At 36.5% G+C, this 60,948-nt stretch overlaps 4 protein-coding genes and 2 pseudogenes across 4 annotated transcripts; 2 read left to right on the top strand and 4 right to left on the bottom strand.

Moving 5' to 3' along the window:
* The first annotated feature begins 4,454 nt into the window (after window positions 1–4,454).
* Window positions 4,455–11,841, top strand: LOC103961152 (protein NETWORKED 1D). The gene is given in 7 exon segments (XM_048584478.1): window positions 4,455–4,588; window positions 5,352–6,638; window positions 6,641–6,996; window positions 6,998–7,343; window positions 7,346–7,842; window positions 7,844–9,997; window positions 10,477–11,841. Coding segments are annotated over 7 exon segments (5,940 nt in total). The 5' UTR covers window positions 4,455–4,488; the 3' UTR covers window positions 11,677–11,841.
* Window positions 11,842–14,183: 2,342 nt separating this feature from the next.
* LOC103961151 (40S ribosomal protein S3a-2) lies at window positions 14,184–16,433 on the bottom strand. Its single transcript, XM_009373681.3, has 7 exons — window positions 16,293–16,433; window positions 16,157–16,204; window positions 15,889–15,994; window positions 15,240–15,377; window positions 14,959–15,144; window positions 14,557–14,757; window positions 14,184–14,438 (listed from the first exon to the last, which is right to left on the bottom strand). Exons 1-7 carry the CDS (start codon window positions 16,301–16,303, stop codon window positions 14,349–14,351), a joined length of 780 nt encoding a protein of 259 aa, XP_009371956.1. The 5' UTR covers window positions 16,304–16,433; the 3' UTR covers window positions 14,184–14,348.
* Window positions 16,434–17,439: 1,006 nt separating this feature from the next.
* LOC103961167 (leucine-rich repeat extensin-like protein 6) lies at window positions 17,440–18,794 on the bottom strand. The gene has a single exon (XM_009373694.3). It carries the CDS (start codon window positions 18,752–18,754, stop codon window positions 17,573–17,575), a length of 1,182 nt encoding a protein of 393 aa, XP_009371969.2. The 5' UTR covers window positions 18,755–18,794; the 3' UTR covers window positions 17,440–17,572.
* A 2,526-nt stretch (window positions 18,795–21,320) lies between these two features.
* Window positions 21,321–26,734, top strand: LOC103961150 (annotated as a pseudogene).
* A 377-nt stretch (window positions 26,735–27,111) lies between these two features.
* On the bottom strand, window positions 27,112–32,705 carry LOC103961149 (annotated as a pseudogene).
* Window positions 32,706–49,712: 17,007 nt separating this feature from the next.
* Window positions 49,713–52,520, bottom strand: LOC103961166 (protein IQ-DOMAIN 19). Its single transcript, XM_048584365.1, has 4 exons — window positions 51,835–52,520; window positions 51,420–51,656; window positions 50,545–51,246; window positions 49,713–50,455 (listed from the first exon to the last, which is right to left on the bottom strand). Exons 1-4 carry the CDS (start codon window positions 52,294–52,296, stop codon window positions 50,393–50,395), a joined length of 1,464 nt encoding a protein of 487 aa, XP_048440322.1. The 5' UTR covers window positions 52,297–52,520; the 3' UTR covers window positions 49,713–50,392.
* Between the last annotated feature and the right edge of the window lie 8,428 nt (window positions 52,521–60,948).

The raw sequence follows: 60,948 nt of genomic DNA, 5'->3' as shown, positions 1-60,948 counted from the left end.
AAGTATTGTGGGACCAAATGGTTCATATTGTTAATTATGTGCATGCTCGATCAATATTCAAACATTGCTGCTATATGTGTAGTTCAAATGTTCATAATATTGATATATACTTGGCTTGCTAAGATGATCTAGGGTTTGGTTAAAAGCAACTTTTGAATTAAGTACAATTTCTGACCCACAACCACAAATGATATTGTGTAGGCAAGACTATTATAGGGTTGGAGGGCTTTCTTCTTGATTAAACAGCAATGTTCACCAGTTTCCTACTAACCATACCAATTTCATTCAAGAATTATAAAAAAGAAGAAGATAGAATCTGGTAGAACTCGACCTAGCTAGCACTACCAATGTGGTCCATGACGATCATGACCGAGCTGATACCGATTGCATGACATGGTTAGGGTTAGGGTTCTTAATTTACTGGGACAACACACATGCATATGACCTTGTTGTGTGAACCCAGAAAATAAGCATTATCAACGTGACTGCAGAGACAAAGTCCTCCATGTGACATGTATTCGCAGGATCATTATCTCAACGGTCCCGATGTAAAACCTAGCTACATTCCCACACTCAGATATAAATGTGCATGGCTGTCATTACCAAAAAACACCATTTTAAGATGCAACTTCATTTTCTTCCTACCTCCGCAGTCATGATTTTTCCTTTCCATTTTAGCATTATGGTGGGTATGCGTTTGCTATCATGCTACTCACTTTCTTTCTACAGCTAGAAACTGTTGATGGATGTGTTCCATCGATCACACATTTTATTATACAATTTGAGTAATCTTCTCGTCTAACAATTAAATACATATTAGAGTGTAGTTAGAGTGCGCTACAAAAGAGAGACGGTAAATAAGCGCATTGTCATTTCAACAGTAAGAATATATGCAATATCGAGAGTGAATATTAGAAACACAAGGACGGTAACAACATAATTAACTACTGTAAATTAATTAGTATCCAACACCATTTCTCATATGAATTGATTTATAAACATAAAGTAAAATAGTTGTATTGTTAACCTGTTACACCTAAGGCGGGAATGGAGGAATAATATTTAGGGTTTATGTGTTTCTAGCAAGCTGGTAATTGCTTCCCCTGTAGGGTTATGCTGTAGCTGTAGAGTTGTAGGAAGGATGGAGACAGGGGGTGGCTGAGGCTCCACCGTCCAGTCCAACGGTCCACCATGACAAGCTGACGGCCCACCTGAAAAAAGGTGACGGAAATCCTCCACAATCTATTACCAATAATTTTATATAAGAATCTGAATGTGGGCTAGTCTAATTTTTCGGCCAAGAGTATCTAAATTCCAAAGTTCCAATTTGGTGGTGTTTGCAACTTTTAGAAGAAAATATCGACAGTTCGCGATTGTTTCAAGCAAAGTTCTTTCATTTTTTTTGGTGGGGTGGGGGTCGAAAGTTTCGACAGGTGCACTTGTTCCATTCTTTATGGAAGCTAGCAGGAGCATCCCACACATTTTTCTGTTCTTTTTTTCTACATAGTTTATTAGATAATTCCATATGTTTATTGTGCCCATTAATTCGTTGCAGTTAGAAATGCATGTGAACTTTACTAGACAATTACAAAATATTGATTTGATTATTTGGTTTCCTAAAGTAGTATGATCTGCCATTGAATTTCTAATCTAACAAGACAGCTAGACAAAAATTATTGGTAATTAAATAGTTTCATTTCATATTTGCCACTTAAATGACATAACTATTAGGGTAGCTAATACAGGAAAACTATGCACAAATATAGTATGTGCATATTTAGAAGATTTGTGCAAAAATAAGATTGGCAATTCAGCCAAAAATTGGAAAATAACAACATATGTAAGGTAAGGGTTATATAACAAAATATATGGACGTAAATGTGAAAGAATTATTGTATGGTGCTGAAATATTGTTCACATTGTATACTAAAATTTGATTTAGAGCAGTGCTTCATGATTGTCCTACCAAAGAAAAAAAAAATAACAAAATGAAAAACATCGATAAATATTGTGTTAGTGCGAGACCAATAGTTGGCCCGACCATTTAGGATTAATTGCTTTATGTGTGACATATTTTTTTCCTTCCTTGAAATTTTGTTCCATGTGGTTTTCTTCGGACTTTTTTATTGGAGTACACTTGGTTTTTTTTTTTTTTTTATACTTCTTGAGCATCGTATCATTGTAAGATGCAATTTTTATTCCCGAAAGTCACATAAGGTTTTAAAGTTGTAATTTCTGACTATCCATTGTACTGTCATCTGATGCTCATCTAATACTCCAACAAAAAGAAAAACTATTTGAAATTATTAGCCTTCTTAGTGTACGGAAATATAAACCCAAATATATTTTAGTTTATTGGACTTCATTGAACCTGTAAACGAATTTTAGAGAAAGAATAAATTGATCCCGAATTGAGCCTATAAATGGAATTAGAGATTACAAATTGGACCTATAAACGAATTTTAGAAAAAGAATAAATTGATCATGAATTAAGCCTATAAATGGATTTAGAGAATTTATCATGAATTGAACCTATAAACGAATTTTAGAGGAAAAAAAACACTCATCATAAATTGAACCTATAAATAGATTTTAGAGATAAAATTCAGTTCTCGAGAATTGAACCTATGAACGGATTTTAAAGGAAAAAAAAATTATCGTGAATTGAACTTATAAACAGATTTAACTTATTGGACTTTGTTGACTACAAGCTTATTGGACTTTATTTTTGTAATTATGTGATACATGATATGCTAATCAACAACACATATTTAGTATATTACGATCCCGAAACATAGAATTACAACAAAAGACATCAAAAGTAAGTAGCACGAGCAATTCAATGATGCCAGGAGGAAGAGACGTAAAAGATTAGTAATTTGGTTGCCTTAGACGACAAACGACAGCATAACTCTCGCAGTATTATATTATTTCTTAAATCATCACTCTGATTTTTCAATTTTCAATTTACAATAGTGTTTTTGTTACTTAGTATTATGGTAAGTAAGAAGTTTTAAGTTCGATTCTAGTTAAAGGTGAATTTGAATCACATTATTACTAGCTCATTATGCGACTAAGTTCATCACCTCCTCTTATTGTAGATTATATCGTTTGTTCAAAATAAAAAATTACAATAGTATCACGATTTAGTAGTATTTCTCTTCACTTATAAGTAAGATTATCGTTAAAAATAAATTTGAACCATATTATTATTTGTCTATTGTTGAGACTTAGTCTAACTCCCTTCTCCTTAAAATGAATAAAGATTTTACAGTAGATAATATTATTTATTTAGAAAAAGAAAATTACAATAGTGTTTCCAAGAGCATGAAAATATCACTCAATTTTCAATTACATTTTTCTTAGTTTTTTAACTTCCTCATTCTCTCCTTCTTGCCTTTTACAGTGTCATCAAACAGCCTCGTTCCAAATCTGTCAAATATACTGCACAAAACCCAATAAAGAAGAGTAGTGAGAGAGTATTCTGTTTGAGAGAGAGAGACAGAGAGAGAGAGAGACAGAGAGAATGGGGTGAACTTGTGACGTATGCAGCTGGAGTTTTCCAATCATAGCTGCTGATCAGAACCCCATTACCAGTTTTTCGTTCTTCTGGCATTACTTGATCCAAACAGAGTTGAAAAAATCCATCTTTTTTTTGTTTTGTTTTCAATCTGTATTAAAAAAAACCCCATTGGTTTTAATGGGAGATTTTGATGTTCTGTCAGAAGCCCACCTCTGAAATCATTAATCGAGTAAGTTTTTAATCTCATGAGTTCACAAAGGTTGAAGCTTTTGCAGTTTTTATGATGACCCATCTACTTAAAACTGATGCATTTACGATGTTCCTTTGATTTGTAGGTTCACTTGCTGATTGAAAATCCCAGCACCGGCTATTAGTCAATCTACTGGTAAGTTCTTGATCATATGGTTAATAAAATAGAGGAAACGAAAGTCAACTTTTTTATCTTTCTCTTGTTGTTTTGGAACTGATTTGCAAAATCACCCATCTTTGATTTGTTCATTTCTCATGAACTCTTTCTGTATTTGATCTATTGAGGTGGTATGTGCTTTTTGGCTTCTTGTTTTATGAATTTTAAAAAATCTAAAAAAGCTGCTGTGCACTGGTTTTTGTATTTTCCAATCTTACATGATTTTTTATTTCTTATACATTGAAGAAAACTTCAGTTTTCCACATTGTTTTTGTTTTGTTGATGTCTTCTTGGATCAATTGTCTCTGTCTAATACAGCAGGCAGTATGCAATATTGTATCGTTTGTTTTGTCTTGATACCTTCTTGCTGGTGTGAACTTCATTCTATTCCGACGATCTTTGTAAAACTTTCTTTGATGATTTTGGTGCACAGGTGAAAGGAGTGAGAGACAGAAATACACATTTTCGTCTGGAATATTGAGGGGTGGAAGTTCATTGAACTGATAATCTGGCCTTTCCCTACTCAAAACAAGTTCTGTTGTTGTGCTGCGCCGGGGTCATGGCAACCATGTTACATTCCGAGTCCAGACGCTTATATTCTTGGTGGTGGGATAGTCACATTCCAAAGAATTCAAAGTGGCTTCAGGAGAATCTTACAGGTCTTGATATTTTTCTTACAATTTTGTGAACAGGATTTGGATTGAAATCAATTTTGTTCAGATGCAGATATAAGCTCTCAGTTTTATGCACTAAGCATATAGCCTCTAATCATGTCTGATGCCAAGTCATACCAACAAGACACAGCATTTTCGTTGTTATGCGTGGTTGCCAACATATGATCTTAAGTAAAGTAGTTGCCTATATTGTTCTCTTTCGGATGCATGGATGAAGTCATGCCAATAGGATACAGCTTTTTTGTATTTAGATTAAGATGAAAGGGGAGAGAAGAGGTTGATAGATGAGGGGCGAGAGTATATAGAACTAACACTGGATACTGAAAACTGTTCTTTGCGTGGCCAGTTGCATTCGCACGCCTGGTTTGCATTTGCTTGACCAACATAGGACAGTATAACTGCATAAGTTTTTCATGTCCTGTTACTTTTCTGTGAAACTACGGTCATTAACATTCATGTTAATTTGAACATGAAACTAGATGAAGCTAGACCAAAAATGAACGGAAACAAAATATGGTGGATCTCAAGTTTTGTGATCTATGGTATTAGCATGATATAATGTCAAGCATATGAAATATGTTTTAAAAGAAATTTTGAGGTCAGTGTAGATAAAAAAATCGGTTTCCTTGGAATTTTGTTCGATTCCTCTCTTTCTCCTCAGCATGTGCAATTGAGTGTGTTTTTGCAGATGGATATCCTTGGATTTTTCAGGCTACATTCGTAATTGACCCGAAATCTTATTATGCAGACATGGATTCCAAAGTCAAAGCAATGATCAAGCTCATTGAAGAAGATGCAGATTCTTTTGCAAGGAGGGCAGAAATGTATTACAAGAAACGCCCGGAGCTCATGAAACTGGTGGAGGAGTTCTATCGAGCATATCGTGCATTAGCAGAGAGGTACGATCATGCAACTGTGGAGCTGCGACACGCTCATCGAACCATGGCAGAAGCATTTCCCAACCAAGTACCTTATGTATTGGCTGATGAATCGCCGTCAGGCTCTTCTGGCCCAGACGTTAGACCTCATACACCAGAAATGCCACATCCAGTTTGTGCCTTATTTAACCCTGATGACTTGCATAAGGATGCATTGGGTCCCTTGTCAACCAATTTACAATTTTTGAAAAGGAATGGAGGAAACTCAGCAGACTCCAACTCTGGAATAAGCAGAAGGGGTCTAAAACAGTTCACCGAGATGTTCACTCCAGGAGAAGTGCCAAATAGCTCAAAGGGTGCAGTAGAAGGAAGGATGAGAGAGGGCTTAAATTTTCATGAAGAAGAAGATATCAAACAACAGTTCCAAAATGGGTACTTTCAATTAACTAGTGAGAACCAAAGTCTCAAGACCCAGGTTCTTTCTCAATCTGAGCGTGCTGCAAAAGCGGAAACTGAAGTTCAAGCCTTAAAGAAAACTCTAGATGAGATACAATCTGAAAAAGACGCAGTCCTTCTTCGGTACGAGCAGAATTTGGAGAAGTTGTCTACACTGGGGAGGGAGCTAGATGATGCACAAATGGCTGTTGGAGGGCTCGATGAACGAGCAAGCAAAGCTGATATTGAAACTAAAATATTGAAGGAAGCCCTTGTGGAGTTAGAAGCGGAGAGGGATGCTGGTCTTCTTCAGTACAATCATTGTTTGGAAAGGATATCTAGCCTGGAGACCATGTTATCATTTTCTCAAAGGGATGCAAAAGGACTTAACGAGCGGGCTGTTAAAGGAGAAACTGAAGCTCAAAAGCTCAAGCAAGAACTTTCTAAACTACAGGCTGAAAAGGAAGATTTTTTTCTTCAGTACAAGCAATGCCTCGAGAAGATATCTGCTTTGGAGACTAAAATCTCAGTTTCTGAGGAAAATGTGAGAATGCTTAATGAACAAATTGAAAGAGCTGAAGGCGAAGTCAAAACTCTGAAAGAATCTCTGGCTATACTGATGGAAGAGAAAGAAGCTGCAGCTCTTCAATTCGAGCGGTGCATGGATACAATAGCTACAATGGAAAGTGAAATTTCTCAGGCTCAAGCAGATGCCAAACGACTAATAGTGAAGTTTTGACAGGGGCTGCAAAATTGAAGAGTGCCGAAGAACAATGTGATCTCTTGGAGAGATCAAATCATTCTCTGCGGTTAGAGGCGAATGGTCTGTTGAAGAAGATTACAAGTAAAGATCAAGAACTTTCAGAGAAGAATGACCAGATGGAGAAACTTCAGATTCTGATGCAAGAGGAGCACTTACAGTTTGTGCAAGCTGAAGCCACTCTCCACACTCTACAGAAGTTGCATTGTCAATCCCAAGAGGATCAGAAAGCTTTAGCACTGGAGTTCAAAAATGGGCTTCAAATGTTGAAGGACTTGGAGATACGCAAAAATGCTATGGAGGATGACGTACCAACGGGTTAAGGAGGAAAACAAGAGCCTAAGTGAATTGAATCTCTCTTGCACTGTATCAATAAAGAATCTGCAAGATGAAATCTTCAACATCAAAGAGATGAAAGAGAAACTTGAACAGGAGGTTGCAGTAAAATCAGACCAAAGCAATGCCCTCCAGCAACATATTTTACATTTGGAGGAGGAAATTAAGGGATTGAATAGAAGATATCAAGCTATGGTGAAGCAGGTGGAGTCAGCAGGATTAGATCCTGAATGCTTTGAATCATCTGTGAAAGACTTGCAAAGTGAAAAATTGAAGCTAGAAGATATATGCACAAGGGAGAAAGAAGAAAGAGAACTTCTTTATGAGAAGTTGAGGATATGGGTAAACTTTCAAAGGAGAATGCTATTTTGGAGAGCTCGCTGTTGGGGTTGAACACTGAGTTGGAGGGTTTGAGAGAGGCGGTCAAACAATTGCAAGCGTCTTGCCAGTTTCTCCAGGGAGAAAAATCCACTCTTGTTGCTGAGAAGGCTCTCCTGCTTTCACAGTTACAAATTATCACTCAGAATATGCAGACGCTTTTTGAGAGGAACACCTTGCTGGACAATTCCCTCTCTGTTGCAAACATTGAGCTTGAACGGTTCAGAGCAAGATCGAACAGCTTAGAAGAGTTGTGCCAGTCTCTCAATAATGAGAAATCCAATCTTTTTAATGAGAGAGGCACCCTGGTATTTCAGTTAAAAGATGTTGAAGAGAGACTGCGAAACCTGGAAAAGCGGTTTACAAAATTGGAGAAGAAATATTCTAATTTGGAGAAGGAGAAAGGATCCACACTCAATGCACTCGAAGAACTACAGGGTTCCGTCCTTGCAGGAAAAACGAGAGCGTGCAAGTTATATACGGTCAAGTGAGGCCCGATTCGCAGGTTTGGAAAACAATGTCCATCTGATGCAGGAAGAAAGAAAGCTGGGAAAGAAAGATTTTGAAGAAGAACTAGATAAAGCTTTAAATGCCCAGATCGAGATCTTTATCCTTCAGAAGTTTATAGAAGATCTGGAAGAGAAGAATTTGTCCTTATTCATCGAGTGTCAGAGACACGTTGAGAAATCCAAGTTTTCTAGTAAGCTGATCTCAGAGTTGGAGAATGAAAATCTTGAACTACAGGTGGAAGAACAATTCTTGGTGGAAGAAATCGACAAGTTGAGGTTGGGAATTCGTCAAGTGCTCAGGGCTCTTGAGGTTGAACCAGATAGGCACGACGAGAAGACTGAACCAGGGAAAGTAAATGTGCTGCACATTTTGAATACTATCAAGGACTTGAAAACTTCTTTGTTACGTAGCAAGGATGAGGAACAGCAGTTGCTTGTTGAGAAGTCAGTGCTCTTAAGTGTACTTGGGCAGATGAGATCAGAGGGTGCAGAGATAGAGACGGAAAAGCAATTCTTTGAGGGGGAGTATGAGATCATGATAAACCATTGTTCTATGCTACAAAAAGAGAAGTATGGCCTTCTAGAGATGACAAGGGAGTTGAGGTTGGAAGTGACCGAGAAAGCGCACAAGGAGGAAATATTAGAGGCTCAACTGGTAACTCTTCAACGTAAACTGGCAAATTTGGAGAACGATTACATGGTTTTGCAAGAAGAAAATTATACGGTGCTTGAAGATAAGAGATCTTTGCTTAAGGATCTTTTGGACCTCAAAGAGGAAAATCAAATGCTTGACGAGGATAATAGTGTTAATTTCCATGAAGCACTAGCTTTCAGCACCCTCTCATTGGTTTTAGAGAGCTTCGCAACTGAGAAAGCTGCAGAACTAAAGGCACTTACTGAAGATCTCAACAGTCAATTTGTAATTAACAACGACCTCAAAGAGGCTGTTGGAATATTGGAGGAGCAGTTAGTGATGAAAGAAGTAGAAAATCTGCATCTGAGCAAGACAGTCGAATTGTTGGACAAGGAACTATGTGACTCCAAGGACTTAAATGGTCAACTAAGCCATCATATCTCAGTTGGAAACGATTCTCTGAAACATAAAACCATGAAGCTCTTGGACGCAGAAGAGAAGCTTAAAAGGACAGAGGACTTGAATGTGGAATTGTGCAGAAGAGTTAAGGAACTGAAGACGGATATTGAAGAGTCAAAACTAATGCAAGAAAATTGCGAGAAGCAGATTCTTGAACTATCTGAAGATAGCACAAGCCAGAAAAAGGAAATCAATAGCCTTTGTGAAGCAAATGAAATTCTGAAGAATGAACTCTTGTCTAACGTAATTGAAAAAGAAGTAGAAAATCTACATCTGAATGAGACAGCTCAATTGTTGCACGAGGAACTGCGTGAAGTCAAGGACTCGAAAGATCAGCTAAACCATCAAATTTTAGCTGGAAAGGATTCTCTGAAGCAGAAAACCATGGAGCTCTCAGAAGTAGAAGAGAAGCTTAGAAAGGCCGAGGACCTGAATGTGGAATTATGCAGAACTGTTCAGGAGCTGATGATGGAACATGAAGATTCAAATCTTCTGAGAGAAAGTTGTGAGAGGCAGATTCTAGAACTATCCAAAGATAACTCGAATCAGAAAAATGAAATCGAGATCCTTCGTGAAGCAAATGAATCTCTGGAGAAGGAAGTGGGTACGTTAAGTGAAGTAATTGAAGAATATAGAAGTAGAGAAGAGTATCTGAGTTCCGAGCTGCAAGAGAGAAGCAATGCCTTTGAACTCTGGGAGGCTGAGGCTGCGACATTCTTTTTTGATCTTCAAGTTTCTGCTGTCCGTGAAGCTTTTCTTGAAAATACGGTTCATGAGCTCACTGATGTTTGTGAGAGTCTTACAGATGAAAGTGATGCAAAATCTGTGGAGGTCAAACAAATGAAAGAAAGAGTTAGCTACTTGGAAGGTGAGGTTGGAGAGCTGATGGGCCAGTTGTCTGCATACGTTCCTGTCGTAGCCTCATTGAGAGAGAATGTAGCATCTCTTCAGCACAGTACTGTACTTAGATCGAAGCTTCTTGTGGCAAGAAATCAACAATATAAGGTAATATTTTCCGTCTCTTTAGAAATTTAGAAACATTGATGATCGTGATGATCCATCAGTTAGAGTCTGAGCTAGTTAGATCGACTCATTTTTGGTTTTGACAGCCTAACCCCAAAATTTCAATAACGTAGAAGTGTGTTTGTGTGTGTTTTTGGCCTTATTGGTATGGATAAAATGTGTATCTATTAACTGCTATTGTAAGTGTACATGAAAGTTCGAGTTAGTTCTAATTTTAAGTGTCCTGTTTGTAACTGAAATTTAACGCTAAACTTAAAACATTCTTATTCTAACAAGGGCCGTCCTAACAGAAACAGATGTAGATCACAAGTTTGCAACTTGTCTTTTGTGGATAATTGAAGTTTAATGCTAAAACTTGATACTTAACTAACATGTTTGTGTCTTATTGGACCACTCTGACCATCACCATTGCTTGCTTATGCTCTTTTTCTATCCACTAATTATCATGTTTGTGCCACTAGGGTGTGGAACCGCCAAATCATCTACATGAAAAGAGCTGTCAAGATTGCACAGAATTGGTACCACACGGAATTTCAGAATTGGCAGAAGTGCAAACAATGATCAAAGAAGTTGAAAAGATGTTTGTGGAAGAAACGGAAAGGCTTGTGATGGAACCATTTGAAAAGGCAATGGTAGAAGAAATTGAAAGGCTTTCAACTCAGGAAAGTACAAAAAACAGCAACGGCTCTGTGGAGATTGAAGAGTTACAATCAAACGGTACCTCACTTCAAGAAAAATGCAGTAAAAGTGAAGAGATGAAAGTTGGAAAGGAGTTCACTGGTGAAAATCTCAAGTTGCTGAAGACAAAATCTGATAATGGGATTTTGATGAAAGACATTCCGCTTGATCATGTTTCTGATTGTTCATCCCATGGAAAAAGCAGGAGAGGTACCGGTGGGGCTGATAATCAGATGCTTGAGTTATGGAAAACTGGCGAACAATACAGTCACCAGGATCCTGTGCCCAATGAGAAACAAAATCAGGCATCTGCATGCATGGAAGATCTTACCAGTAGCCGTCAGTTTACAGATTCTGAGCCGATGAATCAGAATTTTACTTCAGAAATTCAGGCTGAGAAGGAGTTGGGAATTGATAAGCGGGAAGTGTCATTTCGAAGCCCACATCATGAAGGCAAGAAGGAAAAAATCTTGGAGAGACTTGCTTCTGATGCTCAGCAACTGACAAGTCTGCAAACGATTGCTCGGGATTTGGATAAGAAGATGGAGACAAGCAAGAAGGGTAAAAGGGCCAACGTCATTGAATATGAAACAGTCAAAAGACACTTGCTTGAAGTTGAGGAGGCAGTTGTGCAGCTAGTGGAAACTAATGATCAACTGAAAAAGAACATTGAGGAGTCTCCGTCTTTGGATGAGCAGACTTCCATAGAGTTGGAGGAGGCTGGAAATGTCCGCAGAGAGAGAGTAGTCAAAGAGGCAAGTAAAGGGTCTGAGAAGATTGGAAGGCTGCAGTTGGAGTTGCAGAACATCCACTACATTTTGCTGAAACTGGAGGACGAGAATAAGAAGAAAGGACGGCATGGATTTTACGTAAGCAGAACAGGCGTTCTCCTGAGGGATTTTATTTACAGCGGAAGAAATAGCGAGAGGCGCAAGAAGGGTCGTGTGTGTGGCTGCATGAGACCGTCCACGAATGGAGAATGACGAGGTAGTAATCACTTAGAGGGAAGCATATTTTATTTCCTTGAAATGATCCTAATATTATGTTTAGCGAATCACTTCGCAGATTAGTTAGCGAAAACAGAAGTGTATTAGCTCGGATTCTCTGTAAAATAGGCTTGATCTAATCAAAATAAGCTGCTTCCTTCATCTTGTCACCTCCCAATAACCAGTTGAAACAGCCTCATTATTATTTGAGAAATTTTTAGTACAAGCCACTTCTTCTCTTCTTTTTTTACCTCAGATGTTTCAGTAACATTCGGAATGCCTGGTTGTGTGGAATGCATGCTTTGGATAAGTCAGAAAATGGCCGTATTCATATATTAACCGGATTTTGGAACTGCCGGAGAGGGATGGGAGCTCGAGTGTGATTTAACTTCCGAACCAAGACCTTACTTAGGTGTTGTGTAACATATGAAGCAGGAACGTTAATAGAAGCTTACTGTCGAAAAAACCTTGCGTACCAAATTATAAGAAAATTAAAACTTAACAAATATTTCAAGCACTGCAGATTTACTTTTCATGGGAAATATCTAAGAATAGCAAGAATAATCATCAACAAACAATAAATAATAACGATAACTTTCTAACTAAATTATATAGGAGAACACCAAACATCTGAATGCAAAAGTTATGGAGGAAATTTAGAGGAAAACTCCAGCCTACTAAAAGGCTATTTGGTTCTCTTGCCTAATGGACATGAATGACAAAAAGTTAAATCAACAGTGCCATTAACTAGTACTTGTTTATTTGAAATTAAAAACTTAACTATTGGAGAAGCAGGATGACCAAGGTGGAAATGCCACTTCTGAGCAGACACTCGAACTCCTATAAATGCTGAAAAATGATGATTGGATAATCTACTGCCATTTGGAAATGGGTATAACCAATTCTCGCACCTCTCTTGGACAAGCATACTCCGAGTCTTGAGGTCCTTAACAAAAAAACGATCAAGAAATATTAGAAGGTAACAAAGGTTATCAGTGGTAAACGGAATGGGCAGATATTATACTGGTAGAGGCAGATGGGCGCTGTAATATGAGCAATATGAGGCATTTGCTCCAGTATCAAGAAGCCAGATGTTGTCTGCACCATCGTTTCAAACTCTTTGCTTCAATATCAGGCTTGGAAAATCCAAACCTGTGGTCGAGGGGGAATGTCAACAGTAATAGACTTGTGATCCAATGGTTGGTTAGTATGACAAGTGTCAATAATCTGTGGACTCATGTTAGCTTAAGCTGTAAGCAAGGTAGTTAGATATATATATCCTTATGGATAACAATCTTGTAATCTTTTGTTAACTCAGCGTGCAAGAATCTCTCTCTTTCTCTCTAAATCTCTCTCATGCTGTTCCTCACTCTAGTTCTTGGTGTCTGTTTCTTCTTCTGCAAGATTACAATTTTACTAGGGTCTCCGATCCAAAGTACTTAATGTAGGGATGATTTTTAAATGAAGATTAAGAAATTGAGCGATTTCGATTATAAAACTTACACAACAAAATACGTTATTGGCAAGAGATAAGATATGGACATTTCCATGAAAAATGAGAAGGATTATCCGTGAGGAAATCACAATTCCCTTCAAATCAACCTCTGCAAACAATTTTCGTCCATATTTTCCGAATTCCACCACGTACGTAATGATCTTCCCAAATATGTTTATAAGACACGTCGATTTTGTCACCTTTAACAGCAGTCACCTTGCATGTAATGTGCACAGCCAGGTTTGGCTGTCGTTACTTGCGATCTCAAGGAAGTGATAACTGCATGCAGCAATGTAAAACACAGTGCAGGCAGCAGGGAGTTTACCAATATCAGGGGCAGGGGAAGCAGCAGTGCGAGCAGGCTGGCCAGGGTCAGGGATGGCAGTGCCAGGAGTTGTGCCAGAGACGATGAGGCAGCTATATCAGTGCCTGGATCAGTGCCAGATGCAGGGGCAACCGCAAGAGCGATGCCAACAGATGTGTTGGTAGCAGCTTGAACAAGGGCAAGGAATAAAAATGGTGGTCAACTAGTCATCTAAAATTGCATGTGTTGAAGCAGCATGCAGCAGTTATGCTTGCTTTGCTAGAGTTTAAAAAGTAGTAGTACTACTACTAGTCTACTAGTATGTTGCTCATGTAAAGTGACCATTAACTTGAGTTTGTGTGTGTTCAACAAGGATGCTAGAGCTCTAGCTTTCTGCAATTAATCAACCAATAAAAGTTTATGCCTACATATCTAGTTTTTCAATATAGATTTATACAGGCACTTAGCACTGCGATTTAACAATATTACTCTTCATTTGTAAGTGAAAGATCTTAAGTTTGATTCTTACAAAAAACCGTATTATTGCTAACTTATTGGTGGTACCATTTTAAAGGGAAAAAACCCATCGAAACCAATCCGAGGCACAAAACCTCTACCAAATTTTGGGTCCGGATGTGTCTGATCCGGCTGGTACAGTACAGCCACCGTGGGTGTTAACGGAAACGGTAAGTAACCAAACAGGAATAAAAGAATGGAAATTTAGTATATAGATTAAAAGCACAAAATTTCGGTCAAGCAAGTTTAATCTTATCAAAAGCTAGAACAAAACAAGCAGCAAGTAACATGGTCTTCTAAGTCCACAAAAACATAAACTGAACTCTACTTAAAAGGAAATAGCAGAGGCAGCACTTAAGCACCAACGATCTCTTGCTGCACCTCAGGCGCTGCTTCTTCGGCAGGCCTCTCAACCTTCACACCGACGTCTTCGCCACCATAAACCTAGTTACACAAAACCCATTTCATTAAAGTTAGCATACGGCCTCAAAATCAAGAAGTATAGATTTTCAAGTATCGGTCCACCGAACATGTTATGGCAGAAAGAGCAGAAGGGGCATACCTCCATGAGCTTGGTGAGATCAAACTTGGGTGCCTTCAAGATCTTAACCTTCCTAATGAAGACATTTTGCAATGGATAGATGCTCATTGTAGCCTTCTCAATCTCTTTACCAATGCTCTCTGCAATGAACTTGCTGACCAACCCCTTAAGATCACTGGATGTTGCCTGGGCAATCATGATCTCGCTCATCTTGCGGCGGATCTGACAATAAACATAGAATTATGGCATCAAAAACAAACCTTACTATGCATAAGAACATAGACACAATTCATGGTAAATTCTGATACATCAAGCAAGTTATTAAAGTAGAGCATTGATTACCCGCACATTTAACTAAATCTCAACCGTTCACTTGTGAAGAAAAATGTGCGGGGAGTATTTACATATTAAGGTATACATTACCTGTCTGACTTGGCTAGACTGTGCATAGCAGGTCCTCTTGACCTGATTTGGACGTCTCTTGGTAAAGCCAATGCAGAACATCCTTAGGGTATAGTTGTCAGTGGTCTTCACATCCACATGAGCTTCAATCAAAGTTTGCCATTTACGCACCAAAGACCTAAGCTTGTCAGTGGTGAAGTTCATTCCCTGAATTATTCAACAATTCATGAGCACCAGTTCATTAGAGATCATACAAAAGATACCTAAAATATACATATATGAACATAAAAATTGAAGCATACCCAGAAATTGGTAAGAACAGTCTTCCCTTGGACATCTTCAGCTCTCAACCGCATCTTTCTGTATGCATGTTCCTCATCACCCTGAAGGTCGGCGAGTGATACCTCAAAGACTCTATGTTTGAGTCCTTCGGAAGCAATCTGTTAAACCACAACTACTTGTTAAAAGCATGAACTATGTCAACAATTTAAATATATTTTGCACAAGCAATAATACATTTAAAACTTTTGTCCAATAACTAATGATGCATGGAAATATTTCTCAAACTGAGATACCTGCGAAATGTAACAGGCGTAACAGTCATTCTATTCTACTTAAAAAGGCAAGCGATTTCCGCACATCCCTGTTCTACCCTTCCGCCCTAGAATTTATATACGGCATTTGAATAAGAATAAACAGAGTGCAGAAGGAGAACACAGTATGCCGAAACCATTTGACACAATAAACTGAATACTGCAAGCACAAAACCCAAATCGCCACTCCAAATCCCAGCCTTCCAGACAAAACAAAATCAGGCCGTCCTAAAACTCTAAACAAAAGAGTATAATCAACACATTTGCAATCCATGAGCTGAGAAAAGCAGGGCTCAACAAATGCACCATTCAACAATAACCGCAATCTAAACCAAAGATCGCTAGATAAAAACAATACCTTGGTACCCTGAGTACGGGAGACGAGGGTTTTGCCCACATTCTGGTGGTTGAACAGTTTTGGGGCCTTGATGTCGTACCAATCCTTCTTGGCAAACGGATCAACCCTATATTTTCATTTCACAAATACAAATTAATTAATAAATAAGCAGGATTATCACAAAATTAGCAAATCACACGAAATGATAAAGAAAAACAAAACTGAAAAAAAAACCCAGATCTGTACAAGTCAGTGTATATGTATAGATGTAAAAAAAAAATGAGCTTACGCTTTCTTCTTTCCTCCTTTCTTCGACTTGGAGATTCTCTTGTTCTTTCTGTGTAATAACAAGGGTTAATGTGTCAGTGAAAGATTCAGAAATCCAAGAGCTGAAATATGTTAGTGTGTGTAGAGAGAGAGAGTACCCGACGGCCATGGCTGGAACTGGAGGAGCTCGAGCTCGGGGTCCCTGCAAAGAGATGAAGGGAAAGGCGGCAGAGAGAGCAAACCCTTGTCCTTGTAAAACACAAAACCCTAAACACTCTTGTTTATATAAAAATGCGATAAGATATTGGGCTTAGGTTATGCTCGGCCCACACTTTGTTGTTTCAAAATATAATTTGTGGGCTCTCGTGTTACGTCTGGACCAAAATCCGGAGTTTGTTTATAGCGTTCAAGTTCCTAGTCTAACAACTTAGGTTTTAAGCGGAGGTGTAAATAAAAAGTGTATATATGTTAGTGTAAATAATATTGTATGTAATAAAAAAAATTATTTAAAGTTATTTAGCATTATAGTCTAATGATATTTATCTTTACTTAATGAGAGGTTGTATGTTTGACTTTCGAAAATAACGAGCAAGTTCACAACTAATTGATTCTCGTGTGAATGCAAGTCCAATGTTTGAGGGGCAACGCCTTAGTTCAAGGCTTCAGATTTATGGTATATCCTACGTAAGATATATTTCAATCGTAGGATATTAACATGATAAAGGACGGATCTATACATGGATCAAAGTGGTCCTAGGATCCTCCTGAAAAGTTCAAAGAAGCGCGTGTGAGGACCTACAATGACGAGAAATTTTTTATTGTGAGTTTGTGACAGGAACATGAATTGTACACCAGACTACCCGACAATTTGAACGAGTGCAAGGGTTTCAAATAAAAATAAAATGTGATATTAATTAGCATAACAAAGAATACTGAAAATCCTTTTTCGTCTCCGACGCCGCACAACTATTCTTCCTCTTATTTCTTTTTCGGCCTTTTCCTTTGTTTCTGTAATCTTTTGTTTTTTTTTTTTTTTTTTTTTTTTGGAAGCAGAACCGTTGTTCTTTGATATGCATATCTCTAATTCGAGGTTTACATTCTAATTAATTCTTCATCCAAATCGACCCCATTTTTTATTTCGTGAAATTTACAGTGAAACTTGAAAGATCCAGAAGAGTAACGAGATTTTGATCCGCAAGGTACCCTTGTAACACTTGGTTCCTCAAATCGCTTTTGAGCGAGTCCGGCTAGCAATTCTCTTACTGATAAACTACTAATTCGAAAGAAGTTCATTCATGCGTCCAATAAATGAAAAAGTCGTGTATTTCGAGTCAAAGAGAAAATTAAATGCGATTTTTTTTTGGGATTTCAAGTTAACAATCTCTCCAATACAAAGCAACAATTAGCTAGCATGAAAAAAAATTCTTATTCTCTATGATCATCGATAATGATAAGCCACATGAGGCGGAGGAGGCGGTGGTGAGCGTGGTAGTGGCGGGCTTGGACTTCTAGGTTTGCAGCCAAGGGCATCACAATTGACCAGATTTGCATAAAATGTCGCACAGTCTTTCGGTGATCGTTGCAATTGCCTATATGGAATACAATTCTTCCTGTCATTTTGTTCTTGCAACTTCATGCACGTTGGTGGTTGAGTACAGAAATAGTTATAAGAATAAGTAAAGTTCTCCAACTTAGGCAAAGAGCAAATACTTGCCGGAACCTTCCCGGAAAATTTGTTATTTGCCACGTTTAGCTGCTCCAATCTCTTCATTCCACCCATAGATTCTGGCAACGCGCCCACTAGGTCATTGTTGCTTATATCAAACACTTTGACTTTGTCCAATAGCCCTAAATTTGATGGCAAACAACCCCTTAGTCCACTATTCATGAGTATAACTTCGTCTAATGTGTCCTTCAAATTCGCAAAACTTGAAGGGATGCAACCCTTAAGATCATTATTTGCCAAGACAATCACAGAGAGTGAGGAGTTGCCGATGTTTTGTGGCAATGAGAATTGGAACTTGTTGTTGTTGACGAACAACGCATCGAGTTTTAAATCGAAGAGGGTAGATGGAATTTCTCCCAGAAAATTATTGTACCTGACATCTAAGAATTTGAGTGATAGAAGGTAAAGAACAGACAAAGGAAATTGGCCTGAGAATTGGTTGTTGCTAATGTCGAGCTCGTGGAGAAGGTGAAGGTAATGAAAGCTATAAGGAACAGTGCCATAGAAGCGATTGGAGTTGACGTGGAAGAGGGCTAGGTCAGTTAAGAGGCCAAGCTCTTCAGGCAATGAACCGACGATGTTGGCATGGTTAAGGTCTATGCCGGACACTGTGACAGTGTGAGGGTCATCGGGAGCTCGTGCGCAGTAGACACCGGTGTAGTTGCAAACATTTAGGCCGCACCAGTTGGCGGTGAAGTTGTTGGGGTCGGAGGTGATGACATGTTTCCATGCTTGGAGGGCTGTGTAAGCCTTTAGAAGTCTAGGGTTGGGGAGGGGTGGAGGAGGATTAGAAGCCTGATGAGAGGGTTTGGAGAGGAATATGAAAGAGAGGAGGAGAGAGAGGGCTAGAGTGAGATTAGGGGTTTTCATTGTTTTGAGAAGCTTGTTTATCATTATCTGTTCGCTAATGTTTTAGCAAATGGAATATATATATGGATATTGAGAGGGTAGTATTGACTTATATCTCCTATCAATGTAGGAAAAATGAGCTAAGTAATATATAATTGTTTGGTTGGAGTTAGGGGTGGTTCGGTATGGGATACCGAACCAAAAGTAGTATCCCGAATCCCAAACCGAAATTTTTTGGGACGGGAATTTGAAGACCAATCCCAAACCAAAATTTCGGGAATCCCAAATATCGGGAATCCCGAAATGTTTTCGGGATTTCGGGACAAATCGGGAATCCCAAATTAAAATATGAAATTATGAATTATTCTTCAAATAAATAATTTAAGAACTAGGAATGTCATTTCATTCACACTACCATTTAATCAAATATTGGCATGCTTGATTGTTTTTATCAAAGTCAAAATTCAAATTAATTAAACCCTTTTGACAATCTGTTAAGAGACAAAAGAATCAAACATTTTGAAATCATTAGTCATGACAGTAGCAATAATAAAATCCAAATGAATATCAAACAGAACATGAAAAATATGCAAGGTGTAAGGCATTCCAGGTTGCAGAGCATGAATTAGAAACTACTAGCATCAATTATAAAAAAAATAATATAATATATATATATATATATATTAATAATATATAATTTCGGTTTGGTATGGGATTCCCGAAATATTGAGAAGTCAATCCCAAATCCCATACCAAAATTTCGGGATCGGTTCGGGATAGCATCCCGAAAATTTCGGGAATTTTGGTTTGGGAAATTTTTGGTTTGGGATCGGGATTTTTTCGGTTCGGTTTGGGATTTTCGGGAATTTTTTCCACCCCTAGTTGGAGTAGTACAGTATACGCAGGGCTTTCTGCAACACCGACTTCATTGGTCAATCAGTAGGTAACAAGAATGTTCTTTCGTCTTGCATGCAATGTTTTGGCATGCATGGAAAGGATAGAGAGAGAGATATATATGATTGTTTCTAGTAGAGAGTCTAGAGACTAAAGAGGGTTGGCAGGAAATTGGCAGCAAGGTGCTACCAAACACACGGTTTTTACCAGCTGGGCTTTAAATTAATGTGTACTCGAAAAGTACGTAGAATTGGTCAACAGATTAAAAATCATATATTTTTGCTATTTTAAAGTTCTATATAATTGCACTTGATGCCGCTATAATTATTGAGAAAACTTGTAGCGCGAAAATCATAATATCACGTGATGTTATCAATTACTATTATTATAAGGTATGTTTTTATTTATTTATTTATACATTCGTGAAATATCAATCATAATATATTTCTACTTATAATGAATAACATCATATGATAGTGTAACTGTCTTCTATAAAAATGAATCCATATCCCATAGTACGTAATTAGTTAAGCCTCAAGGAAGATATCAAAGTCACACGACAGAGCAGGTGGATTTAAAAAATTAGAAGGATACAGCGCGTAGTTGCTTGGTCCATTCAAACATGCTTTCTTTCGATTTATGTTTTCTTTTGGAATTGGTTTTTCTTTTGATTAAAATGGTGAATAATTTAAACCCACTAATTTGCACGTGGAAACTTGTTAAGGATGGGCGAAGATAATCCAAGTCATAATATGAGACAAGAAATAATATTGAAGACATAAAATTCGGAAACACACAGAGCGAAGTTAGCAAATATACAATTGTGAATGTCATGAGAAAAATAGAATTGTGATGGATTTAAAAGGTAAAAAGGGAGGTAGAGAAAGTACCAATATCACTTGAATTATACTAATTAAGCTCATCTTATAGAATCTATCAACTCTAATAATGTAGCTAAGCAACATACCTTCTCTTTTAAATATGAAATGGCAATGAGGAAAAGTAAGGTAGATTTAGGGGTGACGATGAAATTTAAAATCTCCTATTGCAAAATTACTATGTTTAGAATCAAATATGAGATTTATAATTCAAACTCAGGTCGTATACCCTAGACCCTATAACCTGAACTCGTATTTATACTGTGCGCTCGAGTTGTGTACCTCGTATGTAGCTTAAAACTCGAGCTCGGGTTGTGAATGCTGCAACCACAAACCCTAAACTCTAAATTTGAAATCCCAAACTCAAGATTTAATTGTAAAAGAACTTCTAAATGTATTTAACTATTCTAAAACAAGTTCTTAAATGTGGATTTGGATCCTCTCTAAGGCAACTGGTCGGGATCCTCCTGACCAGTGTTAGTAGACCGTTGAATTTTTATTCAACGGTTACAAACAGGAGATCTTCTAAAAGTTATAACACTGGTCGGATATCAGGAGGATCTGACCAGTTGCCTCGGAGAGGATTCAAATCCCTTAAATGTTGTAAAATAGGTTAATCAATGTAAAGTTGTTTCCATAAAATAAAAAAAAGGGTTCAATGTAAGGTTGAGCTCAACTTGAACAACGCGAACCTAACCCTAATTTTCCAAGTGTGAAGTATAATATCTTTGGGCCGAGCCCTTTTAAATTCGAAAAATCTTTCTGACCCAATTAGACATGAAGCCATTTAAACCCAAGCCGGACAAAACAGCTCGACCCATTTTCACTTTTGAAGTCCAGGTGAAACCATCGGTCGGAATCACGGTTCTTGAAACGTACCAGAGGAACCAACGAGGGGTTTAATCGCAGGAGAGAGGAGCTTTACTTGCGGTAATTCATAAACCCCAGTGAGCAGTGACAGTCAGTAGAAGCATATAAGAATGGCGGAAGCAGAGGGGGGAGGATCAGGTAGGGCGGGCGCATCGGCTGGAGGTGGAGGAGCTGAGTCTCTGAAAGATAAAGGAAATGAGCAGTTCAAAGCAGGGAACTACCTCAAAGCCGCTGCGCTCTACACTCAGGCCATCAAGAAAGACCCCAATAACCCCACTCTCTATAGGTACATACATTAACCACCTCAAATTTCCTTCTTTTAAAAAAAAAAATTTGTTTCTTTATTTATTGGGATTTTGTAGTTTTGAATTTGATATGCATTTTGATTGGTTGGTTATGTAGTTATTTGACTTGTTCACATGGGTTTTTGTTGAATTTGGATTATTTTTGTTGCATTTTTGGGTAATGGTATGATTTTAATATTTGTAGGAATTTGAAGATGTGTATTTTTTTTTTTTTTTGTCAAACGATAGACTTTTGTTAAATTAGATGTTAGATTAGCCACTGATGGGGTTTGAACTCACGCCGTCATGCAAGAGCTCAACTCCTTTCCACCACTGTGGTAAAGGGCCACCTGCTTGAAGTTGTGTACTTTGTTTATGTAGAAACCAGATGAATGTTCTATTGATCATGTTGTATATGTATGCCCTTTTGAACTCCCCAGAATTTTGTAATCTGTATGAACTTCGAAGTTACATGAGGTTCGGAGTTGATATACGAGTTTGTTGTTCGTTATTTTGATTAACAAAAGTTGTGGTATTCAGATACAGAATGAATTCCTTTCATACGTTACCAGAAGAATTTCAGCGACTTTGGTAGACAAGATATAGATTTTGTAACCGAAAATGTCTGCATAACCGTACAAGTATTAGTAACATAGCAAAAATGCGTTCCTCGTCATTAATATGTTTGCTCGCGGTAATTGTGGCCTCTCGGGCGAATCGATGACTGCATCTTTGATGCACTTGCTAGCACATCTGAGAATTCTTAATTGGATAGTTGTAAATAGCCCCAGACTGTGGAACAAAGGATTATCCCGGACCTACGCCGAGGTATTGACGGTGATTCTCAAATATCGCAGAACAGAATGTGATACGATGAGATAGAATCCAATAGAAACAAAGATTTATGGTAGATGAAATTTTTGAGTTGATATAAGATCAGATGAGATGATGACATCAGCAGGCTGGAATAGAAGCCTCAGCTTTCCTGTGCTTGAGTGGCATTAAAACTTCTGGATTATTTGAACTAAAAAATGGTATTGTTTCGGTAGAGAATTTTAGATTTTGGTTAGCGTTTCACTTATTTGTGTGGAAAAATATTCTTCGGTCTTATGAAATATGGAATTTATAGAAGAAAGCAAGGCCATTAGGAATAAAAACGGGGATATAAATTTGAAAACAAAACCTTGTTGGGGCAAGAATATCTACTTTGGTGCCACATTCAGGATGTCAAAGTGTGACTATCCAAGTAAATGTGAAAAGAAAATCTGGTCCATTATGTCAAATGCTACAATTGTTTCAGGGTCTATTATGTATTTTTCCTGCTTCAAGTGCTACCACATGCATAGTGTTTATACTATTTGTTAAAACAAAGGGTTGATCTGTGAAAGATGTTAGAGAAAGCTTAGGGTAATCTTGTAATGGTTTTTGAATAGTTCGGTAGCCTGCTGCTTTCATAATCACTGAATGATTATTGGTCGACTTTCTTTATGTATATTTTTCATTATTTTGTTTATAAGCTAGGGTTGTTTTTTCTGTTTACTGTTATTTAAAGGATCTTAATTCAAACACTGAAGTTTTCCATATGAAGTAGCATATGAGTAATGAAAAATTAACATTTCCAAGGTACACTGTCTTGGCTGAACTTTCTCGTGTAACAATCATTGCAAGGATACTGATGCATCTCCTTTCATTTTGATGTTCCATTGTTGGCCAGCAACCGTGCTGCAGCATTTCTTCAATTGGTTAAGCTTAGCAAAGCCCTTGCTGATGCGGAGACAACAATTAAATTGAACCACCAGTGGGAGAAGGTACTGTTATCTTATTGTATCTTTTCTAAAATCCTATTTTTCTTCAACAAGCTTTTACTTTTAGAAATCCAAAAGTCTTGATATTTGTTATTTCTTCCTTTAAAAGAATCTTTTGTATGCATCTTCAGGGATATTTCAGGAAAGGTTGCGTATTAGAGGCCATGGAACAATATGATGATGTATGTCTAGAAGTTCTTTCACGCATCCCAATTTTATGGCCTTCTGGACAAGATCACACAAAATTGGTTTTCTGCTACTGATATCCTACTGTTCGTCACATGTAGGCTTTGGCTGCCTTCCAAACTGCTTTGCAATATAACTCGCAAAGCACAGAAGTATCAAGAAAGATAAAAAGGATTTATCAGTTGGTGAGAGATAAAACGCGTGCAGAAGAGTTGGAGAAAATGAGATCCAATGTTGATATGGCGATGCATTTAGATAAACTGAAATCTGAAATGGTGAGTGTATTTCTCATTTTGATGCCGTCTATTATCTTTGTGCGTGAGTGAGAAATATAATTGCTCAGTCATTTATATACATTATTCTTGTTTCAATCTGCTTTATCTTTCTTCCCCTGAATGGTGCGACTTGCCAACTTTCATATATTATATGTAGAAGCATTCTTAGCCCCCTGAAGGTTTAACACACTGAGTTCCAGAAGCTTATCTAAAGACTTAAGATCACCTGCACTTGGACTGTTTCAGTCAGTCAGTCCTAATAATTAAGTCACTCTTTCTCTTTGCAGTCTGTGAAGCGTGGATCTGAAGAATGTTGGGAAGAATTGTTTTCTTTCCTTGTTGAGACAATGGAGTCAGCTGTAAAATCATGGCATGAAACTTCTAAAGTGGAGGCTAGAGTTTACTTTCTCCTAGATAAGGAAACAACATGACACCGAGAAATATGCTCCAGCTGTGAATATTGATAAGGTATTAAATTTAGAGCTTTCATTTTTTTTTTCAAAGTATCCCTTTTCTGATTGGTTGAAAAGTAGGCATTTTTGGTCCTATGACCCCTTTTTTGCTGTTATGATAAAACGATTTATTGCATTAAGTATGCTCTTTTTGAGCTGTGAGCCATCATTCTGCTACTGTTATCCATACTAACAGGTGAATTTTTTGTTTAACTAATCAATGCTTGCCCGTTATTCCAGGCCTTTGAATCACCCCATACACATGGTAGTTGTTTTTCATTTCTTAGGCAGTATGCTGAGGATTCTTTCTCCAGAGCAGCTTGCTTGGTGACTCCCAAAAGTATCATGTCATATCCACAGGTACATTTTTCACTTCATTTGTATTTACACCGGGTATAAATTTGAGTCTGTTGGGAAGACAATTATTAAGGGTCATTGTGTGACATGATGGAGAAGTTTCTTTAGATGATAAGCACGTAGGCAAATCTTAACATGTTTCAATTTGAATTTGGGTGCTTGCAAAGGCCCAAGAAAAAGCTGCTCATAGATGCTTTTGCAATGTACCATGGAGCATCTGTCATGCATTTTCAATTGTTACCTTCTTGAGTTATTTATAGTTAAGGAATTAATGAGTATTTTCTTCTTAAACTAAAAAAAGAAGGAATTTAATGAGCATTTGTCATAAGTCGTGACTTGTTCGTGCCACATGTGCGTGTTACATGTGCCTAAGTCTCTGTATCTTTGTGTGGGGTGTAGGTGTGTGTGTGTGTGCAAGACTACAAGTGTTTTAATTACTTATTGGTACGTCTCAGAAAAAAAAAAAAAAAAGTAGTTGATTGGTCTGTTTCAGATGTCACTAGCTCTCTCTGGTTCCAATTTGCTAAATCCAACTTTCATTCGCAGGTGATCTAAATCTAGGGTGGAGTATTGACTGATTCAATAAAAGGTTTTTGTTGTTAACAAAGAATTTTATTGATCAAATACTTTTTGCAGGTTTGGAAAGGTCAAGGATCAAGGAAATGGAAACACGGGCAACATGATGGTTTCTTTGTGCAATTTGAGACCCCTTTCCTGCGGAAGCTGTGGTTTATTTCTAGTTCTAGTGAACTGGGCCAGACATTGTGCGGGTCTCTCTCTCTCTCTCTCTCTCACACACACACACACACACACACACACACACACACACACACACACACACACACACACACAATCTGTTTATGAGGAAGTGCCAATTTGTAACTAAATACGAGCTCAAGTATGGATGACTTTTAATTTTATTATTTAAATTACCAAGAATGTATTGCAAAGTCTGAAGTTTCATAACCCGTCATGTGCTTCATCAGAACTTAAGTTATATTTGGTGGTTGCATTTCGAACCACCTTGAAGCTGAAGCTTTAGGTTATCTTTTATTACCACCTTGGAGTTCTAATGTTAGTTTCTCTCTTCAATGTGCAAACCCATTGAAGTATTGTCCACTTTGCTTTTAAGAGAATGAATAAATGGAAAGTTTGAACATATGGATGTGAAAAATAATAGCGGGAGGCGGGTTTTTGCCATTTTTTTTTACTTTAATCTATGTAAGTTTCAGGAGGCCTGTAGGAAATTTTCAGGTAAGCAGGCTCAGTGTGGTTGCTCACTTAATATTTGTTATAATAATGTCCAACTAACCTAATGTACGAAACCTATCTGTTAGAATATTTTTTTTGTGTTCTTCATTTCATATCTGTTAGAATATTTGATCACATCAACGGTAGTGTTTTGGAGCTAGGGAATCTAATGTCTCTGTTTCTTTCAGGGATCCGGAGGAGTTAGACATCGGTGCCCATGAATTGATTCCGCGCCTATTCAAACAGTCCAATTCATAAGTTCCTTTATTTGCAATTTGTTGGAGGAAAGTCTCAGGCCCATTATAGTGAGAGATTGTGTATTCTAAAGAGCGGACAGCACTGGTGACAGTCTTTTGCGTTGACTCAGTTTGCAAGGCTTTCTTTGGCCCTGCTTATTTGCAAGAAGGTGCTTTCTATAATCATAACATGCGCTTACTCAAGGTTTTGTCTCTTTCTAAAATTTTCAAGCCTTTTTGTTTTGAGTGATTGTGTTTTGCGGAGAGATCGATTACTGTGAAGTTGTTGGCCTGTTTTTCGAGAGCAAGGAGTAGTTTGGCCCTTGAATTAAGTTGAATTGTTTCCAATATTTACACTCTGCTGCTTATGTATGAAACCAAAAACATGAAATTAGGTACTACCGAACTGATTTTATTTGTAATTGTCCAAATAGCAGTGTAACTGTTGAATAGGTTTCGTGCATCTTTGCTGCCCTGTATGAATGCTCTATGTATGGTCCTTTTATTATTCTAATGTGAGTTACATCATTGTTCAAATATCTTGATGGATGCATAGTTCATGAGCACGAGTCGTGACGCTTCTTTGTGCATTACCTTGACATTGCTTGACAGTGACACTTTCTTTTCCTTGGATGAGTAACAGCGAAGACTTCTTTGTATAATGCATTTGTTAATTGCTAGTCAATTCATCGAATAGCTGGTCATTAAAATCATAAAGGAAGCTAGCTTTTAGTAATTAGGAGTTTTAGTCCAATGATTTTTCTTATTTTGTTACCCTTCAGATTGTATGGCTTGAACTTGAACTGCTGTGTTTGTTGAGAAGCTTACGCAAGTTTCTGTGTTATCTTGCCTACGATTACAACCGAAGTTTTGTAAAATGTGTCTTTGCTGGTGTTAGTGCAAAACTACCTTGATTTATAAATGAAGCTTCATTGATAAGGGATTATTACACCGTTAAACGATCTGCACAGAGGCCCTCAGGCTTGATTAATATAGAAGCCTGGCCTCGAATATCATCTGCTTTCTTCATAATCGCTTAATTTTGTGTATCACAAGAACAATGAAGCATAAGCTTAATACTTAATAAGCGCCCTAGCTATGTCTTCATCTGCAAGAAAACCCTCCTTCCTCCAAACATGCGGATCAATTATGCTCGGTGTATACGGTAAATTCTCTTTCTGTCAAAAACCACCGATCGTTGAGGTCGGAGCTCTTTAGTCCTAAAAACTTTCATCCATTTGGTCATCATAGATTAAACATTGCCATCTTGTCTGTTTGTATCTATTTCTCCGGGATTCGGCTTGCAGGTGTGCAGCATGAAGTTACATGCCGATACAGCCTCTCCACTGTAAGGTAGATCCATTCCTGACCAATTTTCTCGATGAACTTGGACTTGTCGAGCTTCTTGATCACCTCGCTTCGGGGGTTTGCTATTACAAGCTGATAGATCAAAAGAAAGATTAAAACATAAGTATAAGCACATGATCAAGCAAAACTATGAACTTAACTATCGAACAGCTTGCAGAACTAGTCTACCATAATGTCATACCTTGAGACCCTTACTGTCAACGTTTTTCTGGACCTCTTCAAGCATGGTGATCCCACTCGTATCGATGCTTCCAACAGCTGTAATTTGATTTTAATTTTAGCATTAGACTCATAATAAAGCTTAACGCCGGAGATCGTAAATGTTAATTTGTGACTCTTGCAGATTGACCACTTACTGCCAATGTCTAGTATAACGTAGTGTAAGCTTGTTTCTCCAGAAGATTTTATCTTGTCTTCCTCCTCGTATATCCATCTTGAGATCCTGTGAACCAGATTTTGAGCACAGTTTAAAACTCTATTACGCTGACTACGTCGTTTTCATGAATCGATATCTAACTTATGAAGTTTATTTACCTTTCCCTTAAGTAGTTTGCATTAGCAAAGTAGATTGGTGCATCAATTTGAAGAATGAGAACTCCTGGAATATTGTTCGCAACGGGGTACTGATCGATGCTTCTATAAATCGATGAGTTTGGAATGTTGCCTAAAATGAAAGTCCGTGGCCTCGCTACGAATAGCAGCACCCTTAGTAATGAAACTGTAACCTGCAAATACATAAACGTTGTGTCATCAGAAATGTCGAAGCAACCATTTCTTGTAACACAAGAAAAAGAAAACCCTTCCAAAGCTCTACTTACTGCAATGACTAGGCCGATCTCAACACTGCCAAAGACAACACCGAAGTATGCACTCAGGCACACCAAGCAATCCACCTTGTCTACTTTCCAGAGATGGATCATGGCTTCGTAATCTATGAGGCCGAGCATGGCAGCCATTATAATGGCGGAGAGCACCACAAGTGGAGTGTAATGGAACAATGGCGTCAAAAACAACAGTGCGATCATCACTGCAGTCGCCATTACAATGTTGGAGACTGCAGTTTTGCATCCTGCATTGAAGTTCACCGCAGTTCGTGAAAATGGCCCTGCAAGTCATCACAGTCGTAACAAAACGTATGATTAGTGAACCTGACCAAAATTACTAGATAATAGTATACGCGTTTGATTAAAAACTTATGTGTTGCTAGATTTGTGTTCCTAGTTTATACTATCAGACTGTGAACCGACATTCAAACAAACAAGAGCGCAATTCCCTTCACATATATAGTGAAGCTAGGTATGGCATGGAAATGGTATATACCGGCGGTCAAGTAGCAAGAAGTGCAAGAGCCTGCAATGTTCATCATCCCGAAGGCGATCATTTCTTTGTTACCGTCAATGTGGTAGTTCTTCAACGAGGCAAAACTTCTTCCGACGGCTACTCCTTCCTGCACATTCACCATCAGCTCTAGCAATGTTAGCCTAAGCCCTCGTTATATTAATTGAATGCTAAACAGTACAGGCATGTTTGAGATAAAATTAGTGAGTGGCAAGTAAAATTTGGGGAATGCAGGGACTTACAGCAAGGCCTATGACACCAGTGATAATCCCAGTTTTAATGGCTGTTGAAAGATATGGCGACCCAAAAGCCAACTCAGATATGGATGGCGGGTTCAACCCTTTTTTAAGGTGTCCAATCTGCAAAAAACAGAGGATCTAATTAGCATACCATACAAATTAATCAAATAAAATTTTATTATGTGATGTAATATTGTATAACGTGTATATATGTTGGGGGAGAGAGAGAGAGAGAGAGAGAGTGAAATGCTTACTACTTGAACGCCATGATTTTCAGCGTGGGTTAGGAAAACTAGAAGGCTTCCCAAGATCAGAGAGCACAGTGGCATCATTGCGTTTATCCAGAAGAAAGCCGGTTTTCTCTTGCTCTAATTGTCATAGGCACGAATAAGCATCGATCATCATTAGTACAAATACTAATAATTGTACTGGGCCTTCAATTTCTGAAAGGCCCTCAATATTTTTCATCCTCCTATATTTATATTACATATCTACATATATTTTCTAAACAAAAAATTTTAAAAGCTTTTGGTTTACATATGACAATGAGTTTTTCTTTCCACTTCTTTTTCGTAAATCATAATTAAATGAAGTTTTCGATCGATATTTAGGTTGTAAGACCATCTCCATCCCAAAGGTATAAATCCAAAGTTCAGGACCTCAAAAATAAATTTTGGCTTCTTGAATATCTTTTTGCCTCAACTCTACAGTATTAAAGTTTAGCATATGAGTTATATTAATGGTTGTATCCTTCTAGGAAATTATATAATGATGTTTATCAAACTGTGAATCTGAATTGGTAATTAATTAAGTATCGATTGTTATTTGAATATGTGGTCCATATTCACAATATGTTAATATTTTTTAAACAATATTATTGTTCTAATCTAAGTTAAAGGGAGGGGATATTTTAAATTTGAAACACATTGAGTTAAAGATGAATGTCTTATCAACCAGGGCAATCCACCGGTTGTAAATATTGTTAAAATTAACAAGAATCATGCTTGAAAGCGTTAGTCCTTTGGTTCAATGAACCTTTTTGCAACTTAAGATCGAGTTAATTAATTACATGGTTCATGAAAGGGTGGTGCCATTCACTCATTTTTACTTTTCACACACCTCTCTCAATTTTCGGTCATTCAGATCAAATGAATTGAAAATAATCAAATGACAAAAATAAGATAACAAAGGGTGTGTGAAAGGTAAAAAAAAAAAAAAAAAAAAAAAAAAAGGTGTGCGCATCACCCTTCATGAAAAAACTGGAGTGATTATATAACTCGTGTTGGTGCTTCTGGTGACATTTTATTAATAGAAAGTGTTATTTTTAATATCTATTTGTATCATCATTTGTACCATCTTTCTAACAAAAATAAGGCTCATCTTTATTAAAGAGATGGCACAAAAAGATGGTAACTGATAATTAAGTGTAGCATTACTCTTTATTAATTAATTAGTTTTTACAGTAACAAGCTAGTAAACGACATGCATCAAAAGTTTTTACGTGAAAATAATTCCTTATCTTATAGTTAAAGGTTGAGCTTGGAATAATGGATTGTATGTATCTAAGATAGGTACGTGGTATATACTTACAAAGTATCTTGTGAGCAAGAGAAAGAAGAGGAAACAGCATCCCAGCACAGCGCTTTCCCACCTCCACTGCAACATAATTTACATCCATTATTACCTCCATTACGTAATATTGATAATGGAAGCTTTTAAGGGAAGAGATTTTTTTTTTTTTTTAAAATAAAAATGGGGATTAGTTGTGGGATTCACACCACATCGAATTTTAACGATCTGAACGGTTTAGTTTTCAAGTTGTACCTCATAGATTATTCTTACAAAATATTAGTCAAATCAGAGATATTTAAAACATCTAATTGGATTCAAAGAAATAAACGAATATTTTGTTATGTAAGAAATAATGAAATTTGATCTTGATAATTAAATAGGCAAATGGTTTCGGATTGAATTGAATTTTGCAAGGATGATCTATGAATCGAGACTTACAAAATAGACGGTTCGGATCATTGAAATTCGATGTGAAGTGGGTCCCACAACTAATCCCCAATTTTTTCAAAAAATAAGAATCCCTTTGCATAAAGGGTCTGTATTAATAATAATGTCCAAAAAGGCATATGTAAAAAAAGCGACAAAATATGTGGAAGTGGTAAAGCATTAGCTAGATTGGATTAGATTAAAAAGAGAATTGTATACCTCGTGCAATATTTGGAAAAAATTAGAATAGATTACAAAGAGAATTGTATACCTCATGCATTTGGGAAAATATAGATTTCATGACGGATACAACATCTGTCTCATGAGTGAAATGAATCAACCCTAGTACCCCTTTAAGCTGCTGAAGACATACAACAGTGGCTGCTCCACCCATGAAACCCACTATTGTTGCATGAGACAGAAAGTCCACGACAGACCCAAGTCTGCAAATACACATATAGTTCGTTTCAGAGGGTTGCTTCTTGATTGTTTTTTATTTTATTTATTTATATCAGAATTTAGTACAAACATAAATTGGCAGCATATTAAATAACATACCTTAAGAAGCCAAGAGAAGCCTGGAAAGCTCCAGCAAAGAAGGTAGACGTGAGAGCCAACTGAACATAGAGCTTAGGGTTCTCAGTAGGGCTAACAACCTTCCCCAACATGGAAGATATGAGAAGGGATGCAACCGCTACAGTACCCACTGCCAAATCCTTCGAGCTTCCAAGCATGGCATACACCAATGGAGGCACAAAGCTCGAATCTGCATTCATTTTTCCAAAAAGAAAACAAAAATGACATTTTTGCAAACAAGATTCCACCATAAAGTACTTTTGTTGTTACTGTGAAACTAGAACACTGATCTTGCTAGCTCGTTCTTGAATGCATGACCGAGCAGATTAATAGTTTGACAACAAAAGCATTGGTCTAACAAGAAAATATTATTCTATATGACATAAATTTATATAATACGTGTGATAACTCATAATTTTTCTGGACTTACATAGGCCAATAATTGGGGGCAAGTTGGCTAAATTTGCATAGCTGATCCCTTGAGGAACTGCAAGACTGGCAATGGTGATTCCAGCAATGAGATCAGATTTGAAGAAGTCAAAAGTGTAGCTAGGAGCCCATTCGAGGATTGGCACAAAGTGTTGCAATCCCAGAACAAGTTTTCTAGACGTGGGTTGGTTCTTAAATTGCCTGAAAGGGTCATCGGGAAAGAAGGTTTCTTTCAGAGATGATTTCAGAGCCTTGAAAAATGGCTTGGAAGGAGGAATTTCAACACGGTGCGGGCACTCATAATCTACGTTGCCCATTTTACCTAAGAAAAAACACTTGAGGCTAATTAGAGACAGCTAATTAAGTGAAGCTTAATTAAGAGCTGATCAAGTTTGGCTGATATTGCTAATTATGGCAATGATGCGTAAGTAGGTTTTTGTTTAGCGTTTATGGTATAGGTTGTATAGATTCGTAAGATATGGTTTGCATGCTAGCTAGTGAAGCAAATGGGTTTGCATCAGAGAGGTATAGTGGAGAAAATTGGTGGTTAAAATGCTTAATTAGCGCTAGCTTGCAATGACACACATGGTGGACTGGGTATTATATAAGGTGGCGAATGTGACACAGAGGGAGAGGGAAGGAAAGAAGGATGGAGAGAAGGAATCTTTGAGTGCGTTGTGGGACCCACACGTGGTCTCACTCGTAGCACATACATAAGTCCATTGACCAGAGCACACCCCTCCATACTAGGGATCCTTTTATCCGTTAGGGTTTTAGGATTGACGGGTGCAGAATTTAAATACAACCAGCAAATGCGGATTAAGCCAAGTAATTAGTGTGGAGAGTGAATTTTACATTAATGAGATGAGAGATTTTGTATGAACTTATAAGTTGGATTTTCCCATATTTTCAATTGGTTTAATGGTGGAACTACTTTATTTATGTTATCAGAGCAGGTTGTTGCACGTGCGAAGCCTAATGGCTATATGTGTTCCACATCACCTCGTTTGTGTTGTTCACGTGCTAGGCTTAAAATTTGACACTCGTGAGGGGGCGTGTTGAGAATGAACCGCATGTTATTGAGAGGATGGACATTGCATGGAGAAATTTTCAGTATGCCGAGACCATTGCCTAGTACACCAAGGTCATAACGCAAGTAGTTTGGATATTATTTTTTTCAAATATCTAACCACTTGTATATTATGACTCTTGTGTAACAGATCGTGTTCTCGACACACCTATAAAAATTCTTTTTTGCATAGGCGTATAAGTAAGTTGTGTTACTCTCCATATTGCCAAATTAGTTTTAGAATGCATCCTCAACTTTCTTTAATTAGTACAATAGATTTAATTAAGGGGTGTGCTATCTACACAACCATTTTTGCTTCTCACACATCCCTTAATTATTTATGTATGTTGATCTTTTTCAATATATCCAATTCTGATGGCCGGAAATTAAAAGGGTGGGTGAGAAGTAAAAAGCGGTGTGTGGATATCACACCTCTTAATTAACTAACACAGTATGCTTGCTGAATTATTTTCTGTAAATTAGAGTGCTTTAAACATTTGCTTTAATAAAAATTTGACCTATGTCTCAATTTAGTGAAGGTTTTCTAACATCGTAAGGATAGTGCTATTTAAACACCTATATTTACCTCTCACATACTCTTATTATTTATCATTAATATTCTTCAATTTATTCTATTTAATGGCTAAAAATTAAGAAAAATGTGTAATGATTGGTATAGATAACTTTACCTTTTAACTTTTTACCAAAAAAAAACTTTACCTTTTAACTGAACCTACCACCAATAACAAGAAAATAGGAAAATTGTACCGGAAGAGGTTCCTCTCAGGATCCACTTTGCTATGAATCCCCACATCTTAATCGTTCATCATACATTATACGACCAGTTTTTGTCAAATAGTATTCATGTTTAATTTTAAATAAAAATATTTAAATTATTTATAACCGTACGATACACAATATGAATCGGGAGACGATCCTCTTCCAATTGTACCGGCTCACCATTAGCAGCTAGCTTGGCATGTAGGGCACGTGCTCCACTCTCATTGGGCTGGGGTAGTCAAACGCTACATATGTGTTAGGTCAATGATCTGGAGAACCTGTAAAGTTGGGGCCCTAAAGTCAGAAAAGATCCGCAAAAATTTGGGGAAGGATCCTCTCCGGACCCAAACCCACCGGATCCTCCTTCTTCTTCTTTTTTCTCCGCAGATTTTCATCGTCCGCGTCCATTTTTTCCAGCTCAAACACCATTTCCAGTCATCCGATTCAAAGCACAGCCTATATATACACGGAGGATAATAATGGAAAAAAAATTGAAATCTTCATACGTGGAGGAGTTAAAGAGATTATGCTCCCAAAAATTGAAGAAGCATAAGGAGGGGGCAGATTTGTAGAGTTTGGAGAGTTGACTGGAAATAGTGTTTCAGCTGGGAAAAATGGATGAGGGTGATGAAAATCTGCAGAGAAGAAAGAAGAAAAAGGAAGATCCGGAGGATCCGGTGGGTTTGGGTCCGGAGAGGATCCTCTCCCGCAAAATTTATATACAATTAGCACTTTGGCAGTTGATATAATACAATAATATTTTTAATCCCACCATGGTTTTGTTGCAAGTCGCTAGCATTAAGATCATCTGTTTCCAAGTGGGCAGGATGGGAAATATCGAGTTGTTTGCAGCTGTGCTTAACTTTTATGAGAAGTGCTGGTGCCAAACAAACGCCCACCAATTTTGATACCTAGAGAATGTTTGAGATCTTTGGAAATCACCTACCGGCCTACTCAATATCAGAATATTTTCAAACTAGCCGTGCTACCTTAATGGGAAACATTAAGGAAAATAATTTAGATTTTCATTTCAATTAATGGTAAGAATGCTTGTTTAATTTTTCTTTTTCTACCTTAATTATTTTTAAATGAAAAATACCAATTATTTTTATTATAAGCGATATTCTATACCGTCTACAATAGAAAAGAAAAAAAAAAAAATTAGATTCGAATCGTAGTAGAACGTAGAATGACCTACAATCCACTACTTAAAATTATTATTTTTAATATGGTTGAGATTAAAAGTTAGGAATGCTAATTAAGACAAAAACGAGACGAAATCCCTTTCCGTAATTTGCTTTCTTGGAATTAACAATCACACTTCTCAACCTACAATTCATCAACCAATTATTACACAAGAGGGCTCTAGCTGTCAGGAAGATTCTTTTTTTTTTTTTTTTTTTTTTTTTGTGGAAACGTCATGAAGATTCTTTGTAAAAGGAAAATGTTTTGTATCTTAATGAAAAAAGGATGATGTTTAAAAGAAAATAATGAAAAAAAAGGATGATGTTTAACTGAATCAAAAATTAAGAAATAAAAAGAGGGCTCTAGTATTTCAAAATACTGAGATTTACTAGATTAGAGCATATTTGCGTAAACAAACGTTTCAGGAAGAATTTGACAATTATAGCAATGAAAATAATACAATCAGACACATATATTCATTGATTTTTTTTAGATCAAATAAGATTTTATTATGAATGATCAATAACGAAAAATCGCATATGTGGAAATAAAGTAGTGTACATTACACGTCTTTTCTCGTTTCTCTTTTCTCTTCGTTTGTGAGAGCCTCTCGCTCTGTCTGTCTGTGAGAGTCCTTCTCACCTTTGAGTGAGTGCATCCAGTCTTTGAAGATTCACGTCGCCGCCGGCTCTAGCTGTGGCTAGGGTCGGTGGCAGTCCCATGGTTCTCCTATGTTTTCTTTTTTCTTTTCCTTTTCTTCTTGTTGTTTGCTTGCTTATCTTCCCTGTTTCTGTTTGGTTATTTTCCTCTTGCCATCATCACTATGCTGCCCTATTTTCCTTTTGATCCTACCATCTTTAACCCAATTCCACATCACCCGTTTCCTCCATATCCCTCTCCATCATTTTCATCACTGGGTTCGATCATCTTTCCAACCATCTACAATTTCGATCGATTGCCGTCTATTTTCTTAGCGATTCGTTGCGCAATCTTGGGAGGGTGTGTAGAGCTTCGGCTCTGGTGTTTACACCACCACCTTTGTTGGCCGGAGTTGGTCCTTCCCCCTATTCGCCTTTGTTGGCGATGTTGGCCGTGAGATTTGTCTTCTCGTGGTCTTCCTTTAGCTACAGAGTCTGTAGCTTCTTAAATATGCGGCGGCGATCGTTGTTGTGGTGGTCTCGGAAGGATGCTACAACTTATCTCTTAATCAGATTTGGGGTTTGTGTTGGTGTGATTGCAGGACATTGAAGGGGGCGACTAATCGGGTTGCTTGTGGAGTGGAGCGAGAAGTATGCGGCGGCGGTGATGGCTACAGGGACTGTAGCTGTGTTAGGGGTTTTCTGTTTGTTTTTTTCTATATGCTGGGCTCCAAAACTGTCTTTGGGCCATTTCGTGTTTTATGGTCCATCTTATTTCTGTACTTCTCTTCTATCTGGATCTTTTGTTTTGTAATTAGTGGCGTCGGTAATAAATTTATCCTTCGACAAAAAAAACAAATATCACATATGTGAAAGGAAATACTACATAATTTTATTATTACAAACTTATCATGTTTATAATTCAAATTCTTAGCCACGAAGGACCGCATCTGACCAACGTGAGATAACACCCACAAGGACTAAACTTTGCATATTGCTGATTTACCATAAAGACACCACGAGAAAAAACTGCACCACCCTGTAATGGTATTGTAATCATTAGTAAAGAAACTTTGCTATGAGTTACCTGTAACAAATATCGAGCTTCATCTTTACAGTCTTTTGTCATGTGCACACTTGAACCGTTGCTCAAATAAGTTTGAGTCGTAAGTTATAGACGCTATAGACTATTTTAAATAGAGCAAAAGAACTGCCACACATAAAAATGATTAAAAATGAGAATAACATAAAGAGAGCTAAGAAAGGCCAAGAGAAATTGCCGTCAACCAAAACCAAAGGCAAAAGTCCGTATCCTAGGTATCTTTTCTCTGTTTTTCTCTTCAATGGCTAGGTTGGTTTTATTTATTTATTTTTATTTATATACGTTCAATTGATATTTAGTTTATAGATTACATTGATATTTTAGCGGCTAGTGTTTAGTTTATAGAGAAAATTGTAGTAATGATCTCTCAACTTTAATCTAATTGGAGCAATGGTCTCTCAATTAAAAATTCATGACCATTGGTCTCTTAACTCATTAAAAAGTGCAACTATGATATTTTTCATCAACTCTGTCATAATTTCATCAAAATGACTCATGTTGGAAGGATCATTGCTACAATTAAGTTAAAGTTGAGGGACCATTGTTACAATTGAGTTAAAGTTGAGGGACCATTTATCTAATTGAATTAAAGTTGAGAGACCATTACTACAATTTTTTTCATTTAGTTTTTCATATTCGTCCCTTGATTTAGCTTCATGTGCGTGACACGTGACTTATTTTGACGGAAGTTATAACGGAATTGACGAAAACGATCATATCTGCACGTTTTGATAAGTTAAGGGATCACTAATGTTGAATTTTTAATTAAAAGATCATTGTTCCAATTTGATTAAAATTGATGGATTATTGCGACAATTTCTTTTAGTTTATATATTCCATTGATATTTAGTAGTGAACTTGTGATACTTGTATCAGCTGTCACTTATCAGCAAGTTGGACGGTTTTACCTGTTTTTATAGTTGACTTGTGGTCCAGTTCTCCAAATCTAAGTTCCTCATCCTAAAATTAGGAAAGTTGACCAAAGTCCTACATTATTAGGGAGGGCCAGAGTCTCAGAGACACTTGTCAACAAGATAATTGTGAGGCTGGTTTTTAGGTATATACCAACCTTTCTCCTTTGTTTGTTTCATCTTTCCGTGTAAAATCAAATCAATTTGTTTCTCTATAATTTCTTTACTTAAATATCATGCACCTTGTAAACGGGTCTAAACGTCTTAAGCAGCAGCAAAAAGGCAAGTTCTTGGTACTCCATCTTTTACATCAATGTAGGTACATGCACTTTTTAAAATGTGGATATATTTGTGTATATTATTAATACAATCGATACATACATAATATGAAATATGTATGTGTATATATATCGATCTTACAATTATTAATATTTGGTTTATATAAGTGTTGATATTCGTCAATAAACTTGAGTGCACTTGAAAAATGCCGAGTGTAGTTAATCGCATTAATGAATCATATTTTCTTTTACCATATGTAACTTAGTATAATTTAAAATGATAAGACACATATGGTTCATTTGACATTATTATTTCTTGTGATATACTACAAATTTAAGATGATTAGACACATGTGATACATTTAACGTAGTTACTATTTGATGGTACGTACATTGATTTGACTTAATGAGAGCTTTGTAACGGAAAGGGATTCTCTCCGGATCCTTTTCACCAAGTCCTTCTCATCAACTTATCCGGACCGTTGAAATTTGATTCAACAGCTACAAACAGGGTTCACTTTAAAAATTATAATAACTTTAGCCATTGGATCAAATTTTAACAGATCGGATAAATTGATGTGGAGGATTTGATGGAAGGGATCTGGAGATGATCCCTTTCATTTTGTAACCTACAAATGTTCAGAGCTATATATTTTGATCTTCTCTCTCTTCTTTTTTTCACTAGCACTCAAAATAGAGCCGAATAAAAGGATGAGCACGTTTATGCGGAGAACCGTTGTGACTTAGAAAAGAAGGTTCTTCACGGGACGCCATGGAAGTGTTAAGAATGTGCTAAACTTGATGCGTATGATTTCACGTGGAGGGGAGTTGATGATGGATTTTAAGAAGGCCACAATCAACAGTGGAGTTTGTTTGACCTATTCATAAAAAGCTAGAGGAATAGAGCATTCCTCTTTTTTCTTTTCTTCTCCATTACCCCTTAATCATGGCAAGAAAGAATGGTCATGTATTTCCACATTCATCTCTCCAAGTCAGACATACAAACTAAGACTTGTTTGATAATTATTTAGAGCCGGTTTGATAATCATTTTGTTAAAATTTTTACTTTCATATTTTTTCTCTATAACTTCTTCTGCCTCCCACCACCATTCTTCAATTATCATTTCTCCTATATAATTTTCTCATACCTATAGCACAAAAAGTAAAAAGTTAAAAAACAAAATTGTAGCACCGAAGGGCCTTAAGAAGTCACTCATTCTTCATTTAGTCCTATGAAGATGCTATTAACGTATCCAATTCCATGGTTAAGTATGGGAAGTTTTCACGCACACCCAATTTGTCATCCTGCATGTCATCTGAGAACATTAATTTCCAGTTAAATAGGAGCATTATCTCACTGATCTTGATGAAATATGTGTGTGTGTGTGTGTAGAGAGAGAGAGAGAGAGAGAGAGAGAGAGAGAGAGATGAGTTATGAGCATAAACAAGAGCCTATTTACACTATTAGACAACTAATTACAAGAGGATTGGTAGTAAATCACTGTTATGTATATTTCGCCTTTTCAAATCAGAATGATTGTTGACGAACAAATTATCTTTGCATTGCGTTGCATTAGTGGACCTTCTTAAGCTAAATTTTATCTAGCTAGCACATCCAACTGTAATAGTAAATTCCATTACCTTATTAGTTATCAATCCTAGATTAGTTTGATCTCTTCTACCTCTTTTAAGTACTCTTTTATTTTGCTTTAAGGGGAACCAAATTGTTAACTTGTGCCAAATGGATTAGCTAGGTATCAAAGATCCCCGCGTGCAGGCATTAAGAAACAATTATATATAATGATCTTTATAATTAACAATGTTTGACCTTAATGAATCATACGTAAAAAATGGCCACGTAAGAGTTTCATAAGTTGATGACACCATGGATCACACAAAGTATCATTAATAATTGATCTGAAATCTTGATTATTCTATTAAATTTGCAAAGACGAGGAAAGTTTAAAGGCACTATAAAAGAAATAATTGCAGCATCATTGAAAACATGCTCATCACATGATTGAAAACATACAAAAGTAAGATGGAAAAATTAAAATGCAGGTAACTTTCTTGGGTACATTTCATGGAACATCGTTGAAATTAAGTTCCCACTCAACGTGATATTGTTTTTATAAGAGGGTTAAGGGTTCTTGACTTCCATATGAAGACATCACAAGTTAAGAACCTCCCCAGAAGAAACCTATTGTTCCCAGCTCTCTCTCTCTCTCTCTCTCTCTCTCTCTCTCTCTCTCTCTCACACACACACACACACACACACACATATAAGCAGACTAATAAAGTCCACTAATGTTAATGTACGTGTTTAAGGATGGCTCTTTAATTGGTCTTTGAGCAACGCGAGCTACATTCCCTTATATGTATTTTTCCTTCTATATATACCTTCTTCATTATTCTTTGTCAATTAGCAAAATGTTCTGATTATCGGGACGTTCATTCCCTAACCCACGTTTTATTTATGAGTAATCTAGAGAAACCAAAATTTTAAACCAAATGATGTGTTACCAATAGGAAATAAGCTCGTTAATCAATGCTCAAGTAATAATCAAATCATTAACAACAACATCTTTTGGTTTATAAAATTTAGTTTCCCTAATATTATCCTTTATTAAAACATCAAACCGCATGAAAACTTGTTTGGTCTTTTATTGGTTTACGTAAACGGTACTCTTTATAATAAAAAAAGTACTGGTACCCCTTCTATCCGACGGTGTTTTTGTAATGTATTTACATCCACACATTAAACCCTACCTTGGAAGTGTAATACAACGTATATAGCATAAAATCCAACCTTGTTACAGTAATAATAATACTATTATTTGATATTAACTATAACCCTACCGTTCTGTAATTTTAGATTCTAAAGTTTGACAAATTATAAGGTATACATCTTTGTACTCCAGAAAGTGAGCGTTAGAGGTCATGTTGTAAGACCATTAAACATGAAGGTAGAGAGTACAAAAGTGAGTGACGATAACGGATAATTTCAAGACATTCACTAGTAATAACTTACGTATTTTGTAACCAGACGTTTATGGTATAATAGTTAACGTTGGTAATGTAATAAACAATATCATTCTATAACCTCACTATTATAAAAGGATAATGTTTGTGTTCCCTCCATGGGAGACCTACTTGTCTCTCCACTTAGGATTAACATATCTTTACCGTACGAACATCATAATCGAAACCTCTTTATCATTATCTAAAGATCATGTGTTCCTCTCATTTGGGAACCTACTTGTCCCTCCATTTATGATTAACGTATCTTCACCTTACGAACATCATAATCGAAACCATTCATTCTCTTATATCATCATTTGAAGATCATATATGCAAAAAATCATCTAATTTGGACCATTCATATGCACCAAACAAATGGAAGGTTCATCATGAGGATGTTACTTGCTAAGAAAAATGTTGATTGGTTTGACGGGTGTGGATGGCTAAACAATCTTCAAATTTAATGATTTTTACATATATGACCTTTAGATGATGATAAAGAGAATGAATGGTTCCAATTATGATGGTCGTACGATGAAAATACGACAATTGTAAGTGGAAGAAAAAGTAGGTTCCACCATAGAGGAACATAAGTATTATCCATTATAATATAGTTGTACAATAAATTTTGACAAGTATAATGTAATTTGATTAAAACAAAAGTACTAGTATGTAAGATCTCACATCGCCCAGGAGTGAAGATCTTGTAAGCCTTATATGTACATTCCCACCTCCAAATAGTACGAGGCTTTTTGGGAGCTCATTGGCTTTGAGTTCCGTAGGAACTCCGAAGTTAAGCGAGAAAGGGGCCAGAGCATTCCCAGGATGGGTGACCTACTGGGAAGTTTTGCTCGCTTGAGTTCCCAAAAACAAAACCTTGAGGGTGTGGTCAGGGTCCAAAGCGGACAATATCGTGCTACAGCAGAGGCGGGACCTAGGATGTGGTGGACCCCGGGTCGGGTTGTGACATAGTATTTTTTTTTCTTAAAGGTACTGTAGAATTTCTCATCTTCTAATTGTTACCAAATAACTAGACTAACCCCTAATTAAGGTATATCACCATTATGATGCAATCAACTTCAAGGATGTTAATTGTGGAGTTGAAGAAAACGTTACTAAACTTGAAAAAGCTCATCCTGCACTTAAATATATAAAACCACAAAAAAAAAAAAAAAATTGTAAACGAAATAGTGCATGATAGCATTTTTTAAGTGCCTATAATTATGATGTTGATGCAAAAAAGGAAAACAAATTGGCTTATGTGTGCATCCATGCGGACCAATTTTATTTTTTTTGTCGAGTTGATAGCAGATGGTTAAGGATGAAGAGAGAACAAGTTTCGTATTCTACCTTGGGAAATACTATATAAGACAAATTAAATTTATCTATAACCGCATTTGGTTTCATGCTAAATTTAATTGCATTACTATACAAATTCTTTTTGTCTAGAAAACAAAAACTATAAAATAATTTTTTTTAAGACCACAAATTCTTCTTTAATAATTATTGGAGTAGCACAGACTGCAGTGAGAGTAGAAAATGCGATTGTGGGGTTAGAAGTAACAAACTAGAACCACAAAGAGAATTCTGAAAGGAATATGTGACACAAAGTTATTAAGAGATCATGAGAATTCATATCAAATCATCAATAGCTGAGTTTCTTCCCATTCAATTGTGGGAAGCACTGTTTTGTGCATCACCATATGAAATTATTTGCTTAAAAGGATGATACGAAGGCTGTGTGCAATTATGTCTTCTTGAATTTGATTTACAATGAGACTCTCATAGGCAATAGGAATTTAAATTTATTGATAAGTACCATATATATTGATATTGATGTGGAGCTGCAAATTAAGGACAACCACATTGTTAAATTGAGGTGGTAAATTGAGTGACCATATTGTGTCAACTTTCAACATTTTAGAATGGCCATATATAACTAGTCCCTTATCACAAGTGCGGCACATGCAATAATATTGCAAGGGGAGAATTTTTTTGTGGATCAGCTGGTTGCTCGCTACAGAAAGACTTATAATTAGTCACTGCTGCAAGGCAATGCATCCGTATATGTAGTCCCTCTTTGATTCCTCAAGAACTGATGGTCGGACAATGAGAGGAGGATGATTAAGGGCACTGCATCTCACACCGCTAGTTTTTCCTTCAGCTCTTCTTCTTTGTTTATATACTTTAATTCGTTGAAGAGAGAAAAGGAGTGCATAAATCATTTTCAAAGTTAATGCTTACATTCCTTCCATAAGAATAATTTTTTACCACAAAATTTGAAGAGTTACTTCTTTGGCAATATTGAGTGTATCCACTAGGTGAATACATATACATCTTTTGTTGGTCAGGAAACTCTTCAATGGGACACAATACTCATCTTGATAGAAATATGCAAATGAGATGCAAATGTAATTTTTAGATTTTAAATTTTCATCTCTCTATTAGAGATACTCTTAGTTTTGTATTTATAAGCTTAATCATATATAATCCACGTATGGATGTACAAACAAACTTATTGTATGTCAAATAAAAAATATTGTTTGATATTGGATACCAATTACTTGGCCACTATGTTGATGCAATATTGACTATATACAAGTTATTGTAACTTGACACTCAATACTAGCCAATCAAACTCTAAATTTATATTGGACCTATAAAGTTCTCAAATTAATTAAATACGCTTAATATGTCTCCAAATAATGCAAAACATGCCACATTGTAGGAATATGGAGATTCCTATAAAGTGCTTTGTATTCTTGATATAATATAGCATTTTAAAACACCTGGTATGATCTATTTTGTTTAAAGATGCATGATTTAGTTGAGGAATAGTAGTTGATCAATGTAAAGCCACAGAAAAAGGTCCACGAGAAATGGTGAGTGGAGCAAACAGCAAAGTGCTAGAAGGGAAGACAAAAGTTAGTGATGCGCACAGAGCATGCCAAAGTATTCACATGCTGCTGCCATCTCTTTGTCCTTGTCATTCTCTCACAGTTCCCTAAAGAGTTGTCAACCTCCACCAAGTCAGACCTAGGGATCTTTTTTTTATTTTTATTTTTATTTTTTTATTTTTTATTTTTTTATTTTTTGTTGAACGAAGACCTGGGGATCTTATATGTCATATTTCTAATGATATATGATCCCCAAAATATATGTACATATTAATGTAATAATACAAATAATTTGGGCCATAATAAAATTCAAGCTTGCTATGGAGTCAATTTATTTTTATTTACACAAAGCCGTACAACTCTGAAATCATATCCTAGGGCTCAGACGATCATCTCACGTCAATTCAACACGTGCGAGGGCTCGGACATGGTTCTCCAGAAGCACGTCTATTACTCAGACAACCAAGACCGGGAATATCTTACCTCCTTAAATGTTGATAAACGGGTCATATGACAAGTTGATGTCATCGCAACAATCGTGTGAATTGCCACAAGACACAGCTGAATTTAACCAACCAGGAATTATAGTCACTATCACCAAATGACCAATCTACCCCTACTCCAGTTCAGAGATAAGATCAAAATTGCTCCTGCCTATAAATAAAACCAAAGGCATGACGTAGCTAAAGATATAATCAAGGATCAGTAAGTATTACTTTTTTTGTCGACAATGTATTATATTTGGTATATCATCGACAAGTACCAAAGTTCAGATAATGAAATCGATATACTTTAGTGTTTCTTTATGTGGAAGTTAGTATTTTATTTATGTAAGTAACATGGAGGGAGAATACGTAGAATGGAAAACATGACTGTAGTGCAACGTTAACTACTCTTGATTCCGTGCATGGAGCTAGCTTAGTTATCCTTTACATGAAAGTTTCACTTGAGGCCAAATTTTTAGCTTTAGAAGTAATTTACCTTTGAGTTTGAAGATTACAAAATCTATCCTTCCTCTAATATAGAAAGAGGTATTATAAAATCTTTCAATCCAAATATGTGTGGAACAGTTTTATGTATGATAAAGCTAGTCCTACATAATCAAGATAGGTTCTTCCAAAGTGATCTTTATGTAGAAATGCAGAAATGCAGAAGGTAAAAGCTACAATGAAGATTGAAGAACAAAGAGATTGAATCTTGAAGAAGAAGAATATATGTTCTCTATTTCATTAACTCAGATGACTTAATTAGAAGAGTATATATAGTTTCATTTTCTTAATAATCACTAAGTAAACTCAGCTTACAAACTAAGCTAACTAGCACAATAACTATCAGCTTATCTATTGACACTTGGGACCATCCCAAGCCTTGATTGCCTTTATATCTTTACACTTTATGGTTCGATTTAAGCAAACAAACAAAGGTTATATATGGAAGACTTCCATCCCATTTCATCGTTTATTAACATGTATAAACACAAGACATAAAATGCATCAATACAATCTATCAGTCAAAGACTTGACGAACATAAAAACATATGCAGTTCATCTGTATCAGTGGAAACAAAACAAAAGACAGACAGACAAAGGTTTGTTGTTGGCTGTCATAGAACATTAAAAATATATAATCAATATTCCAAGGAAAATAAATGACAAAAGAAAGTATGAGAGCTCAAATCAAATCAATTTGTCTTGTCCAAAACCTTGACAACCGATCCAGCTAGAGTTACATTTCTTAGGTTATAGCAGTCATGAGTGCAGATAAGAATACTCCTGAGCCTTGACGATGCATGTAGACATTTAAAAGGCGACGAGGTGATATTTCTAACTATCCATGAGTATATATAGATAAGAACATAACACTGTTCAGCTTCAGAGAATGCTAAATGCTTTATCTGACAAGCTCCTGGGATTCAGCTTCAGGTTTTAGGTTATGAGCTTCTGATACATTGCAGAAACAATTATATCTATATCATTTATGTCAGTCTGTATATACTTCATTTAAAGAAAGTGTTGCCAAATGCTCCATGCTGTTGTAACAAAACATTCTCAATTATATTCCACCAATACCCCAATGTTGTTCAAGAGCAGAAGCAAGTATGGGCTGTAGCGGTGTAGCCCATTAATTAGGGATTTTGAACAAAAGAAATTTGTATTAATTTTTGTTAATTATTTAGCCCAAAGTTGCTCAAAAGAAGATTTAGGAAGTTTAATTTAGGTTAATAAATAATTTTATATTTCAACATAGGTCAATCTTCATTTTGTTTTTTAGCATTGGTCAATTGAAACAATTCTAATCTTAAATTAAGGTCAAAAAACAATTGTCCTCTCTAACTGAGGCCAATAACACTTACTAGAAATTTTCTTATTGACCTCTCCTTAAAAAGCATAAATGTTGATTGACTTAATTTTAATAATGAAATTATTTTGTTGTTAAATCAAGCAATGTTCTACGCTAATTCATCTAAATTTTTTGAGTGCCATTTGAACTTACGTTCAAAGAGAGAAGTACATTGCTCTCGATAACTTGGTTAAACTTAGGTGTGCAACACATTCTATGTTAAGTTTACTAAGAATGAAGGAAACTTTTGCTTTACATGTCTATCTAATCTAGGATCGTTCATGGTGAGAAGTTTATTCTTAGTTACTCTTAGGGTTTTGACACACATATCATTTTTTCTTTGGGGATCCAACCTATCCCTCGCAAGGCGCCGACTGTTCTTCCTTTGCTTTGGTCTTCTCCTTGGTTTTCTGGGATTAAACTTAATACAAATGGTTTGTCTAAAGGAAATCCTGGTCTCGCTGCTTGTGGAGGAGTTTTCACAAATTGTCATGGTCAATTTCTTGGCGGTTTCTGCCAAGGGATCAATCATCACAACTCTTTCTTTGCAGAATTATCAGTAATTATTATTGGTATAGAGTTTGTATATCAACTGAGTTAACATTGTCTTTGGTTGGAAAGTGACTCTTTTAGTGTTATTTCTGCTCTCTAATCGTTTGATTTTGATCCTACTTGGCATCTTTGTACACAATGGTCTATTTGTTTGGACCACGTTTGGAATATGACTCTCTACTCTTCTCAGATATATTGCGAGCGAAATGTTGTTGCAGACAATTTTGCTAACATGGGCCTATCTTCTCCAACTTTGGTATGGCATGATTCTCCTCCGATGGCAGCTCATGATCCTTTGTTTTCAAACTATGTTGGCTTTCCTAGCTTCCACTTATCAAATTAATGTGCATCACAACATACAGGTTTGTCTGACTTTCATATTTTCTTTTCTTAACCTGTTATGTTGCTTGATCTGTTTTGCAGGTTTAGACCTTTAGGTTTGGCTTTAGAAGAGTTAGGTTTCATATCCACCCCCCTCTTTTCCCTATATTAGTATTGTTTTCGTTTCTAGAAGGGTAAGGTTTATGTCTCCCTTTCTTTTTCATGTATGTTGTTTAATCTCTTTTTTTCCTTGTAATATGAGGGATTAGATTTATGTTCCCCTGACTAGTGTAACTTCTTTTTTTCATTATCAGTAAAATTCTCTCGTACTGTCGACGTTTAAAATAAATAAATAAATAAAATTCCCCACGTTCTACGAGCAACAATTACTTTTGGAGATATCAGCTAGATAGTGCTCGGTAGGTCAGATGGCAACTAATATGTGGCTTGGGATGCTTCTTGACGAAAACACCTATCGGCAATTACTCATGCCAATGTTTATACTTATATTTGGCACCTTATAGCATGATTATCATCTTGAATTGACTATAGCATTGAACGAGGAAATTAGTTGCAAATTTGAAGATGGAGTGAAATATATTTTGATTTTGTAGCGCAAAGAAATCAATGCTCAAGAGACAATTAAGAGAAAGACATCAAGAATGGATGCTATCGCTACTGTAAATAAGACTCTCTAACTGATTGTTAGTGATCCTCGACTACATATTTAACTTATCTTTTTAGTTTCTCTACACCCCACATGCTTTTATCTTATTTTTGTATTAAAAATGTATCCCTAATTAGATTTGTATTTCATATTAATCTTTAATTCCCACAAATTATTTTCTCATAGTTAGAGTAACTTATATTTTACCACAATTTATTTTCTCACAATTTACTTTTTCAAATTATTTCTCGCAATTAATTTTCTTGCAATTTACTTTCTTGGATTTTTTATCGCAATACATTATTGAATTGTAATTACTTATCAATTCGATCCATTCGACAAGTTCAATTGGGTTGATGCGATTCACCTCCTCATGCATACATTATCAACATATCAATCACCAAACTCGCTTCCATCCATCCATTCACTAATTATGTAAGCACAAACAACACCCATCTCAACCTACAAAAAATTCTTAGGAATCCACCGTTGTTGTTTTTCCTTTTTTTTAGTCGATTATTTTCAAATATAACTCTCGACATTCTTGAGAATTTTCGTCTTGTTGGAGCTCATAGTATCCTCCGATACCACACGTGAATTTAGAGGAAACTAATTAATATTCAAGGCCATAACAACTTTACAACCCAAAAGCAAGTCTGATCCACTTACAAAACCAGGCGCATGAAGCCTACTATTGTCCACACTATCTGTTATCCACTACCTCCATTCAACAGTAGAAAGGCAGAAACCCAAAGCTCAAACAAGAAAGCAAATATTCCAAAAACAAAGTAACAAGCAAACAACGTTGAGGAAGCCCATTTTATAGAAAGAAGATTGTATACTATTAAAACAAGCTATCGTCACTGGGTGATAAATTTTTTTTTTTATACAGTCACGACTCCCTCGTATACTATATATGAGAATAACGATATGTTAGTAGTAACATATTGCCGTAATATCATACGTCTATTTAAATTAACACTAGAATGCATTCGTGCTTCATTATTTAGGTAGGATATAAATATAATAAATATATGTGTGTTATAATTTGAATGAACTCGAAGCACTACGTGAACTTGTCCATGCATGAACAATAATTTCTCCAATTTACCTTTTATTGACTTATAATAAAGTTGAAGAAAGAAAAGTAAGAGATATGTAGAAGTAGAAGGGTTTATTAAGGAGCCAAACATTCTTTCTTTCAAGTAAAATCATGACAATGGGAAGAAAGATGGATTACAACATCTCGTTGTTTTACCACTTAATATTACAGTTTAGTAATTTTCTCAACTTGTTGTATATTAGTTAACAAGTAACTTGTCGTTTTGCTTTCATGACTTGTAAGATATTCGACAAGTCGTGTAATGCCATTTAATGATATAATATTCTCATGGATGGTGACATTGCCGACATGTCAATTAGCCACTTATTTGATAAGAGGGAATGAGATCCTCTTTGGATTCTTTCCACCAAATTCACCCAATCAATTAATCTGGGACATTAAAATTTGATCAAACGGCTACAAATAGGAGGCTCCTTTAAAAGTTATAATAACTTTAACCGTTGAATCAAATTTCAAAAATTCAGATTAAGTGATTTTATGAATTTAGTGGAAGGGATCTAGAGAGATCCCTTTACTGATAAGAGTACAGACGAAAGTGAGTAATGCAGGAAATAATCAAACAACGTGTCATTTCGTTTTACCAATAGTTGAATTATGGTCACTATTGTTCCTTTCTTTTGTCTGGCCAAAACCTCTTCTGCCCTTATCCAAGTCTTCACCTTACAATTTTTTTTTTTTTTTTTAATTTTATGTCCTGCAATGTAAGTTTAATTTTAAGGTAACTGCAAAGTTTATTTATTAAAAATTAATCAAATAAAAAATCGTTTAGTTATTTAATTGTTATAAGCGGTGCGAGCGAATTTAGTGTTTTAATTGAACTGTGAATTTTTCTATGTTAATCAAATCACTAATTGATTTTTAATTTTCTTTTTTAATTTCAAAATTTGAGTGTAAAGTGTTTATTTATGAGTTGTTGAAGGATGAGAGTTTAGTTCTTAACATCCTATCTTCTGATTTTTCTTGTTGCCATAGATTAGACATTAATCTAGGAATAAGCGTTCTGAATTTCTATATAGACAGATTCAATCAAATACATTGTTCTGCTCATAAGTTTAGTTGAACATATAAACTCACCAACACATTTAGCCAAAATGTCTACAAACATCAAATGCAAAATGGGACACTACACAAGGATGGAACAAAATAAATCACACAATCTTACGACATAAATATTCTGCTTTGTCACCAGGTGTATATCCGATGACACACAAGATTTTCTTGTTACAATGACGCACAAACCGAAAGAAGTTAAAAGAACATAATAAATGAAAAGAGGTCCTTGCACCACCTAGAGGAAGTTCTTCACTGTATTTGTCCATTCCATGTTGGAGTTTGCATTCTTCTAATTACACTCTGCATAGTCTTATGCTTTGGGCCAAGCATAATTATTGGAATGGATGAGTTGTTTGTACCTATTTCTATGTGCCTGCAAAACCCAAAAAGTGTTTAAACCTGATCAGATATTAGATTTGAAGTTTTATCAAATACTTTGATTTTAGGTTGAGTAATACTCACATCATATGCAACAAGAGATCTGCAGTAATCGGTGTTTGTGAGCACTGTACTGCCGGAGCCACACTCACTTTCTTTGAGTGAAACTGTGGACCTATCAAGCTTGATATACGAAGGGTACTGATAACCCTGAGCAGGTGAACTCACATGAGAAGATGACCTCTGCATCCTCACAGCCCTTGGGATTTTCCTTTCCTCCATTGACGCCCTCCGCTGTCGGCTTGGCGGCCCCTCAACTGTATCAATAGGACTTTGCTTTGGTGCACTCTGTGATCGGGCTTTCGCCTTTGAAGATTGTGTGTTGGCCATGTAGTTTGGGAACCAAGGGTAGTCATAGGACAAGGGCTCTCCATAATCCGGCCTAGGGAAGGCGAAGGGAGCTTTTGAGGGATCAATTTTGGACATGGCAGAATAGCACTGAGGGCTGCTTTGAGCTGTTCCAAAAGAGTAGTCCTCAAAATGTGCACTGCAGGCTCCCGGGCTTCTATGAGTCAATGTTGATAGAGCCAGAGAGGCCTGCTGGTCGGTTTCTTGGTTTGAGTATGCTTGATTTGGTGCATACTGAGCTGAAAATCTATGTTGTTCTGTTCTCTCTGTTTGCAAGTGATTTGAATAGCTGCTGTTTCTGCTCTTCAAAACTCCTTTTGATTCACCAAGATCCATCTCCACAGTCTTAATGTTCTCTTCAATTCCTCTGTCCATTTCCTACATTTATAAATAACCACATTGCAAAACATTAGTCTAATGAGAAATTTATGCAATAAGAGAAGCAACACTGAACTTCGAAACTAAACTCAGTTGGTTAAGAGCGTTTACCCATGCACTTGTGGTAAAATCAAAACAAAACAAAGAGCATTGAGCTGGATCATTGAACTTACGTTATATGTATGCCTGGACCGGTTTTCCTGCAAAGATCTTCTTGGGGTGGAATGTCTAGGATTGACAGTATTTTTGTCTTCGACCATCCGGATCCTCTGAGCTCGAGCTCGAGCCTGAGCGGTCACCAATGCCTGCATGTACCTTAGAGTAGCTTTGGCCTGTTTTCTCACCAGGTGACCCCTCACCAATGCCTGCAACTTCACTAGTCCTTTCAACGCACACAGTGCTTTTCTCGCCTGTAACAAATCCAATGCAATAGTACACATTTCATTTTCTCGACATTTGATCATTTACATTACCGAACAAGAGTCAGAGTATACAACGCAAAATCAATTGGAAATAAAAGCAGAGTCCTAGAATCCGCCAGATGGAATTTAAATTCTCCACATCAATAGGGAATCAAGAGTTGCATACCAAATATGAACGGAAGACGGATTGAATTTTTATTGCAGCTGCTTCTTCACTTGCACCCGCCTTCTCGTTGGCAGCTGCCGTTAGCCGCAGCACAGCAGCTGCGGCTTGTGCAGCAGCCACAGCCGCATCAGCAACCGCAGCTGTAGCTGCCGCCATAGCCATGGCATGCTTTTTCTGCTCATAATTCTCAGACTCCAATGTGCTCATGTGTACAGGTGGTGGTGTGGCCGGCACTGCATCTACACAATTGGAGTCCTTTGGAGCAGCTGCTGCTGCTGCTGTGGCTGATGATCTTCTGAAACTCCATCTCTTCTTCTCTTTCAGCGTTGTCTCTGAAGAATTGGAAATTGGAGTGGTGAGATTTTCATGACTTGCAACTGAAGAATTCTGATTTGTGAGGTTTTTTTCCTTGTCTTTCTTCCCTGTCAGGATGCTTTTAAGCCATTTGCCTGTCTTTCCCATCTCTGTTAGCTCTCGTTGTTCTTCTAAGCTGCCATTGATTGACCAACAACGTAGAAAGAAGAAAGCAACAAATGAGAAATTATAGGCAGATGAGATAGACCTCTTCTTTGATATGTAGCTTTCAACAGTGTAGTTAGAAGACACCAGTTAATTGCTAATCTCCTCTAACAGGTTGGAGAATAAGCTGCCCAATAGGCTAGTAGCAGTCAATCTCATGGAACGTATACTATTGGCAGAGATTCCTTGCCTTTCATTTCAGATATATTATAAGCTAGTAACCCTTTTTTTTTTTTTTCCTTGAGGTAATTCTTATTTTGACATCACCATAGATATTATTAGATTTCCGTATCATCAGGCACTCGTATATATTTAGTGGTGTGTTGTTTGTTTTTTGGTGTTTTGGGGGGGGGGGGGGGGGGGGGGTGGGGTGGTTTGGGCGGGTGTGGGGGTCGGTGGTGTGGGGTGTGTTTCAACTTGTGAATGAACATGCTGATCGATGTCAATGTCTTTTGAGTGAGTATGTCGACAAATGCCAACATATGTCGATAACACCGTATATAAAGGCATGAGACTAGCAGCCACATAGGTAATTCGTCGAGGGGGGGGTGTTTCAACTTGTGAATGAACATGTTGATTAATGCCAATGTCTTTTGAGCGAGCATGTCGACAAATGCCAACATATGCCGATAACACCGCATATAAAGGCATGAGACTAGCAGCCACATAGGTAATTCGTCGAGCAGTTAGATGATAGCTTTCAGGGGCATCTCAGATTTTTAAAAGGAAAAACCTAGCTCTTTCATGAAAGATTTCTAAGTTTGAGAGTTTAGTTGATCTACCTTACCTCAATAAATCAATTTCTAATAATATGTTATTTTATAATTTAGTCAATTCAAAAATAAAAAATAAACACTTAACATCAGAAGAAAAAAGGTACATGTAAATTTCTTCCCATCATGTATAGTCATCAAGGTAATAATATATGTAGAATGGGAAGGACCAGAAGGCATGTGAAAATAGGTCGAGCCCAGGCAGCATCCTTGTAAAAAACTCATTTTCTTATTCTTTTTAAACGGGGTGAGGGATGTGTCCTCTCGGATGTTCATGATTGGGTATCTGATTTTTATAAATACATTTGATAGGGCCATATGCGGGGTGTGGGTTCCACGTACGAGTGTTGTGAGTTAAGGGGGTTCTGGTTTTATCACGTGCTCGTGCAAAATCCCAGCTGTTGGAGTTTTTGCTGCGGTTTTCTGTTCTTTTGGTCCATCCCAAGTGAAAGTGAAGAGCTGAGCTATGAATCTGTGATTGTGAGAAGGTTATATTTTGATTCCAAAGCCATATACTAAGATTGTAGGTATTGGCGGATCTAGAATTCTTACATCGGGTGGTCCTAATCAGGGTACGCTAGGCGCTAATCAGATGGTAGACTTACGCCCAGCACCTATATGCCTGGACGGTCCTAGGCGGATTTAAGTAAATTTTTATATATCATAGATTTATAGAAACAGGTGTGTAAACTTGTATTTTAGTGAATTTGATGGTATGAGATGACAGTTCAAGTGATTACGATTTTGTAGTACCTTACGAAATATTTTTCAGATGTCTTATGAATTTATAGTGAATTTAAAGGAAATGACAGTGTCAAACATATAGTATAAAAAGTATTGGTTGAGTAATACATCATCTTATATTAATTAAAATGCTAAGTGACACAACCTCATTAGAAAAAATTAAAAAAGAAAAAGAAAATGGGGAGTTGGTTACGTGTGAAATGGAGAAAGAAAGTTATTTTCTCTTTCTTCTTCGTTGGAGCCAAAGTCCAAGAACAACAGTGCCATGTTGGTCTTCTGTTTGTTAATTTTCATATGAAATTAGATTTTTTTTTTTTTTGGTTCAAAACTTTTGTTGTTCATCATCTACAGTTATAGTGGTCTTCCTTCTTCCATCACCTACCTAAATCGTTGGATGGTCCAATCCTCACACACGCTTCTTCAAACTTTTGAATGGTCCCGATTCATGAGTGGATCCGCTAGTGATTGTATGGTCTAAGCTTTGTGAAAGAGTGTGTGTGGGAAGGGTTAATATATTCCGGATAGCGAAGGCCTCAAAGGGGTCCGGGAGGAAGAGACAAGTGTGATTATTAGGGTTTCTTTATTTGAAGCCACATGTCATGTGAACCAAAACCAAATTGTTGCATGTACGAAATTGTGGTCACCAATCGGTCTTTAGCCACACGCAGACAATCCATACAGATGTAGTTAACCATGGAGTTTGAGCGTGATACTGTTTGGAAGCTAATTAACTTACTTGTTAGCACTTGACCCCTAAGGATCCTACTACCTAATTTGTTAATTCGTGGGAAGGCACAAATCGGAGATGAAGCTTCTAGACTAACCTCTTCCTCGATCTCTGTATGACTTCAAGGGTTGGTCACCAGGAATGGTAGAGAGAGTTCCTTTTTTGTTCATTTGGTCCAGGGAAAATGCTCTTTATTGGTCTCTATACAATTCTAGAAAAGATCTGTTGTGCTCTTACACGGGCCTCGCAATGCCTACACCACTACATTTTGAACTATATGACCATGCTGCAAGGATGGGCCAAGTGAAAGTGAACAGCCCCAAGCAAATCTTCTAGAGAGCGTTAAAAAAAAAAAAAAAAAAAAAAACCTTATAAGGAGTACACAACTAAATTTTGGAGTTCCAATAACAATTATTTTCTTTATTTATTTTTATTGTGCCACTTGTTATGAGTCATGACCCGTTGTTAATTTGACAAAACAATTGTCACGTAATGTGAGAGAAAAATGTTCTCAATATTATTATTATGTTTGCTATTAACTTTGATAGAGTGGAGGTGACATAAATTTTGTACTTACCAACTGAAATCGGGTAGTAGGCGGAATCTCTTGAAAATAAAAATTTGACTTTGCACACTAGACTAATCAAATGAGCTAGTCAACTAGTTACAAGTTAGTCAGTGATAAAAAGTGCAGTTGCATGAGCAAAACCTAACTGACCAATATATTCAACTAATCAGAGTCTACCCAAATTAATTTCACGACAATAATCCATAAACTTAAACACATTTACATATCAATTCATTATGCAAACAACAATGACAAAGCAATTATGAATTAAAGCATGCTGGATTGACTAGTCAAGCTCATCAGCCAACTAAGTACATATTTGTATCAGTTAAACAAACGCAAATCTACGAATCAAACTTAGTTCACTACAAGTTATTTTAGTCAACAACAATTTAGTTCAATGCTCATAATATGCAGGGTAAAATTTGAAATCAACTGTACTGACTAGTCAAACGTACTAGCCAATTGAGTACAGATTGTTAGGTGCCCACAAGCATATAAACCAATCAAACTTATAAAGCAAAAATAAGATAGGGTGATCTTCAATTATGTTTTAGCCTTGATTCTTGAGTTATGCTTACTTGGTTAACAACGTGTCAATATTAGCAAATCCTACAACGTTTATCTCTAGCAATGATTATTTGGTCATAAAGTTTTTTTGCCAGAAAAACCCACCTTTGGGTTAAAAAATCGGGGACTCTCCACTGAGTCCAATCGGCTAGTATAATCAAGGTTCATACAAAGAACACACAAATTCAATTCCTAGATCCCTATCTACGGAGTAGCTTTACCTTTGTGCAACCTTGCCTTACACGAGATGGATTCCTTCGGTCTTTATGAAGTGGTAGCTCCTCCTGAGCTTTTCACCTTGTGGCACCGATATAGTGTTGTCTCCAGTCATCACAAGATGGCAGCTCTTCCTAAACTCTTCACCTTGTGGCACCGAGACTAACATACAAACTATGCATATGATGATATGGCAATGATATGCAAATCTGGATTCGATGTCTAGTCAGTTTCACCAATCAAACACTTCAAAGATGAAACTGACGAAAATCCAAAAACAGGTCAGTTCACAGATTTGAAACTTGGAAAAATTTGACCTAAAATAGAAATCAAAATCATAAAAACAATGCTGGGTATTTAGTGCATGAGTGTGATTTTGTGGCTTGGGTTTTCAAGTAAGAACACAAGAGGTAGCTCAAAACTATAATCAACTTTTTTCTAAAAAAGTAAAACTCCTAGCCAAAATAAATGAGCATATGAAATGAATTTAAGCAAGCAAATTCAAAGATAGGTTTAGAAATATTCAATGAAGAACACTACCTATAAAATATGCTTGATGCTCCTAAGAGATCTGAGATGGAGATGAAGAATAAAGCTTTCAAAAATTTCCAATCTCAAACCCCAAAAACAAATGAACCCTAGATTAGCTTTTAAAGAGGGCTTGATGTTCAGACAAAAAGAGGACCATAAAAGCCACGTGTCAGGTGCAAAATCAATTTGGAAAGATCTAAGGTTGAAAATCCATTTTCGAGAAAAGGCTGTCATAAAGTCTATATATGTTGTCTTAAAGTGTGTGCCCAGCTCGCGTGAAAGCAGTGAGAAGTTTTGACTAGACATAACCACTAGACATAATGAACTGGAAATAATGGCATGAAATGCATATGAATGAACAAATCTTTGATGAGAGAAGTTAAGCTCTTGAAATGATATTTCCAGTAGCATGATCTCATAGTAGTATTTTAACCTTAAAACTAACTAGAGCATGTGTGGTACAATTTACAACATTTGACAAGGGAAGCCAAACAATAAATTAAACTTCATGATCTCCCCTTTGGCTTTCCTTGACAAAATAACTCAAACTCTTTAACTAAATTCACTCAACCTCACTCAAGAGAACACAAAGGACGAATCCTGCAAAGAAGAACTCTTGACAAAGAACAAGTGAAAAGTTATCATGGTTAAGCAATTGCAAGGAAGTAAATTGTTTAGCATATTGTACATGCGTGCAACACAACACAAATTTTCAAATTTGTATTTTTCTCACCCATTTTGTCATGGCAAAGACAAAGGATGTTAAATGAATGATATGCCAGTTTCATTAAACACAAAAAATGGATATGTCAAGTAAGCTCAACAATGAAATTCTTAGTACGAAAATAATAAAAGCACAAGAGCATGTCAATGTAATCAGTTCAAAGCACCTATTTGTTTAGGAAAATCAACAACAATGAAACCAAGAGTAGCACAACAAAGTACAGCAAAAGGAGAGTGTCAAATACAAATAAAACACAACTATTCAAAAAGTAACGTAATAGATATTGAACTCGCCTAAGATTAGTGCTCTTCTATGATACTAACTCTCAACTACTCACTCCTCCATAAGCAATACCCCAATGATTTTCAAGTTGAAACGCATGAGAGAACCAAAATTACATAACTCCAAATAATAGAACTCGTCGTCAGAGATAGTCACCCAACCCAAACTAACTCGAGATTAGCATAAAGTTCAACAGAAGAAATATTCAAAAACAACAAAGCCAAAATAGGTCAAGTTTACCTATGAAAATTTGAACACCTCCATAATTAACTCTCCTAGATACAAACTCCTTCATAAACCTAGAAGTCTACAGACTAAGTGGTGGCACCAGATCGAAAATGCCCAAATTTGCAACAAATACACAATGCAAGGATAACAAAAGCACAACGGATAACAATGATTAATACATCATATGAGTACGCCCAAGCAAAGTGTAGTAACAATTAAGCATAGGTAAGTGAACCAACTCCCCACAAAGGATGCATGTGGTATAATTGAACTTTCCCAGAAATGTTGCTCTTCATATAAAAAAACTCCCCCAGAAGCCAAGAGCACAGTTTGAAACAAGCACCAACAGTGAAAACCTTAAAAGATTTCACTTTTTTTTTTACGAGGGACAATCACTTAGCAAAAAAGGAAGATGTCCAATTACAAACGGTTTTGTGCAAAAGCATAAAGCAATGTACTCAAACATATTTGTGCAAACACATAAAAAGATAGAGAACCTGATGACAGTTGTAATCATTGCACCAATAAACAACAGTTAAACCACAAGCCATGAAGAGAATAAGAAATAGTTTGAGACCCCTTTTAAAAGTATGGAGTGAAGAATCAAATATCTAAAAGGCACATTAGAAAGAGACCATATCATGCAAAACTTTTAGCAACATCAAGAATTAGATTTCCATTATTTAAGACATGACTTGTAGGCTTGACCTTTGGACAGAGGAACAGTGGGGTCCTAATAGGCTTGACTGTGGTAGGCTTTTATGTCATAGTGACAAGTGAACAACTCAGAAGGGTGTATACTAGCAGTGGAGGTGAAAGTGAAACCCTAGAGATGTTAGAAAAGATAAATGCCTAGGATACTGTGAAGAGATTTGAACCGTAGAAGGGACATGAATTGATTAGGATGAGGAAGTTAAAAACATAAAGATCACTGACAAAAATACCCTCAATATTTTTCACTTTTTGACGAGAACCAGTGACTTGACAGAAGAGAAAATTATCCATTTAAAAACAGTTTTATGCATGAGCTCAAATCAAAGTATAGAACCAATTGGGACACCACTCAAAAGTAAAAAAGATCATAGAAGACAGTCATAACCTTAGCACCAATAAACTATAGCTAACAAGACAAACCACAAAGGAAATGAATGAAGAAATAGCTTCAATATCTATGCTTCAAAGAGAGAGTAATAGAAAATAAGGACTTGAATTAGAAACATGCAATGCACCTCTCAACAGACAAATCTTCAAGGTCATACATGGATAATAATACTAAGATTAACACTTGCTCATGATGCAACAATAATGTGTCAAGGTATAGGAAGAGGGACATGTGATAGCCTTCATGAAATCATAGCTTCATTCCACTAGGCCCAAAGATAATTCAAAAGGTAACCAAACTTTGAATAATCTATTAAGCTCAAGAAACAACACTTCCTACATAATATGAACAAAGGACAAGACTGGCAAAAAGTACGATACAAGCCTTGAAAGAGAAGTGAACATTGATGTGGAACTTTGAGTGAGGCACCAATTTAAGATATGCCAAGGTCATTTGAATGAAGGTGAATTTTTATGAGACACCATTTGATTTTTAGATTTTTGAATCAATGACTTGTAGAGGGGATCTTGAAGCACAACCTCATGACATTGCATATAAGGCCAAGTTGATGGGATTTTCCCATTTTTGATGATATATATGATTTATTTTCAAAGATACCCCTCTCATACAACTCTTTCCCATTTTGAATTTTTTGTTTTGATTTGGGGATAGGACTAAAAGAAGAAGAGAAATGACTTATGGTTTAGATTATAGAGTAAGTAAAGTCACTACAAAGTGAACTTAACCCTCAAATCAACTCAAGCTTTTATGAGGTAAGAAAATTGATTTTTTAGAGGCTATATGAAGTAAAGAGGGAGAACCTTTGACATCTTAGTGAAAAATTCTACAAGGTTTATCCACAAATTATTAACAATGTATGATAATCAAGATATGCATATAGAGATCAAAACAGTATTATCTGATGAGTTGATAGATAAGACAAACATAACCACAGAAACAAAACATGCTAGAAAAACTTGGAAGCATAGCTATTCAACCTATTCAAATAATAGCATAGAGACCAATAGACTGTTGAGGAATTTTATGCCTTCGATTGTCCAAAGTACTTGTGAGATGGTTAGCTAGCTATTTTCAATTGATACTGAGATTAGAACATAAATTTTCTTTCCATAGACCCTCCAAAGTTGTGAAATTGTGTTCCAAACAAAATTGATTGTTAAATGTTGGACAAGGTTCTTCCAAAAAATTAATTGCACACACATGACCACAGACTCACAATGATAATGAATGGCTAATTTTTTCAACCCAAAATTATTAAATAGATATAACAACCACAACACAAAAACACAAGTAAACATGACAATATCACAATTTTCATTCATATAAGAAAGAGAAGCATACCTTGGATTTTCAATGCATCTAGCAATCAACATTGTCTTTATTTTACCATGAAACATCATTAAAGTTTGAGCACTGGGGATCATTTCAACCAAAAGATGAGCTTTAGAAATTCCAGTGTTAGAGGCTCCTACCTCTAGGAAAAACAAGACTACAACAATTATCTTCTGATCTTGAACAACCAGCAAGTTTGTTCCATTTTTAACAATAAATCTGCAACACTTCTTAGAGAAACACACTTCGTTAGAAACATCATTACAAAGCTAGCCGATGCTAAGAAAGCTTGTTGTCAAAGTAGCCACATCATATACATTTTAAGCTGAGGAAAGACCATAATTCTTGACTATCCATTTCTAGCAATCTGAGCCATATAACCTTCACCAAACTCAATCTCATTGTTATTAATAGGTGCAAAGGACAAGAAGACATATTTGTCACCAGTCATAAGATAGGAACACTCACTGTTAAGGTACCAAACATCTAGTTTTGGGACATAAAGAGCATAATGAGCGACCATACATTCATCAAAAACTTAAAAAAAAGCCAACTTGGACGAGACTTGATATTGCTATAGCTAGAAGAATCAACAAATTGAGTCATTCTGTTGACTTCAACAGCTACTTGATCAGCTTGATTCTTCAAGTCATTCTTCCTTTCTGAAGAATGTTTTCAACACTTAGGTCGAATATGACCAAGTTCACCATAGTGATGACATGTAGAAATAGACATTGTCTTTGAAGAAGTATTGACCATAGGAGTCATAGGCAAAGA

The sequence above is a fragment of a genome, unplaced genomic scaffold (assembly GCF_019419815.1).
Source record: "Pyrus x bretschneideri cultivar Hongxiangsu unplaced genomic scaffold, Pyrus_bretschneideri_v1 Contig21, whole genome shotgun sequence".
NCBI classification, from domain to species: domain Eukaryota; kingdom Viridiplantae; phylum Streptophyta; class Magnoliopsida; order Rosales; family Rosaceae; genus Pyrus; species Pyrus x bretschneideri.
This window is presented reverse-complemented; position numbering and strand designations above follow the sequence as displayed.

Bases quoted from the DNA above. Each gene is read 5' to 3' on its own strand.
- LOC103961151 (XM_009373681.3), bottom strand. The intron at 15,995-16,156 runs GTAAGCTCATTT...ATGAAAATATAG, and splicing joins AAAGGAGGAAAGAAGAAAGC to GGTTGATCCGTTTGCCAAGA. The intron at 14,758-14,958 runs GTAATGTATACC...GTTTATTGTCAG, and splicing joins AGTCTAGCCAAGTCAGACAG to ATCCGCCGCAAGATGAGCGA.
- LOC103961166 (XM_048584365.1), bottom strand. From the start codon at position 52,296: ATGGGAAAGACAGGCAAATGGCTTAAAAGCATCCTGACAGGGAAGAAA. The intron at 51,247-51,419 runs GTAAGTTCAATG...TTATAAATGTAG, and splicing joins GGTCCAGGCATACATATAAC to GAAATGGACAGAGGAATTGA. The intron at 50,456-50,544 runs GTGAGTATTACT...TGGGTTTTGCAG, and splicing joins GATCTCTTGTTGCATATGAT to GCACATAGAAATAGGTACAA.
- LOC103961167 (XM_009373694.3), bottom strand. From the start codon at position 18,754: ATGATAAACAAGCTTCTCAAAACAATGAAAACCCCTAATCTCACTCTA.